The sequence below is a fragment of the Triticum urartu genome, chromosome 2A (assembly GCF_056163025.1).
Source record: "Triticum urartu cultivar PI428250 chromosome 2A, HENAU_Tu73, whole genome shotgun sequence".
NCBI lineage: Eukaryota > Viridiplantae > Streptophyta > Magnoliopsida > Poales > Poaceae > Triticum > Triticum urartu.
The window spans coordinates 736172883-736243646 of record NC_141874.1 but is presented as its reverse complement, the minus strand read 5'-3'; the positions used below and the strand labels follow the sequence as shown (position 1 = coordinate 736243646).

Sequence of the window (70764 nt, the reverse complement as noted above, 5' to 3'; positions counted from 1 at the left end):
GGGAGTACAATAGTGATCTAAGAGTAGATCACTGGACAGCAGTCAAAATTATCCTTAGTGGAATAAGGAAATATTTCTCAATTATGGAGGTGACAAAAGGTTCGTCGTAAAAAGTTACGTCGATGCAAGTTTTGACACAGATCTGGATGACTCTAAGTCTCGATCTAGATACATATTGAAAGTGGGAGCAATTAGCTAGAGTAGCTCCGCGCAGAGCATTGTAGACGTAGAATTCGCAAAATACTTACGGATCTGTATGTGACAGACCCGTTGACTAAAATTATCTCACAAGCAAAACATGATCACACCTTAGTACTCTTTGGGTGTTAATCACATAAACGATGTGAACTAGACTACTGACTCTAGTAAACCCTTTGGGTATAGGTCACATGACGATGTGAACTATGGGTGTTAATCACATGGTGATGTGAACTATTAGTGTTGAATCACATGGCGATGTGAACTAGATTATTGACTCTAATGCAAGTGGGAGACTGAAAGGATATATGCCCTAGAGGCAATAATAAAGTTATTATTTATTTCCTTATATCATGATAAATGTTTATTATTCATGCTAGAATTGTATTAACCGGAAACATAATACATGTGTGAATACATAGACAAACAGAGTGTCACTAGTATGCCTCTACTTGACTAGCTTGTTAATCAAAGATGGTTATGTTTCCTAACCATGGACAAAGAGTTGTTATTTGATTAACGGGATCACATCATTAGGTGAATGATCTGATTGACATGACCCATTCCATTAGCTTAGCACCCAATCGTTTAGTATGTTGCTATTGCTTTCTTCATGACTTATACATGTTCCTATGACTATGAGATTATGCAACTCCCGTTTGCCGGAGGAACACTTTGTGGGCTACCAAAACGTCACAACGTAACTGGGTGATTATAAAGGTGCTCTACAGGTGTCTCCAAAGGTACATGTTGGGTTGGCGTATTTCGAGATTAGGATTTGTCACTCTGATTGTCGGAGAGGTATCTCTGGGCCCTCTCGGTAATGCACATCACATAAGCCTTGCAAGCATTGCAACTAATGAGTTAGTTGCGAGATGATGTATTACAGAACGAGTAAAGAGACTTGCTGGTAACAAGATTGAACTAGGTATTGAGATACCGACGATCGAATCTCGGGCAAGTAACATACCGATGACAAAGGGAACAACGTATGTTGTTATGCGGTCTGACCGATAAAGATCTTCGTAGAATATGTAGGAACCAATATGAGCATCCAGGTTCCGCTATTTGTTATTGACCGGAGACGTGTCTCGGTCATGTCTACATTGTTCTTGAACCGTAGGGTCCGCACGCTTGACGTTATGATGACGGTTTCATTATGAGTTTATGTATTTTGATGTACCGAAGGTTGTTCAGAGTCCCGGATGTGATCATGGACATGACGAGGAGTCTCGAAATGGTCGAGACATAAAGATCGATATATTGGAAGCCTATATTTGGATATCGGAATCGTTCTGGGTGAAATCGGGATTTTGCCGGAGTACCGGGGGGTTACCGGAACCCCCCCGGGGGTTATTGGGCCTACATAGGCCCTAAGGGAGAAGAGGAAAGGAGGCAAGAGGTGGCCGCGCGCCCTCCCCTCCCCAGTCTGAAGTCTGAATAGGACAAGGAGAGGGGGGCGGCGCCCCCCCCCCCTCTTTCCTTTCCCTCTTCCTCCTCTTTCCCACTTCTCCTTCTCCAACTAGGAAAGAAGGGAGTCCTACTCCCGGTGGGAGTAGGACTCCCCCTTGGTGCGCCCTCCTTGGCCGGCCGCCCCCTCCCCTTGGCTCCTTTATATACGGGGGCAGGGGGCACCCTAGAACACACAAGTTGATCTGCGTGATCGTTCCTTAGCCGTGTGCGGTGCCCCCCTCCACCATATTCCACCTCGGTCATATTGTAGCGGTGCTTAGGCGAAGCCCTACGACGGTTGAACATCAAGATCGTCACCATGCCGTCGTGCTGACGGAACTCCTCCCCGAAGCTTTGCTGGATCGGAGCCCGGGGAGCGCCATCGAGCTGAACGTGTGCCAAGAACTCGGAGGTGCCGGAGTAACGGTGCTTGGATCGGTTGGACCGGGAAGACGTAAAACTACTTCCTCTACATTGCGTCAACGCTTCCGCTTCGGTCTACGAGGGTACGTAGACAACACTCTCCCCTCTCGTTGCTATGCATCACCATGATCTTGCGTGTGCGTAGGAAAAATTTTGAAATTACTACGTTCCCCAACAAATTGATCATGTCCAAGACCCTCTTCAGGCTGAAGCTTCAGCTTGTCTCAAGGCTATTGAGGGGGCTGTGGACCTGTGGGCACACAGGACCAAGTCTAGAGTATGACAGTTCATCAATTGGTGTCCTTCTGCGCGAGGCACGTAGTATATGTTATGTTTCTTTTAATGTTTCAGACTTTGTTTTCTGTCGTAGAAACAACAATAGTGCTGCACATTTGCTCGCCCAGTTAGGCCTGAAGGCGGCTGTGCCGTTCACCATCTGGGCTGATATTTCCCCAGACTTTGTCGCTGATGTGGTGACTAGCGATATTGCTAGGATCCAAGTCTAAGTGGAATATATTTTATTCCTTATCAAAAAAATACTTCGACTTGGGGGCAGCGCGGCAGGTGCCGGAGACGCACGCGTAGGAGGGGCTGCACGAGCACAAGATGGTGGATGGTGGCGTCGGGGCTGGGGAGGATGGTGTGCCGGTGGTCGGTGATGGACATGCGGGACCCACGGAAGGCGGAGGCGGTGGCGCGTGCGTTGGAACAATGGGGAACGTTCATGCTCGAGGGCCATGGCGTGCCGAGCGAGCTGCTGGCACACGTCGAGGCCGGTATCACCGGCATGTTTGCACTGCCGAAGCTGGAGAAGATGCGAGCCGCACGCCAGGGCGGTGACCCAGGGCTACGGTCTGCCGCACATCGCCCTCTACTTCTTCTAGACCATGTGGTCCGAGGGCTACTCCTTAACCCCAGCCAACCTCTGCCCCGAACTCCGCAAGATCTGGCCCGACGGCGGCCACGACTACAGCCACTTCTGGTATGTGTCCATGAAGTAATGCATGCCATTCATGAGAGATCTAACTTGCTAGGGTTTAGCACTGTTGTATGAATTATATCATCTCTTAATCACGTTATGTGCAGCGGCGTGATGGAGGAGTTCCACAAGGAGATGCGCCCTGGCTAACAAGCTGATGGAGCTGTTCCTCGTAGCGCTCAGGCTCCCCGCCACGCAGATCGCCAGCGTCGAGGTGGAGCACAAACTCACCGAGACCATGACCGAGACAATACACCTCAACAGGTACGATAGTACTGCCTCCGTCAAAAATATATTTAGATACATCCATTTGAGCACCTAATTGGTTTGGTGCCAATAATTGGCATGCCAATTGTTGGAGTCTAAAATTTTGGCTCTCAATTAGTTGGCTACCAATTAGTTTTTGTCCATCTTTTTAAAAGTTGTTAATTTTTGATAACTTTTGATTTTGCTCAATGTTGACTTGCCAAATATTGACAATGCCAAACTTTGACAGCAAACTAATTAGCCTCGTAGTACATGTGGCAACTCTCCTAGCATGTACGTGCATCAAGGCAACGGCAGAGCAGCCTCCAGGCAAATTTATACACCTCTGATTTAACCAAGGTGGATCGTGAACGGCTGAAGCATGACGTGGCTCGACGATGCTTCATCGCAAACAGCGGCAGCCCTCTAGCGAAGCTCCATCCTAGCTCAGGCTACAAGTGGGACTGCAGATGCATGGGAGTCCCACCGTTGAGCCCACTTGGTCGGAATATATTTAATGTGAATAACCGGACATCCCGTCACAAGATACAAAAAATATATGGGCACAAGTGGTATCTCACTCAGCAAATGCACATACAATTGAAACGTACACACTAGTTTAGCATCCATATGTTACACTCTCACACCCTCGCTAGCTATCATACTCCTCGCTGCAGCTACAAGCCTGGGAGTGAGGGGCAAGAATTCATCAACAGCCATGTCCCTACCGTCCCTCCTCCCGCCCCTCCCGTCCCTCCCCCATGCGGCGGCGCCGTCCCGCACCGGGGAGCCCCTGCCCTCCTCCTAAAGCCTCGCCCCTCCTCCGCTCCCCTCCGTCGCCGTCACCCGGGGCGTCACAGGGCAAAGCCCTTGTGGCGTGGCGGCGGCGGCGGTTTCTCCTCGGATCTCGATCTGGTTGGGAGGCGGCGCTCCTCTTCGGCCAAATCGGTGGCGACATGGAAGTGGTGCGGCGGCCGCGGGGGAGGACGGCACCAGCAACGGCGGATCTGGCCTTGACTAGCTCATGTCAGGCTAATTCGTTGTGCTACCGATCTCAATCGTCGTCGGTGGGGCACTACTCCTGGACTTGATCTGCAACACGAGGATGTCTGGGGCGCCGACCCTAGGCGTGGTGGCCTTCTTCTTCGTCGGAGTTGGTCGGCTGGCTGGCTGTGCTCGCATGGTCATGCAAGAACCGGCGGCTTGGCCGGTCGACAGCGACGGAACTTGGCCGGTGGCAGCGGCAAAGTTCTGTCTGGATCCCGGGGCGGCGACCCTGGAGGGTGGAGGCCAGTGAAGCTCGGGCTTCCCGCGGCGGCATGGCGTGGTGCAGTCCCTGTCCAAGGCGGATCTGTGACGGCGATCTGCTATGGATTGGTTCGGATCAGAGACGGCGACGAGCGCGCGGGATCCTTCTCGGCGGCTCTTGCGGCTTGGCGAGGCGGGGTGGGAGCCCTCCTCCTAGGCTCTAGTGGTGGCACTCTCAGGCAGTGGCCGGTGCGCTAGGGGTCCCACGGTGGCACTCTTGCTGCGGTTGGTCGCCGGATCTAGGCGGCTGGATCTGGGGCTTTGAAGGCGGTTGAGACGGTGCACAGGTTGTTGGGTGGATTTCTTGGGACGGATCCGGGTGAAAACCTGATCTTCGATCGATGGCCGGAGACGGTGATGACGATGCCCTTATCATCATTTCCTTCATGAAGGCATCATCGAGGTGAAGCTCCCAACTCCACTCAATACCTTCGGGGGAAACCCTAGATCAGCTGATCGGATGTTGGCGGCAATCATGTGTCGTAACCCCCTTGGGGCGGCATTCTTGGAGGTGCACTCGGCTTCGCGGGACCAGCGGACGGCTTCTTTGGTGGAGCGGTGCTTCATCCATACATTGATGGCGACGGATCTGGACGGCGTGGCGCAGTGCAGATTCAAAGTTCGATGTGGGAGGATGGACTCGCGCAGGAGGACGACGCTGTCTGGCGTGGTGGTGGCGTTGATGGACCTGGCACGGTAGATGCAACAGTACAACTCTGAAGATGGACTCGTGGCAGGTGGCTGCGGCGGCCCCATCCCGCAGGCGTCCTGGTTGAGGAGTGCGCCGGACTGGTAGGTGCCCCATACCAGGCAGGCGTCCTGATTGGGACCTCTGGTCTTAGATGTTTAGGTTTGGCTGCGATGTCTATTTGGTATTAGGCGCAGACTATCAGTGCCCCTTCATCAACTGGATAGGTGTAGCGACAGTTGTTGCTTAGACGGTGGCTTCAGTCTTACTGTTGTATGACTTTGTAAGGTCTTGTGAGAATAATTAATAAAGTGGCCGCATGCATCGCCCAGATGCAGAGGCCGGGGATCATCCTCCTTTTCTAAAAGAAAGCTACAAGCCTACAACCAACCATGTCTCCTCCCATATGTTCCCTTCTACTCATCCGTGAAAGCGCTCTGTGAGACGACAGGTTGTACCCGAAGCTCTGACTTTCCAAGCTCGCCGATATCCCAGACCTCGACAAGTACCATTCACACACGTCATCTGGGCAGCCGTCACGCACCCAAACCGTGGTGACCACCATGTCCGCCGTACTTCACCGCCTACCTCCACAGAGATCCCTTAGTGTGCACGACCATGTTGTTGTCTCCGATTGCACGGGTCTCCTCGAGACCACCAAGGAGGCATGGATGACCTCGTGGCCAATACCGCAGACGGCCAGTACCGGGGACCTGCAGTCGCCCTCCACGGCGAGGCCGTCGACCATGGAGCATGAGTGCACGGCATGATGGTCCGGTCCGGTCCCTGACCGAGCCGGCCTTTGGACTGGCCGCGAGTGAGCAGGCTCAGAACCCGATGATACGTCTCCAACGTATCTATAATTTTTCATTGCTCCATGCTATATTATCTACTGTTTTGGGCAATATTGGGCTTTACTTTCCACTTTTATATTATTTTTGGGACTAACCTATTAACCGGAGGCCCAGCCCAGATTTGTTGTTTTATGCCTATTTCAGTGTTTCGAGGAAAAGGAATATCAAACGGAGTCAAAACGGAACGAAATCAACTGGAGAAGTTATTTTTGGAAGGAAACCTACCGGATAGACTTGGACCCTACGTCAGAAGATGAAGGAGGTGCTCACGAGGGTAGGGGCACGCCCCCCTGCCTCGTGGGGCCCTTGTGGCTCCCCTGACGTACTCCCTGCACCCATATATACCTATGTACCCTAAAACTTCCAGAACGGAGATTAGATCGGGAGTTCCGCCGCCAGAAGCCTCCGTAGTCACCGAAAACCAATCTAGACCCGTTCCGGCACCCTGCCGGAGGGGGCAATCCAATCCCTCTCCGGTGGCCATCTTCATCATCCCGGTGCTCTCCATGATGAGGAGGGAGTAGTTCTCCCTCGGGGCTGAGGGTATGTACCAGTAGCTATGTGTTTGATCTGTCTCTCGTGTTCTTGATTTGGCACGATCTTGATGTATCGCAAGCTTTGCTATTATAGTTGGATCTTATGTTTCTCCTCCCCCTCTTCTCTCTTGTAATGAATTGAGTTTCCCCTTTGAAGTAATCTTATCGGATTGAGTCTTTAAAGATTTGAGAACACTTGATGTATGTCTTGTCGTGCGTATCTGTGGTGACAATGGGATATCACGTGATTCACTTAATGTATGTTTTGGTGATCAACTTGCGAGTTCCGCCCATGAACCTATGCATAGGGGTTGGCACACGTTTTCGTCGTGATTCTCCGGTAGAACTTTGGGGCACTCTTTGAGGTCCTTTGTGTTGGTTGAATAGATGAATCTGAGATTGTGTGATGCATATCGTATAATCATACCCACGGATACTTGAGGTGACATTGGAGTATGTAGGTGACATTAGGGTTTTGATTGATTTGTGTCTTAAGGTGTTATTCTAGTACGAACTCTAGGGTTGTTTGTGACACTTATAGGAATAGCCCAACGGATTGATTGGAAAGAATAACTTTGAGGTGGTTTCGTACCCTACCATAATCTCTTCATTCGTTCTCCGCTATTAGGGAATCTCCAACCGCGCCCCCAACAGGCCCCCCAGGCCACTTTTTCGGCGTTGGCGCCGAAAAAACGGCCCAGTCGCGCCCCCAGGACGCCGAAAATCGCCGGTTCAGACCTTTTTTCTGCCCGGCGGTCACAAGCCGAACCCGGCGCGCTGGGGAGCAGTTGGGGGCTCCGGCGCTAGGGAAAAGCATGTCTGGCCCACACCGACAGGGGAAAAGTCAAGGTTTTCTTCCCCCGACTCACCTCGCACCCCCCGTGCCCTCGGCCACCACTAGCTATATCCCGGCGACGGCCGCCGCCCTACTCCACTAGATAGCCATTCCCCGCCGGAAAATAGCAGCACTTCGCCGCGGCAGCCCCTCCCACAGTAGCTGGGCGTTTCCGGCCGCCGTTTCCGGGCGCGGAGGCGTGGTTTAACGGCGGGTACACGCCCACCGAGCGCAAGGTGTTCGGTGTTTTGCCTGCCTCCGCAATGGACTTGGATGAGGAGGAAGAGCTCGCCGCGCTGCTGGAGGAGGAAGCCGCGGCCGACGTCCAGGAAGAAGAGCATCTCATGGTGCTCGCCGCCCTCGCCCAACTACTGGCGAGCAATGAAAAGCCGTGGCGAGGTGGCTCAGCGCCGGGGCGGATGAAAGCAAAGAACCGGCATCGTCTCCAAGGCTACTCCATGCTCTACTCCGACTACTTCGCCGATGCTCCACTTCATGGCGAGAGAACATTTCGGCGCCGTTATCGGATGAGCTGAAAGCTCTTCCTCAGGATTGTGAATTCCATCCGGGAGTTCGACAACTACTTAAAATGCAAGATGGATTGCACTGGCGCTCTTGGATTCACCCCCATCCAGAAGTGCACGACAGCGATGAGGATGCTTGCATATGGAGCTCCCAGTGATTCACTCGACGACTATGGGCGCATGGCCGAGTCCACCAGCATAGAGTGTTTCTACAAGTTCTGTCGGGCAGTGGTGGCAGTGTTTGGGCCACAATACTTGAGAACACCCAATGCGGAAGACACTGCTCGGATCCTAGCCCAGAATGTAGCAAGAGGATTTCCTGGGATGCTTGGAAGCATCGACTGCATGCATTGCAAATGGAAGAATTGCCCAGTTGGTTGGCAGGGGATGTACAAAGGCGCCAAAGGCGGTTGCAGTGTGGTGCTTGAGGCGGTAGCCACACAGGACCTCTGGATTTGGCACTCCTTCTTTGGTATGCCAGGAACTCATAATGACATCAACGTGCTGCAGTGCTCTCCTTTTTTTGCCAAGCTCGTTGAGGGCCATTCTCCTCCGGTGAACTTCGAGATCAATGGGCACCAATACAACAAGGGGTACTATCTAGCTGACGGCATCTATCCGAGATGGTCGACATTTGTGAAGACGATCTCAAACCCTGTGGCAGGAGGCAAGAACGCCTGGTTTGCGAAGCTTTAGGAGGCTTGCAGGAAGGATGTCGAGCGGGCATTTGGTGTGCTCCAATCTCGATTTGCTGTTGTTCGGTACCCCGCTCAGACCTGGTCCAAAGATCAAATGTGGGAGATTATGACTTGCTGTGTCATCTTGCACAACATGATCATCGAGAGCGAGCAAGAAGACCCAGTGTTTGACACTGAACCATACTACAGGCAGGGTCCTCTAGCCGAAGTTGATCACCAGCTACCGGCAACTTGGACTGCCTATCTCAGTATGCGTCAGGAGATCCGAGACCCACAGGTGCATCATCAACTGCAGAAAGATCTGATTGAGCACCTATGGAGGCTCAAGGGGGACGCCGTGTGATGAAATACGAGTTTTTATTTGTTGAACTATATAATTTGTATTTAACTATTTGTTGTTGTACTATTTTATTGAAGTATTTGATTTTTCTGTGATGAAATATGTGATAAGAAATAATTGTGTTGATAATTGAACGCCGAGACACAGCGAAACCACGCCGAATATGGGCCTATTCTCGCCCATATGGGCCCTTTATTCGCCGAAATTGGGCTGCAAAGTGGGCCAATTTCGGCACCTGGGGGCGAGCTGGGGGCGACGACTGGGCGCAAAACCGCCCCCAGCGCCGATTGTATCGCCGGCTCGCCCCCAGGGGCGATTTTTATGTGTCCTGGGGGGGGGGGGGCAACGGCTGGAGATGCCCTTAGTGACTTTGGAGTGACTCTTTGTTGCATGTTGAGGGATAGTTATGTGATCTAATTATGATATTATTGTTGAGGGAACTTACACTAGCGAAAGTATGAACCCTAGGCCTTGTTTCCTAGCATTGCAATACCGTTTACGCTCACTTTTATCATTAGTTACCTTGCTGTTTTTATATTTTCAGATTACGAAAACGTTTATCTACTATCCATATTGCACTTGTATCACCATCTCTTCACCGAACTAGTGCACCTATACAATTTACCATTGTATTGGGTGTGTTGGGGACACAAGAGACTCTTTGTTATTTGGTTGCAGGGTTGCTTGAGAGAGACCATCTTCATCCTACGCCTCCTATGGATTGATAAACCTTAGGTCATCCACTTGAGGGAAATTTGCTACTGTCCTACAAACCTCTGCACTTGGAGGCCCAACAACGTCTACAAGAAGAAGGTTGTGTAGTAGACATCAAGCTCTTTTCTGGCGCCGTTGCCGAGGAGGTTAGCGCTTGAAGGTATATCTTTAGATCTTGCAATCGAGTCTTTTAGTTTCTTGTTTTATCACTAGTTTAGTTTATAAAAGAAAACTATAAAAAATGGAATTGAGTTTGTCTCATACACTTCACCTTTTTAATATCTTTCATGAGTATGATGGAAAGGATAATTGTGCTCAAGTGCTAGAAGAATAAATCTATAAAATGTTTGGCACTAAATCTTTGAATGATGAGCATGATTGCAATGTTGTTAGTATGAACTCCTTGAATATCCATAGTACTAATGATGATTGCACTAGTTATGATGAAAATGCCTCCTATAAACATGTCAATTTTTGTGGAGTGCATTGGGTTTGTAAGTACACACCAAATAGGGAAGATATATATTGCAAGAGGCATAAGTACTTAGAAACTAAATGGTTGCAAGAAAGGCTAAATGTGAGTGCTGAAAATTTAAAATATCTTTACCGTACTTGTGAACTTTGCAATGAACATGGTCATTTAAATATCAAATGCAAATTGTTTCATGATTGAATCATGTCCAAAAATTGTGATGACTTGATTTCCCTTGCACATTATAATGAACTTAGTTTGCTTTTGGGTTATGAAGAAATGAAACGTCAAACTAGGCATATTCCAGAATATAACCTTGAGAAATTCCTCGATATTGATCTACAAGAAATTTATATGTATTGTGCGGTGAATTGCATTGAAAATCCTTATATTGCCAATTACATAAAGAAAAGAAAACAAATAGAGGATGAAGAAATACTAATGAAAGGGAAGAGACTTCCCAATATCCTCCTATTATTTCTTATGATGAACCAGGTAACGAGGAGGAGCCTTCTATTCAACCAATCTCATTAATAAGGAGCTCCAAAAAGAGGATTGAACCCACACATGATGTTGTGAAGAAGAAGAAAAGAAAAAGGAAGAGAGGTAAAAAGGTATCTCTCCCAAATAAAGTTGCTCCTATTATTGTTGTGCCTCATGAAAATGAAGATGATACACTTGATGATGATCTCGTTATGCCTATGGCTTGTTGTGATGATTATGATTGGGAAGATAATGATACTCCTTATGATATTGAAAATCTTTTTGGCACTTGCTTGGAAGAATATTATAATTGCTATACCATTGGTGCTATCCATACTATTAATGATGAGAGTGATTATGCTTATGATACGAAAAGGCCCAAGATTGGGGAAGCTATGTTTCATGAGGATGACATATTTGAGAATATATTTTCTGCAATTAATGTTTGTCCCAAGCTTGGGGATGCTATGTTTAATAATGGTGATATTTTTAGTCTTCCAAGTTTTGGGGATGATAGCATGCCTCCTACTTATGATGGTTATTGTGATGATACTTATGCTATAAAAAGTAGTGATTATATTTATAAAACTTGTCATGATTATGATTACCCCTTCTCTGAACATTAATCTTTTAATATGGAAGCAATTTATAGTATTTGAGTCTCTTATGATACTCCCACTATTATTCATGAGAAGAATCTTGCTTATGTGGAGAGTAGTAAATTTTCTATGCTTGTAGATCGTGAAAAGAATGCTTTATGTGATGGTTATATTGTTGAATTCATTCATGATGCTACTGAAAATTATTATGAGGGAGTAATATATGCTTGTAGGAGTTTCAATAATATCAAGTTTCCTCTCTATGTGCTTAAAGTTTTGAAGTTATGCTTGTTTTGCCCTCCTATGCTAGTTGATTATTGTTCCCACAAGTTGTTTGCTCACAAAATCCCTATGCATAGGAAGCATGTTAGACTTAAATGTGATAGTCATATTCTTCATGATGCTCTCTTTATGTTACAATTCTTATCCTTTATGTGAGCATCGTTGAAATCATCATGCCTAGCTAGGGCCGTCATCATGCCTAGCTAGGGGCGTTAAACGATAGCGCTTGTTGGGAGGCAACCCAATATTATTTTAGTTCCTTGCTTTTTTGTTCCTGTTTAGTAATAAATAACTCATCTAGCCTCTGTTTAGATGTGGTTTTAGTTTTTTAATTAGTGTTTGTGCCAAGTAGAACCTTGGGAAGACTTGGGAGAAGTCTTGTTGATCATGCTGTAAAAAACAGAAACTTTAGCGCTCACGAGAATTGCTGCCATTTTTATTTGGAGAGTGATATTTAGTTAATTCTTTTTGCATATGATTAATAGATAAATTCCTAAGGTCCAGAAATTTATTTGATAATTTTATGAGTTCCAGAAGTATACGTTTGGTCCAGATTACTACAGACTGTTCTGTTTTTGACAGATTCTGTTTTTCATGTGTTGTTTACTTATTTTGATGAATCTATGGCTAGTAAAATAGTTTATAAACCATAGAGAAGTTGGAATACAGTAGGTCTAACACCAATATAAATAAAGAATGAGTTCATTACAGTACCTTGAAGTGGTGTTTGGTTTTCTTTCGCTAACGGAGCTTACGAGTTTCCTGTTAAGTTTTGTGTTGTGAAGTTTTCAAGTTTTCGGTAAGGATTCGATGGACTATGGAATGGGGAGTGGCAAGAGCCTAAGCTTGGGGATGTCCAAGGCACCCCAAGGTAATATTCAAGGATAGCCAAGAGCCTAAGCTTGGGGATGTTCCGGAAGGCATCCCCTCCTTCGTCTTCGTTCATCGGTAACTTTACTTGGAGCTATATTTTTATTTGCCACATGATATGTGTTTTTCTTGGAGCGTCAATTTATTTTGTTAGAATTTGCTTGCTGTTATTTAGAACAATGTTTTGCATATTTTATTTCAATAAAAGTGGCATTGATAGCCTTTACTATGCCTATGTTACAAGTATACATGTTGCTGTTTGAAAACAGAAAGTTTACGGCTGTTGCAATAATTCCCTAGAAAAGTCAGAATGTGATAAAATGTTGAAACCTTTTGCATATTAAGCTCTAATAAATTTACTATAGTGGGAGTTTTCTTTCATAATTTTTGGAGCTAGGGAAGTATGGATGTTGCTGCCCCGAGGATGCCCGCCAATGGTGTTGCCGCCGCCCCCCAGGTGTTCGACGGAATGGGCACAAGGTATGATGTTTTGATTTATTGCACTTTCACTTTTGTCCATTCCGCTTGTTCATGACTTCTCGAGCGAAATTGTAGCGCCGGTATGCATGATGCGACTGCCGACTTTGTGCAAATGTTGGACAACAACACTGTCGACATCGATCAAGCCCCGATTGGTGAGTATGGTTACAACGACATGGATGGTGGCGTGCACGGTCATAGGGAAGAAGATAATGTGGAGGAGGTTGACGAGGGAGTGTACGACGAAGTGCAAGCAAAACGTGCAAGATCAAAGAACTACACTCCATTGGAAGATAAAGTCTTGATCACGGCTTGGGAATCGATGTCTCTTGATGCGTGCACCGGCACCGACCAAACCGCCAAGCGGAATTGGCAAAGGATCGAGGATCAATACCTCCTCATGATGGCAAACTATCCCAACAGGACGCCACACACCTTTCGCTCTCTCCAAGGTCGTTGGGACGTGATCAAGACGATTTGTAGCCGTTGGGTTGCTTGCTTGACGCAAGTCTGTAATGCACCTCCAAGTGGTACCGTTGAAGCCGACCATGTGAGTTTGTTTTCATGTCCCAAGTTGTGCAAATCTTTTGTAGCCGTCAAAGTGGTTGCATTATTTGACATCCTTTTCATTTTGTAGGACAAAATTGGGCAACAAAGGTACAAGGACATGGAAGCTCCATGCAAAAAGGCATTTCAACTAGAGCATTGTTGGGAACTTCTCAAAGATGGCGAGAAGTGGAAGGTGATTGACAAAGAATCCCCACCGAAGAAAGGTGCACTCAACGGGATGGATGATGATGATGGCGATGGCCCAAGAAACAAGAACAAGCCCGATGGAAACAAGAAGGTCAAAGAGAAGATCAAGAAGGAAGCAGAGGTATCAAGCTTGCGGGGCAAGCTAGATCACATGGTCAAGTCCAATGAGCTACTGGTGAAGACATTGGAGGCAAAAAAAGGAGTTGGCCGAGAAGAAGGCTCAAGAGAAGCCAGAGAAGTGGCAACTACTCAAGGAGGAGACCGCGCGCAAGGCCGCCATTGAGGAGAGAAGAGCCATGGCCGACGAGAACAAAGCCATGGCCAAGCTCCTTCAAGAGGAGAACAAGATCATGATGCTGAATCGAAATGAGATGGATGAGGTCACCAAAGAATGGCATGACATTGCAAGGTTGGAGATCTTGGAGAGGAGGCGGCTAGCCATGCGGTGCCAAGGTTCGGTGGTGATTCGGCAAGTGGTAGCGGCAATCGTGGCGGCGAAGATTTCATCATGATGATGATGATGATGATGATGATGATGATGATGATGATGATGATGGAGTGTCTTTTGGGTTGTGGCGCGAAAACTATGTTCAAATGTCGCCAAAACTGTGTTTGAATTCTTGGCATTTGTGTTTTATTTGTTCAAAATCGCGGTCAATTGCATTGTGTGGCTTTACGGTTTGAGGGCCAAAATCGGCAGCGCGCGGAAGAGAGCCCGCAGACCCGAGCGGTAAAAGAGAATATCGGGGAGCCGATTTCGGCCCTTAAAATGCGCTTTTCTTGACCCTTATCCCAGTTATAAGGGTCGCGGTTTTAAGGGGTCTGCTAGAGAAACTCTAAGGCTGGTCATAGTGGAGAGTAACTTATATTAGTATCATATGCATGACACTAGTCTAAGTTACTATCTTCATAGTGCAAAGTAACATACTAGTAGTGTCATAGATGGCTGCATTTATTAGCTTGTAGACTCATATTGTCTTGAAAAGCGCTATGTTACAGTAACATATTATGTTACTACTTGTCATTAACTACTTATCATGTAGGCAAAATTTTCTCGAAGAAGTGTGTTATGTTACTAGTTAAGTTACTCCCACTATGACTAGCCTAATTAATTTCTTTTACTGTCCAATGGGATTCCATTAAAACAATTCAAGTGGGATGGGGTAGTTAATCCCACTCATGCAGCCTGAATCCCAGCATTGAAAGCCCCCTCCCCTCTCGAAGCTCCATCGCAGCACTAGTGGCTCACCGGCGAAGCTCCATTGCAGCACTAGACGGCCTCGATGGAGCTCCATAGCAACACCGGCGGCCCTGGCGAAGCTCCATTGCAGCACTGGACTGCCCTGGCAAAGCTCCATCGCAGCACTCGTGAGCCCCGGGAAAGCTCCATTGTAGCACTGGATTGCACCGCCAAAGTTCCATCGCAGCATCGAGGCACGCAGCTTGATGTGGCGCAGCTCCTCACCACAGCCACCAATTGCAGCATGCGCGGCTAGCGGCCGCCAAAGGAAGACAGCGTCGTCGTCTGCAGCGCCGACGGTCGCTACCCTTGGGGCCCGGCGTCACCGCCCTCACCACTAGCAGCGCCGTCGCTTTGCAGCAACAGCTCGCCGTCGTGTCGTCAAAAAAGTAGTGGTCGCAGCGCAGCGATGCCCCTCGTAGGTCGTAGCAGCAGCAACAACAACTCTGCCGAACGGGGTGGAAGAAAGGCAGGAAGAGGAAGACAGGGGAGGCTCTGTGGTGGGAGGAGAGCGAGGTTGGAGAAGGATTGAGAGGAGCAGCAGGATAAGACTTATGGGACGGGCGGTGGTAGGGCCGCAGGGACGCGTGTTGATTCCTCAAGGAGGCTTACGCTCGGCTGTAATCAGCGGGTTGTTTTTAAACTTTTTCCAGAAATAAAAGCCTGCAACCTTGAGACTCCGATTCATCCACGGTGGATCGTCTGAGCATGAGTTGGATTTCTGCTCCAATTCAAGTTCCGTTGGCCCGCCACCTCATCTATATTCTTCAATGGATCCATGATCGAGCTAGCGACGGACAGACCGGCTGGGTGTGGTCAGACATGTTTCGTCCGGCATTGGGCGCCGTGGGGAGGATCCTGCTGCGCGGCCAGGTCACGGCGGCTCGGTCGCTGTCGAGGCCGGCCGGAGCTAGCAGGCTGAGACACCTGCACGTACGTACACCTCTCTCAATTCAATTTCCCCCTCTTTCAGCGTGGACCTGTGTGCTTGATGAAACTTGATATTTTCTGGTGATCAAATTGCAGTCTCAGCAGAGCAATGTTGGGGATGCTGCAGCTACTGCTGGCCACCGCTTTGGCTTTCTTCGCAGGTCTATGAAACTAGCTGCATGGTCCGGATATGTTGGTTTTGGGGTTTGGACCTGTATGAAGGTGGCAGACAGGATTCAACATGATTTCGTCTCTTCGGTTGTACCGTCAGAGATTGACTGGGTTAAAGCTGGCGTCGTCTCTCCGGTTGTCAGGAAACAAAACGGTTGTGGTGAGTAACTTGAGCTTAATTATTACTCTTCGCTTCGAGCGAGCGTGTGTTTTAAACTGATATGTTTGTAGGAGTGTATCGTAGTTTACTTCCTGATGTGTGATGGATAATTCTAGACGGCAGCTAATGCCGAAAGCGTATTTTTACATATTAGCGTATGCATGGATCCCTTACAATGCCTAATCTTGCATTTGTCACAGGCAGCTGTTGGGCGATGGTTGCTGCAGCCTCAGTCGAAGCTCTACATTACATGAAGACCTTGAAGTCGATCTCGTTGTCGGTTCAAGAGCTCATCGATTGTGACACAGAGAGTCATGGGTGTCAGGGTGGCCACGAAGAAAATGCTTTCAGATATATAAGCAAAAATGGACTCTCGAGCGAATCCGACTACCCATACATGGCTCGGAGGAGTAAATCTGGTTGCAAAAGAAACAAAACAGCAGCAGCAATAAGGATATCAGGCTTTCGATTTGTCAACCCAACTGAGGATGCTCTAGAGAAAGCGGTAGCGAAGTGTCCCGTGGTGGTCACTTTGCAGTTTTTCGATGATCTGTATGAGTACAAAGGAGGCATCTTGGATTGTAAAGCTGTCAATGGAAAGACCGATCGCTTGCATCCTGTCCTGATTGTCGGTTATGGCACAGATTCCAATGGCATCAAGTACTGGTGCTTCAAGAACTCGTGGGGACCAAACTGGGGTGAGAAGGGCTTTGGGAGGATCCGCGGGCATGTTGATGACAAGCGAGGTGTGTTAGGTATCTTCATGGAACCAGGAGTATATCCGGTGCTCGAGGACTGATTGATCTTGGATGGTTGGATCTTTATAGTGTGTAGAATTGTATCACCTACCTAGATAGTTTCATGTGTGATAGTTTCATATCTCATAGTTATTGTACCTCTACTTGTGTGATTGCATTTTACATTGTTTTATTTATCTATGTTGCGAAGCTTCTTTCATATCTAGATGGGCCCCTCAAATTCTTATTACGTTTGAGGCTTTGTACTTCTGGTGAATCTTTATAATAAATATTAGTCTTTCTTCGCAGATACTAATTTTAGGACCCACATGTAAGGCACTCAGGGGCAAGGCGGATAATGGGTACGGGTAATGATATCTCATCCTCATATCCGTCCTAGCCACTAGGAAAGGTATCTGACCCAATGGCTTTCCCGTGGGCACTAAAACTGCCCCATCCTCGTCCCCTAATAGAGGAATTACCCACGGGGATGCGGTAACGGTTAACCATTGCTAGGTTCAAGTGTGATTGACTGCTTGTTGATGTAAGTTTACATGGCGGCTCCTACAATAGTCATGGTTACAATTACCTTTAAATGAACATCTATTGTGAATTTGATGATATCCTTTTACTGTGTCACACTAGTAGAAAAACGACTTTTAGTACTGGTTCGTATGGACCTTTAGTACCGGTTCTGAAACCGGCACTAAAGAGTGGGGACTAAAGGCCCCCCCCCCTTTAGTCCCGGTTCAACACGAACCGGGACCAAAAGCCCACCACGTGGCACGAGGCGCGCCGTGGTCTGGAGGACCTTTAGTCCTGGTTGGTAAGGATTTTTTTTTTGAAATAAAGTAAAAAACAGCCCGCCTACTGGGCCGACACGGCCTGCGTACGACTAGAAACCCAATCTCTAGTTGGGCCAGGATGCAGGCCCGTACGGCCCAATAGGCCCCACAGGGTAGAAGACTTGCAATAGGCCCACAAAGGCCTTCTTAGAGAGGAGCTCGATAGGGTAGACGCGGCGGGGCTTATAAACCGGTGCGAACTCCTCTCAACTAGCGAGGTGAGACTAAACATTATGCACTGCGGGTGGCAGTGTTGGAAATATGCCCTAGAGGCAATAATAAAAGCATTATTATTATATTTCCTTGTTCATGATAATTGTCTTTATTCATGCTATAATTGTGTTATCCGGAAATCGTAATACATGTGTGAATAACAGACACCAACATGTCCCTAGTAAGCCTCTAGTTGACTAGCTCGTTGATCAACAGATAGTCATGGTTTCCTGACTATGGACATTGGATGTCATTGATAATGAGATCACATCATTAGGAGAATGATGTGATGGACAAGACCCAATCCTAAACATAGCACAAGATCGTATAGTTCGTTTGCTAGAGTTTTTCCAATGTCAAGTATATTTTCCTTAGATCATGAGATCGTGTAACTCCCGGATACCGTAGGAGTGCTTTGGGTGTACCAAACGTCACAACGTAACTGGGTGACTATAAAGGTATACTACGGGTATCTCCGAAAGTGTCTGTTGGGTTGACACGGATCAAGACTGGGATTTGTCACTCCGTATGACGGAAAGATATCACTGGGCCCACTCGGTAATGCATCATCATTATGAGCTCAAAGTGACCAAGTGTCTGGTCACGGGATCATGCATTATGGTACGAGTAAAGTGACTAGCCGGTAACGAGATTGAACGAGGTATTGGGATACCGACGATCGAATCTCGGGCAAGTAACATACCGATTGACAAAGGGAATTGTATACGGGGTTGCTTGAATCCTCGACATCGTGGTTCATCCGATGAGATCATCGAGGAGCATGTGGGATCCAACATGGGTATCCAGATCCCGCTGTTGGTTATTGACCGGAGAGTCGTCTCGGTCATGTCTGCATGTCTCCCGAACCCGTAGGGTCTACACACATAAGGTTCGGTGACGCTAGGGTTGTAAAGATATGTATATGCAGTAACCCGAATGTTGTTCGAAGTCCCGGATGAGATCCCGGACGTTACGAGGAGTTTCGGAATAGTCCGGAGGTAAAGAATTATATATAGGAAATGCTGTTTCGGCCATCGGGACAAGTTTCGGGGTCACCGGTATTGTACCGGGACCACCGGAAGGGTCCCGGGGGTCCACCGGGTGGGGCCACCCATCCCGGAGGGCCCCATGGGCCAAAGTGGGGAGGGGAACCAGCCCATAGTGGGCTGGTGCGCCCCCCTACACTACAGGAATCAGCTACTTTGCCGTCAGCCGCGGACGGCAAAAGGCTCCGGCAAAGTAGGCTACGGTAAACAACGACTTTGCCGTCTGCTTCCTGGCGGCGGACGGCAAAGGCCCAGTGCCGTCTGCGGCGGACGGCAAAGAGAGCGGACGGCAATAATTGCGATGTCAGTCCGTTAAGTGGCTAACGGCAGGCCTTTGCCGTCCGCCGCTGACGGCAAAATTTCTAGTGTCTTTGCCGTCCGCCGTATGATGTCATCTACACGTCACTACATGGCAGGTTCTTTGCCGTCTACCACTGATTGCAAAGTGCAGGTTCTTTGCCGTCTGCCACTGATGGCAAAGTCTTTGCCGTCTGCCACTGTAGGCAAACTGACCAAATGGGTCAGCTCCCAGGAAGCACAGCTGGATGCCACGTGCCTTCTTTGCCGTCCGCGGCAGACGTCAAAGAGCCCGTTGCCGTCGGTGGCAGACGGCAAAGAGCCTGCATATTGGCTCTTTTATCTGTTTTTTATTAAATCCAACAATTTTCATCACAAATATATATGACATATATAGATATATTTCAAAAGGCCATTACAGAGCAAACATATAATATATCCAACACATAACTTCATCATCCAACCATATATATTACATGCATAGTTCCATCATACATAACAAGTTCAACATAGAGGCATCCAACCATATATATTACAATAGTTTCATCCAACGATACATGCATAGTTCAACGATACAAAAGAAACAGAGAAAGGGATAAGGAGCACTCCATCTATGCAAGCTTTCGTCAAGTGAATGAAATCTGCAAAATGAAAAATAAGAAAGTTAGAACAAGAAGAGTAGAACAAGAAGAAGAGTAGAACAAGAAGACTAGAACAAGAAGAAGACTAGAACAAGAAGAGTATGTCATTTATGAGCTAACTTACGTGAAATGGATCATATATGAGCTAACTAAGTTGAAATGGGTCCTTTATGAGCTAACTAAGTTGAAATGGGTCGTTTATGAGCTAGCTAAGGTGAAATAGATCATTTATGAGCTAACTTAGTTGAAATGGGTCGTTTATGAGCTAACTAAGGTCAAATGGATTGTTTTTGAGGTAACTAAGGTGAAATGGATCGATTTTTAGCTAACTTAGGTGAAATGGATCATTTATGAGCTAAGTTAGTTGAAATGGATCGTTTTTTAGCTAACTTAGGTGAAATGGATCATTTATGAGCTAATTTAGTTGAAATGGATCTTTTTGAGCTAACTTAGGTGAAATGGATCATTTAAGAGCTAATTTAGGTGAAATGGATCGTTTTTTAGCTAACTTGGTGAAATGGATCGTTTTTGAGCTAAATTAGTTGAAATGGATCGTTTATGAGATAACCTAGGTAAGATGGGTCATTTTGGAGTTAACCTAGGTGAAATGGGTCATTTTAAAGCTAACGTAGGTAAAATGGATCATTTAGGAGCTAATCTAGGTAAAATGGGTCATTTTTGAGCTAACTTGGATGAACTAGATCATTTATAAGCTAACCTAGGTAAAATGGGTCATTTTAGAGCTAACTTAGGTAAAATGGATCGTCTATGAGCTAACTAAGCTAATTATGCAATTTTTGACATAAGTAAGCTAAGTACAGATCGTTTTAGAGCTAACTTAGGTAAAATGGATGGTTTTGGAGGTCAGTAAGCTTATTAAGTCATTTTGGAGGAGAAGGAGCTAAGTCTAGGTCATTATGGTAAGCATTGGAGGAAATAAAGCTAAGTCTAGGTCTTTATGCATGTGTTAAGAAAAACACTAGATAAACTTACCAAGATCCAGGAAGTGTAGGAGCGGGGTGGCTCGTGTCGGTAGCTGGAGAATGATCGTGCGATGCTTGTCTGGAGTTACGCTGCACCAAAGATCATTTCCAATGTCTTGTTAGCATGATGACACTCAAATGTTAAGACTATCAAGTAATGTCCATTCAAATAAAACTCACCATGGTCCCAGGAGCAATCACTGGCATCGGCGGAGCGGTCTGACCTGTCTTCTCGCACACAGACTGCACATTTGGTTTTGACGACTCAGTCATACTAGTTAGTAATGAGACAAACACTACATGAATGTTTTGGCTAATCTGCAGAAGAAACTTACCACAAGGAGCTCGTACATGGCCCTTGCCTGCATGTCATTCCGTGCCCTCTCCTCCTCCATCATCTTTGTCGTCCTCTCCTCCAACTCCCGCTGCCTCTCCGCCGCCTCCGCCAGAAGTTTCTCCGTTCTATCTCTCTCACTCTGTATAGCAGCCTGCAACACCACTCACATGACCATTTGTAATCATTGATGGAAGCGCACATAATGTAATGGAGAAAGATAACTGGGTACGTATCACTAACCTTGATGGCGAGTTGCACTGGCCGTTCACGAGGCCTTATCTCAGGAGCGGAGCTCGACTGGCGCGCCTTGATCTCCGGGAGAGTGCTAGGACAACGGATAAGTCCATCTCCAATGGCTATGGAGCCATGGGACCTCCCGCCACCAGATATCATCAACAGCTCTGGATCAATGGGACCCTAGCTCGGGTTAAAGTCCTCCCCTTTCCTCGCCTTCCCCTCATCTCTATATCTCACGAGCTTGTTGTGGGAGGAGATGTTGGTGAAGTTGTTTGCATCATCGAGGTCAGACTGAGAGAAAGCCTTGACTTTCTTGAAAGAGGCAGTGTGGGCCATGGCATACAGGTCGTACACCTCTGGCACCTTATCCGCCTTATTGTAGCGTGCCTGAAAGAGAGAAACAATGAAAATTAGTAATTAAAGGGCTCAAGCTAGCATGATGAATGAATTGCATGAATCATGAAGCAAACCACATACCCATTTGCGCCCGAACTGATATAAGTTGGAGCTGCCTTGATGGTGTGGCACACCTTCCATTTGGGCACGTTTGTCCTTGGCCTCGTTGTGGAGGGCTAGCCATTGTTTTGAGCACCACTCATCGACCAACACCTCCCAACAATCCATCCGATCCGCACACCATCTCGGAGGCGCCTAAGTTAGCAAATAGAAACTTGAGCGCTACGGCTAAGAATTACTAAATGAAGGAACTTAAGTAGAGAAGGCCTTAAGAATTACCTTCATGTACTGCTCCTTACTCAGGAACTTATCGCGGCACGCCGGCTTGGTCTTCTTGATACCACGCAAGGCGTAGTAGTCTCGAACAGCCTGCACCCAAGCCTCGTGCCGTAAGTTCTGGAGTAGGCGCTTGCAGACATTCTCGATAACATGTGTCGCGTCCTCCTCGTATCCCTCCTCACACCTGTAGAATGTCTGCAATCAAATGAGACAATATTGATTAGTACAATTAATAACTATCTAGTTGAAGATTTTTAAATGTGTAAAGGAGAAATTACCCAGAACTTTCTGATCACCATGTCTACCCTCGTGTCGCACACGACACCGTCGATAATCTCATCCGGCGGGGCCGGGGCAGCCACGTAGTGCTCCCAGCTCAATCCAAGCTCTGGAAGCCGACCCTCACCAGGCAACGTGACAAACCCTGGGAAGTTTTGCCGGCAAAGAACTCCAAGGACGGAGTTGGGCCGGCGGACACTATGATGGTGGTCCCAACCCCTGCAGCATGACAAGGCCAACGCATTAGTTATTTGAAGAAATGTGAATGCACAAGGTACAAAAATATTAAATGCACTTACGTACCTCTCCCCATCAGGGAAAATCAACCACCTCTGCTCGCGGGTCACCGGCACGGACGGGAGCCGTATAGCACCACGCTGGTAGACGGTGCCCCCCTCCTCCTCAAGATCAGTCGGCTCCCCGCCATCATCAGCATGGCCACTCGGCTCCTCGGGCTGATCCGGCCAGGTACCCCATCCGGACGTGTGCTCCTCCGGGGTCTCGTGGGCAGAACTCTCGTGGGCCGAAGGCCAGTCGACCCGAGGCTCGTGGGCCCAAGACCCGTGGACCGGAGGCTCGTGGACCGGAGTCCGTGTAGCCTCCTCCTCGGACGAGTCCACCCTAGCAGTCACGTGCTCGGGTGAAACAGCTGGGGGTGGCGGCGAGGAAGGCGCCGTAGCAGTCACCCTACCTCCTCTCCCACGACCACGTGCCCCACCTCCTCTCTTCCTACCTCGTCCCCTGCTGGGCACCGCGATCGACGAAGAAGGGCCCGGCGGTGCGGCCATACTGTCCAGCAACGCTCGGCGGAGAGGTGCGTCTGGAATGGAAGACCTCAGACCACGCGCCGACGAAGAAGGGGCCTTGGCGCGCTCCCGACCAGCGCCCACCATCTTTCAACACCTGCCATGACAAACAGTAAACGAAATTAGTACAACATAAAAAAAGACCGACATGAATAATAATGTGTGTATCACTTAAGTGTATCATCATCAAGTACAACATAAAAAAATTTAATACCTGACACTACTAATAATCTCGATCAGTATCATCAATAAATGCATAATCATCATCATCACTATAATCAATGACGGGCTCATAGGGTTCATTGGCATCAACATGTGCAAGGCCACCTTGACGTAATCGGTCAAGCATTGACAGGTCATCCGCAGCAGTAACCTCTTCTTGTTCCGGCTCTTCTTGTTCCTCCTCTGGGGTGATGTCGGATTCATTGTCGCTGTCTACTTCAATGTTTTGGGGTAAAGTATAGAGGTTCTTGAAACGCTTTTTGGAAAGACGTGTCTCTTGGAAGAATTCTCCTTCATATGTGTCTGGGTTAATGTGAGGTTCATGATCCTCTTCCTTTGGGGGAGAAAGTCTAGCACGTGGCGGCACTTCATAAACGACATCCCAACCTTTCAGATTTGGATTAGTTTGGCAGGCCCACGGTAGATAGAATACTTGGGTCGCCTGTTGAGCCATAATATAGACATCAGGAACATCTAAATGAGTGCTTTGGTTGATTTCAACTAGCCCTATATGTTCATGAGTCCTTCTAGTCTCCTTTGGCTGAAACCAATAACATTTGAAGACTACGACATTCGGTGGGTTTTCACCATAGAACAGAAGTTCATAAATTGCTTCAATTCTCCCATAATACTCGGTACCTCCTTCGCCGATAGTAGATACACAACAATTTGTAGACTTTCGGTCTGCCATAGATAGCTCTTTGCCATAGGTACGAAAGCGATACCCGTTGATGTCGTACTTGTCAAATGAACGGACCTTATAGTCAAAACCATTAGCGACTTGTCTCAATTCGGCGTCCATCGACTCTGAATTAGCCTACAAGTTTAATATGAAAGGATTGTTGCATTATGCACAAATTAGTGAATGAAATGAAATTGTCTAATAGAGATTACCGTTTGTTTGAACCAAGAGATGAAACCGGGATAGCCACCTCCTTGCTTTGCGAGAAGCTCATACTCTTCGACGGAATCCTTTTGGATCTCCGCTCCATACGAGAATATGGCGACGTATCGACTGTATGACATATCCAGGAATAAGAGTAGTTCAAAGGAAATAGAAGTTGCGAAACAATGTACCGAGAACTTACTCGATGTACGGCCGCACTTCTATCAGGTTGTTGAAGATATACAACGAAATGGTCCGCCATTCTTCGTTATCCAAAGATACTGGATGTGAAACACTAGCTGGTGCGAGATTCCCTTTGAATAGGCTGAGGTTGGATCCACCCTTTTTAGGCTCGTCAGCATTGTACCGAGGCTTCGGATTATGTTGGGGAACGTAGCAGAAATTCAAAATTTTCCTACGTGTCACCAAGATCTATCTATGGAGAGACCAGCAACGAGGGAAGGAGAGTGCATCTACATACCCTTGTAGATCGCTAAGTGGAAGCGTTCAAGTGAACGGGGTTGATGGAGTCGTACTCGTCGTGATCCAAATCACCGAAGATCCTAGTGCCGAACGGACGGCACCTCCGTGTTCAACACACGTACAGCCCGGTGACGTCTCCCATGCCTTGATCCAGCAAGGAGAGAGGGAGAGGTTGAGGAAGACTCCATCCAGAAGCAGCACAACGGCGTGGTGGTGATGGAGGAGCGTGGCAATCCTGCAGGGCTTCGCCAAGCACCACGGGAGAGGAGAAGGACTTGGGAGAAGGGGAGGGCTGCACCAAAGGCAAAAGGTGTGTCTTGAGAGGCCCTCCTTCCCCACTATATATAGGGAGCCCAAGGGGGGGGGGGCGCCGGCCCTAGGAGATCCAATCTCCTAGGGGGTGGCGGCCAAGGGAGGTTTCCCTCCCCCCCAAGGCACCTAGGAGGTGCCTTACCCCCTTGGGACTCTTCCTTAGGGTTCCCCTCCACCCTAGGCGCATGGGCCCTAGGGGGAAGTGGTGCCCCAGCCCACTTTGGGCTGGATCCCTTCCCACTTCAGCCCATGGGACCCTCCGGGATAGGTGGCCCCACCCGGTGGGCCCTCGGGACCCTTCCGGTGGTCCCGGTACAATACCGATGACCCCGAAACTTGTCCCGATGGCCGAAATAGGACTTCCTATATATAAATCTTTACCTCCGGACCATTCCGGAACTCCTCGTGACTTCCGGGATCTCATCCGGGACTCCGAACAACATTCGGTAACCACATACAAACTTCCTTTATAACCCTAGCGTCATCGAACCTTAAGTGTGTAGACCCTACGGGTTCGGGAGACATGCAGACATGACCGAGACGTTCTCCGGTCAATAACCAACAGCGGGATCTGGATACCCATGTTGGCTCCCACATGTTCCACGATGATCTCATCGGATGAACCACGATGTCAAGGACTTAATCAATCCCGTATACAATTCCCTTTGTCTATCGGTACGATACTTGCCCGAGATTCGACCGTCGGTATCCCGATACCTTATTCAATCTCGTTACCGGCAAGTCTCTTTACTCGTTCCGTAACACATCATCCCGTGATCAACTCCTTGGTCACATTGTGCACATTATGATGATGTCCTACCGAGTGGGCCCAGAGATACCTCTCCGCTTACACGGAGTGACAAATCCCAGTCTCGATTCGTGCCAACCCAACAGACACTTCTGGAGATACCTGTAATGTACCTTTATAGCCACCCAGTTACGTTGTGACGTTTGGCACACCCAAAGTATTCCTACGGTATCCGGGATTTGCACAATCTCAGGGTCTAAGGAAATGATACTTGACATTAGAAAAGCTTTAGCATACGAACTGCACGATCTTTGTGCTAGGCTTAGGATTGGGTCTTGTCCATCACATCATTCTCCTAATGATGTGATCCCGTTATCAATGACATCCAATGTCCATGGTCAGGAAACTGTAACCATCTATTGATCAACGAGCTAGTCAACTAGAGGCTTACTAGGGACATGGTGTTGTCTATGTATCCACACATGTATCTAAGTTTCCTATCAATACAATTATAGCATGGATAATAAACGATTATCATGAACAAGGAAATATAATAATAACTTATTTATTATTGCCTCTAGGGCATATTTCCAACAGTCTCCCACTTGCACTAGAGTCAATAATCTAGTTCACATCGCCATGTGATTAACACTCACAGGTCACATCGCCATGTGACCAACATCCAAAGAGTTTACTAGAGTCAATAATCTAGTTCACATCACTATGTGATTAACACTCAATGAGTTCTGGGTTTGATCATGTTGCTTGTGAGAGAGGTTTTAGTCAACGGGTCTGAACCTTTCAGATCCGTGTGTGCTTTACAAATCACTATGTCATCTCCTAGATGTAGCTACCACGTTCTATTTGGAGCTATTCCAAATAACTGTTCTACTTGGAGCTATTCTAAATTGTTGCTCCATTATACGTATCCGGTATCTCTACTCAGAGCTATCCGAATAAGTGTTAAGCTTGCATCGACGTAACCCTTTACGACGAACTCTTTTACCACCTCCATAATCGAGAAAATTCCTTAGTCCACTAGTTACTAAGGATAACTTTGACCGCTGTCCTGTGATCCATTCTTGGATCACTCTTGTACCCCTTGACTGACTCATGGCAAGGCACACTTCAGGTGCGGTACTCAGCATGGCATACCGTATAGAGCATATGACTTAAGCATAGGAGACGACCTTCGTCCTTTCTCTTTCTTCTGCCGTGGTCGAGCTTTAAGTCTCAACTTCATACCTTACAACTCAGGCAAGAACTTCTTCTTTGACTGATCCATCTTGAACACCTTCAAGATCATGTCAAGGTATGTGCTCATTCGAAAGTACCATTAAGCGTTTTGATCTATCCTTATAGATCTTGATGCTCAATGCTCAAGTAGCTTAATCCAGGCTTTCCATTGAAAAACACTTTCCAAATAACCCTATATGCTTTCCAGAAATTCTACATCATTTCTGATCAACAATATGTCAACAACATATACTCATCAGAAATTCCATAGTGCTCCCACTCACTTCTTTGGAAATATAAGTTTCTCATAAACTTTGTACAAACCCAAAATCTTTGATCATCATCAAAGCATACATTCCAACTCCGAGATGCTCACTCCAGTCCTTAGAAGGATTGCTGGAGCTTTGCATACTTATTAGATCTTTCGGGATTGACAAAACCTTCCGGTTGTATCACATACAACCTTTCCTCAAGAAAATCGTCGAGGAAACAATGTTTTGACATCCTATCTGCAAGATTTCATAAATAATGCAGTAATCGCTAATATAATTCCAACAGACTCTTAGCATCGCTACTAGTCAGAAAGTCTCATTGTAGTCAACTCCTTGAACTTGTCGGAAAACATCTTAACGACAAGTCGAGCTTTCTTAATGGTGACACTTACCATCATTGTCTGTCTTCCTTTTAAAATCCATCTGTACTCAACAGCCTTACGACCATCGAGCCGTTCCGCCAAAGTCTACACTTTGTTTTCATACATGGATCCTCTCTCGGATTTTATGGCCTCGAGCCATTTATCGGAATCCGGGCCCACCATCGCTTCTCCATAGCTCGCAGGTTCATTGTTGTCTAGCAACATGACTTCCAAGACAGGATTACGTACCACTCTGAAGTAGTACGCATCCTTGTCATCCCACGAGGTTTGATAGTGACTTGATCCGAAGTCTCATGATCAATATCATAAGCTTCCACTTCAATTGGTGTAGGTGCCACAGGAACAACTCTTTGTGCCCTGCTATACACTAGTTGAAGTAACGGTTCAATAACCTCATCAAGTCTCCACCATCCTCCCACTCAATTCTTTCGAGAGAAACTTTTCCTCGAGAAAGGACCCGATTCTAGAAACAATCCCTTATTGCTTTCGGATCTGAGACAGGAGGTATACCCAACTGTTTTGGGTGTCCTATGAAGATGCATTTATCCGCTTTGGGTTCGAGCTTATCAGCCTGAAACTTTTTCACATAAGCGTCGCAGCCCCAAACTTTTAAGAAATGACAGCTTAGGTTTCTCTAAACCAAAGTTCATACGGTGTCATCTCATCGGAATTACGTGGTGCCCTATTTAAAGTGAATGTGGTTGTCTCTAATGCCTAACCCATAAACTATCATGGTAATTCGATAAGAGACATCATGGTACGCATCATATCCAATAGGGTGCAGTTATGATGTTCGGACACACCATCACACTATGGTGTTCCAGGCTGTATCAGTTGTGAAACAATTTCCACAATGTCTTAATTCTGTGCCAAACTCGTAATTCAGACATTCATCTCTATGATCATATCATAGATCTTTTATCCTCTTGTCACGACGATCTTTCAACTTCACCCTGAAATTACTTGAACTTTTCAATAATTCAGACTCATGATTCATCAAGTAAATATACTCAACATCTACTCAAATCATCTGTGAAGTAAGAACATAACGATATCCACTACACGCCTCAGCACTCATTGGACTGCACACATCAAAATGTATTACTTCCAGCAAGTTGCTTTCTGGTTCCATTTTACTGAAAACGAGGCTTTCAGTCATCTTGCCCATGTGGTATGATTTGCATGTCTCAAGTGATTCAAAACCAAGTGAGTCCAAACGATCCATTTGCATGGAGTTTCTTCATGCATATACACCAATAGACATGGTTCGCATGTCTCAAACTTTTCAAAAATGAGTGAGTCCAAAGATCCATCAACATGGAGCTTCTTCATGCATTTTATACCGATATGACTTAAGTGGCAGTGCCACAAGTAGGTGGTACTATCATTACTATCTTATATCTTTTGGCATGAACATGTGTATCACTACGATCGAGATTCAATAAACCATTCATTTTAGGTGCAAGACCATCGAAGGTATTATTCAAATAAACAGAGTGACCATTATTCTCCTTAAATGAATAACCGTATTGCGATAAACATAATCCAATCATGTCTCTGCTCAATGCAAACACCAAATAACAATTATTTAGGTTTAACACCAATCTCGATGGTAGAGGGAGCGTGCGATGCTTGATCATATCAACATTGGAAACACTTCCAACACATATCGTCAGCTCACCTTTAGCTAGTCTCCGTTTATTCCGTAGCTTTTATTTCGAGTTACTAACACTTAGCAATCGAACCGGTATCTAATACCCTGGTGCTACTAGGAGTACTAGTAAAGTACACATCAACACAATGTATATCCAATATACTTCTATCGACCTTGCTAGCCTTCTAATCTACCAAGTATCTAGGGTAATTCTGCTCCAGTGGCTGCTCCCCTTATTACAGAAGCACTTAGTCTCGGGTTTGGGTTCAACCTTGGGTTTCTTCACTAGAGCAGCAGCTGAATTGCCGTTTTATGAAGTATCCCTTCTTGCCCTTGCCCTTCTTGAAACTAGTGGTTTCACCAACCATCAACAATTGATGCTCCTTATTGATTTCTACTTTTGTAGTGTCAAACATCGCGAATATCTCAAGGATCATCATATATGTCCCCGATACATTATAGTTCATCACGAAGCTCTAGCAGCTTGGTGGTAATGACTTCGTAGAAACATCACTATCTCATCTGGAAGATCAACTCCCACTCGATTCAAGCGATTGTTGTACTCAGACAATCTGAGCACAAGCTCAACAATTGAGCTTTTCTCCCTTAGTTTGCAGGCTAAGAAAATCGTTGGAGGTCTTATACCTCTTGACGTGGGCACGAGCCTGAAATCCTAATTTCAGCCCTCAAAACATCTCATATGTTTCGCGACATTTCAAAAATGTCTTCGGTGCCTCAATTCTAAACCGTTTAACTGAACTATCACGTAGTTATCAAATGTGTATGTCAGATGTTCGCAACATCCACAGACGACGTTCGAGGTTCAGCACACTGAGCGGTGCATTAAGGACATAAGCCTTCTATGAAGCAATGAGGACAATCCTCAGTTTACGGACCTAGTCCGCATAATTGCTACTATCAACTTTCAACTAAATTTTCTCTAGGAACATATCTAAACAGTAGAACTGAAGCGTGAGATACGACATAATTTGCGAAGATCTTTTGACTATGTTCAGGATAATTAAGTTCATCTTATGAACTCCCACTTAGATAGACATCCCTCTAGTCATCTAAGTGATTACATGATCCGAGTCAACCAGGCCGTGTCCGATCATCACGTGAGACGGACTAGCCAACGTTGGTGAACATCTTCATGTTGATCGTATCTTCTATACGACTCATGCTCGACCTTTCGGTCTTCTGTGTTCCGAGGCCATGTCTGTACATGCTAGGCTCGTCAAGTTAACCCTAAGTGTTTTGCATGTGTAAAACTGTCTTACACCCGTTGTATGTGAACGTAAGGATCTATCACACCCGATCATCACGTGGTGCTTCGAAACGACGAACTTTAGCAACGGTGCACAGTTAGGGGAGAACACATTCTTGAAATTGTTTATGAGGGATCATCTTATTTACTACCGTCGTTCTAAGCAAATAAGATGTATAAACATGATAAACATCACATGCAATCAAATAGTGACATGATATGGCCGATATCATATTGCTCCTTTTGATCTCCATCTTCGGGGCTCCATGATCATCATCGTTACCGGCATGACACCATGATCTCCATCATCATGATCTCCATCATCGTGTCTTCTTGAAGTTGTCTCGTCATCTATTACTTCTACTACTACAGCTAACGGTTAGCAATAAAGTAAAGTAATTACATGACGTTTATGTTGACACGCAGGTCATAAATAAATTAAGACAACTCCTATGGCTCCTGCCGGTTGTCATACTCATCGACATGCAAGTCATGATTCCTATTACAAGAACATGATCAATCTCATACATCACATATATCATTCATCACATCCTTTTGGCCATATCACATCACATAGCATACCCTGCAAAAACAAGTTAGACGTCCTCTAATTGTTGTTTGCATGTTTTACGTGGCTGCTATGGGTTTCTAGCAAGAACGTTTCTTACCTACGCAAAACCACAACGTGATATGCCAATTGCTATTTACCCTTCATAAGGACCCTTTTCATCGAATCCGATCCGACTAAAGTGGGAGAGACAGACACCCGCCAGCCACCTTATGCAACTAGTGCATGTTTGTCGGTGGAACCGGTCTCACGTAAGCATACGTGTAAGGTTGGTCCGGGCCGCTTCATCCCACAATACCGTCGAATCAAGATAAGACTAGTAACGGCAAGGATATTGAACAAAATCAACGCCCACAACTACTTTGTGTTCTACTCGTGCAGAGAATCTACGCAATAGACCTAGCTCATGATGCCACTGTTGGGGAACGTAACAGAAATTCAAAATTTTCCTACATGTCACCAAGATCTATCTATGGAGAGACCAGCAACGAGGGAAGGAGAGTGCATCTACATACCCTTGTAGATCGCTAAGCGGAAGCGTTCAAGTGAACGGGGTTGATGGAGTCATACTCGTCGTGATCCAAATCACCGAAGATCCTAGTGCCGAACGGACGGCACCTCCGTGTTCAACACACGTACAGCCCGGTGACGTCTCCCATGCCTTGATCCAGCAAGGAGAGAGGGAGAGGTTGAGGAAGACTCCATCCAGCAGCAGCACAACGGCATGGTGGTGATGGAGGAGCGTGGCAATCCTGCAGGGCTTCGCCAAGCACCACGGGAGAGGAGAAGGACTTGGGAGAAGGGGAGGGCTGCACCAAAGGCAAAAGGTGTGTCTTAAGAGGCCCTCCTTCCCCACTAGATATAGGGAGCCCAAGGGGGGGCGCCGGCCCTAGGAGATCCAATCTCCTAGGGGGGTGGTGGCCAAGGGAGGTTTCCCTCCCCCCCCCCCCAAGGCACCTAGGAGGTGCCTTACCCCCTTGGGACTCTTCCTTAGGGTTCCACTCCACCCTAGGCGCATGGGCCCTGGGGGAAGTGGCGCCCCGGCCCACTTTGGGCTGGATCCCTTCCCACTTCAGCCCATGGGACCCTCCGGGATAGGTGGCCCCACCCGGTGGGCCCTCGGGACCCTTCCGGTGGTCCCGGTACAATACCGATGACCCCGAAACTTGTCCCGATGGCCGAAATAGGACTTCCTATATATAAATCTTTACCTCCGGACCATTCCGGAACTCCTCGTGACGTCCGGGATCTCATCCGGGACTCCGAACAACATTCGGTAACCACATACAAACTTCCTTTATAACCCTAGCGTCATCGAGCCTTAAGTGTGTAGACCCTACGGGTTCGGGAGACATGCAGACATGACCGAGACGTTCTCCGGTCAATAACCAACAGCGGGATCTGGATACCCATGTTGGCTCCCACATGTTCCACGATGATCTCATCGGATGAACCACGATGTCAAGGACTTAATCAATCCCGTATACAATTCCCTTTGTCTATCGGTACGATACTTGCCCGAGATTCGACCGTCGGTATCCCGATACCTTGTTCAATCTCGTTACCGGCAAGTCTCTTTACTCATTCCGTAACACATCATCCCGTGATCAACTCCTTGGTCACATTGTGCACATTATGATGATGTCCTACCGAGTGGGCCCAAAGATACCTCTCCGCTTACACGGAGTGACAAATCCCAGTCTCGATTCGTGCCAACCCAACAGACACTTTCGGAGATACCTGTAATGTACCTTTATAGCCACCCAGTTACGTTGTGACGTTTGGCACACCCAAAGTATTCCTACGGTATCCGGGAGTTGCACAATCTCATGGTCTAAGGAAATGATACTTGACATTAGAAAAGCTTTAGCATACGAACTACACGATCTTTGTGCTAGGCTTAGGATTGGGTCTTGTCCATCACATCATTCTCCTAATGATGTGATCCCGTTATCAATGACATCCAATGTCCATGGTCAGGAAACCGTAACCATCTATTGATCAACGAGCTAGTCAACTAGAGGCTTACTAGGGACATGGTGTTGTCTATGTATCCACACATGTATCTGAGTTTCCTATCAATACAATTATAGCATGGATAATAAACGATTATCATGAACAAGGAAATATAATAATAACTTATTTATTATTGCCTCTAGGGCATATTTCCAACAGATTATGCAAATGATGATTTTTGGCTTCGTAGTGCGCTGTTACGAAGTTTGCCGCCTCCTCTGTGATGAATGCCTCAGCCATCGATGCTTCAATTCTACGTTTATTTTTACATTTTTCTCGAAGCGTCTTCTTCATCCTCTCAGTTGGGTAGCTGTTTCGGGGTCGGGGTGCTGTTTTGGGGTCGGGGGGTCGGGGTGTCGTGTCGATGTCGGGGTAGTGCCGTGTCGGTGTCGGGGTGTTGTTTCGGGGTCGGGGTGTGGTGTCGGGGTCAGGGTGTCGGGTCAGGCTCGGGGTCGGGGTGTCGGGTCAGGCTCGGGGGGTCGGGGTGTCGGGGTCGGGGTCGGGTGTCGGGTCAGGCTTGGGGGGTCGGGGTGTCGGGGTCGGGGTCGGGGTGTCGGGGTCGGGGTGTCGGGGTCGGGGTCGGGGTCGGGGTCGGGGTCGGGGTCGGGGTGTCGGGGTCGGGGTCTCGGGGTCGGGTCGGGGTGTCGTGTCGGGGTGCCGTGTCAGGGTGCCGGGTCGGGGTCTGGGTACCGTGTCGGGTCGGGTTTTTTTCATTTTCTTCTTCTTCCTCTTTTTCCTTTTCTTCCTTTTTTTCCTTCTTCTTCTTCTTCTTCTTCTTCTTCCTCCTTTCCTTTTTCCTCTTCTTCTTCTCCTCCTCTCCTCTTTTTTCTTCTTCTTCTTCCTCTTCTTCTTTTTTCTACTCCTCCTCCTCTTCTTCTTCTTCTCCTCTCCTCTTTTTCTCTTCTTCTTCTTTCCTAAAACTAAACTAAACCTAAACCTAAAACTAAAAAAACAGAAAAAGGAAAAAACTAAATCTAAAACTAAAACTAAACTAAAACTAAACCTATAAACCTAAAACTAATCCTAAAACTAAAACTGAATCTAAACTAAACATAAACCTAAAACTAAAAAAACAGAAAAAAGGAAAAAAAAGGAAGAAGAGACTCACCTGGGTGGAGGAGGGGGGCGGTGCGGCCTGGGGCGGCGGAGGAGCGGGGCGGGGCGGCCTGGGGCGGCGGAGGAGGGGGGCGGGGCGGCCTGGGGCGGCGACGCCGGGCCCGGCCGGGGCGGCGGGGCGCTGGGGCGTGGCAGCGCCCAGACGGCAGGGCGGCGGGGGCGACGGGGCGGGGGGCGGCGGGGCGGCGGTGGGGTGGTGGGGCGACGGGGCGGGGGGCGCTGGGGCGGCGGCGGGGTGGTGCGACGGGGCGGTGGCGAGAGGTGGGAGAGAAAGAGAGAGGGGGTGTGGGGCGCGGCCGTTAACGTTACGTGGGGCCCTCCCTCTTTGCCGTCCGCCACCCTTTGCCGTCCGCCTTCTTGCTCTTTGCCGTCCACTAGTGGACGGCAAAGAGGGGGGCCGTTAGATTTTTTTTGCAGCTCGTCAGTGGGGCCCCTCCCTCTTTGCCGTCCGCTAGCCGACGGCAAAGAATCTTTGTCGTCCGCTAGCAGACGGCAAAGAACTAGCTGATGGCAAATTTGGTCTTTGCAATCAGCCAGTTCTTTGCCGTCTGCTTTTTGGAAGCTGATGGCAAAGAGCTTCTTTGCCATCCGCTAGCGGATGGCAAAGAACTGGCAGATGGCAAAGTAGCTGATTCCAGTAGTGCTAGGCCCACCCCATGCGCCTAGGGTTGAAACCCTAGGGGTGGGGGGCACCCCACCTTGCCTTGGGGGCCACTCCAGCCCTGGCCGCCGCCCCCCTAGGAGATCCAATCTCCTAGGGCCGGCGCCCCCCCCCTAGGGGAGCCTATATATATGAGGGGAGGGAGGGGGCAGTAGCACCTTGAGTCTTGGTGCCTCCCTCTCTCCTGCTACACCTCTCTCTTTCGTAGTATAAGGCGAAGCCCTGCTACTGTGACGCCCTGCATCCACCACCACGCCGTCGTGCTGCTGGATCTTCATCAACCTCTCCTTCCCCCTTGCTGGATCAAGAAGGAGGAGACGTCACGCTGACCGTACGTGTGTTGAACGCGGAGGTGCCGTCCGTTCGGCGCTAGGATCTCCGGTGATTTGGATCACGTCGTGTACGACTTCCTCATCCCCGTTCTTTGAACGCTTCCGTGCGTGATCTACAAAGGTATGTAGATGCAATCCAATCACTCGTTGCTAGATGAACTCATAGATGGATCTTGGTGAAACCGTAGGAAAATTTTTGTTTTCTGCAACGTTCCCCAACAGTGGCATCATGAGCTAGGTCTATGCGTAGTTCTTCTTGCGCGAGTAGAACACAATTTTTTGTGGGCGTAGATGTTGTCAACTTTCTTGCCGCTACTAGTCTTATCTTGCTTCAACGGTATTGTGGGATGAAGCGGCCCGGACCAACCTTACACGTACGCTTACGTGAGACCGGTTCCACCGACTGACATGCACTTGATGCATAAGGTGGCTGGCGGGTGTCTGTCTCTCCCACTTTAGTTGGAGAGGATTCGATAAAAAGGGTCCTTATGAAGGGTAAATAGAAGTTGACAAATCACGTTGTGGCTTTCACGTAGGTAAGAAAACGTTCTTGCTAGAACCCTTTCAGCCACGTAAAACTTGCAACAACAATTAGAGGACGTCTAACTAGTTTTTGCAGCAAGTGCTTTGTGATATGATATGGCCAAAGTTGTGATGAATGATATATATGTGATGTATGAGATGTTCATGATATTGTAATAGGAATCACGACTTGCATGTCGATGAGTATGACAACCGGCAGGAGCCATAAGAGTTGTCTTTATTTTCTATATGACCTGCGTGTCATTTTGAAACGCCATGTAAATTACTTTACTTTATTGCTAAACGCATTAGCCATAGTAGTAGAAGTAATAGTTGGCGAGCAACTTCATGGAGACACGATGATGGAGATCATGATGATGGAGATCATGGTGTCAAGCCGGTGACAAGATGATCATGGAGCCCCAAGATGGAGATCAAAGGAGCTATGTGATATTGGCCATATCATATCACTATTATTATTTGATTGCATGTGATGTTTATCATGTTTTGTACATCTTGTTTACTTAGAACGACGGTAGTAAATAAGATTATCCCTCATAATAATTTCAAGAAAGTGTTTCCCCTAACTGTGCACCGTTGCGACAGTTCGTGGTTTCGAAGCACCACGTGATGATTGGGTGTTAGATTCAAACGTTCACATACAACGGGTGTAAGACAGATTTACACAGGCAAACACTTAGGTTGACTTGACGAGCCTAGCATGTACAGACATGGCCTCGGAACACAAAAGACCGAAAGGTCGAGCATGAGTCGTATAGAAGATACGATCAACATGAAGATGTTCACCGATGTTGACTAGTCCGTCTCACGTGATGATCGGACACGGCCTAGTCAACTCGGATCATGTTATACTTAGATGACTAGAAGAGGGATGTCTATCTAAGTGGGAGTTCATTGAATAATTTGATTAGATGAACTTAATTATCATGAACTTAGTCTAAAATCTTTGCAATATGTCTTGTAGATCAAATGGCCAACGTTGTCCTCAACTTCAATGCGTTCCTAGAGAAAACCAAGCTGAAAGACGATGGTAGCAACTATACGGACTGGGTCCGGAACCTGAGGATCATCCTCATAGCTGCCAAGAAAGAATATGTCCTACTAGCACCGCTAGGTGACCCACCTGTCCCACAGAACCGAGACGTTATGAACGCTTGGCAGACACGTGCTGATGACTACTCCCTCGTTCAGTGCGGCATGCTTTACAGCTTAGAGCCGGGGCTCCAAAAGCGTTTTGAGAGACATGGAGCATATGAGATGTTAGAAGAGCTGAAAATGGTTTTTCAAGCTCATGCCCGGGTCGAGAGATATGAAGTCTCCGACAAATTCTTCAGCTGTAAGATGGAGGAAAATAGTTCTGTCAGTGAGCACATACTCACTATGTCTGGGTTACATAACCGCTTGACTCAGCTGGGAGTTAATCTCCCGGATGATGCGGTCATTGACAGAATCCTTCAGTCGCTTCCACCAAGCTACAAGAGCTTTGTGATGAACTTCAATACGCAGGGGATGGAAAAGACCATTCCTGAGTTATTTTCAATGCTGAAATCAGCAGAGGTAGAAGTCAAGAAGGAACATCAAGTGTTGATGGTGAATAAAACCACTAAGTTCAAGAAGGGCAAGGGTAAAAAGAACTTCAAGAAGGACGGCAAGGGAGTTGCCGCGCCCGGCAAGCAAGCTGCCGGGAAGAAGCCAAAGAATGGACCCAAGCCCGAGACTGAGTGCTTTTATTGCAAGGGAAGTGGTCACTGGAAGCGGAACTGCCCCAAATACTTAGCGGACAAGAAGGCCGGCAAAACAAAAGGTATATGTGATATACATGTAATTGATGTGTACCTTACCAGTATCCGTAGTAGCTCTTGGGTATTTGATACCGGTGCAGTTGCTCACATTTGTAACTCAAAGCAGAGGCTGCGGAATAAGCGGAGACTGGCAAAGGACGAGGTGACGATGCGCGTCGGGAATGGTTCCAAGGTCAATGTGATCGCCGTCGGCATGCTACCTCTACATTTGCCTTCGGGATTAGTTTCAAACCTTAATAATTGTTATTTAGTGCCAGCTTTGAGCATGAACATTGTATCGGGATCTCATTTAATTCGAGATGGCTACTCATTTAAATCCGAGAATAATGGTTGTTCTATTTATATGAGAGATATGTTTTATGGTCATGCTCCGATGGTGAATGGTTTATTCTTAATGAATCTCGAGCGTAATGCTACACATGTTCATAGTGTGAATACCAAAAGATGTAAGGTTGATAATGATAGTCCCACATACTTGTGGCACTGCCGCCTTGGTCACATAGGTGTCAAACGCATGAAGAAGCTCCATGCAGATGGACTTTTAGAGTCTCTTTATTATGAATCATTTGACACGTGCGAACCATGCCTCATGGGTAAAATGACCAAGACTCCGTTCTCAGGAACAATGGAGCGAGCAACCAACTTATTGGAAATCATACATACTGATGTGTGCGGTCCAATGAGCATTGAGGCTCGCGGAGGCTATCGTTATGTTCTCACCCTCACTGATGACTTGAGTAGATATGGGTATGTCTACTTAATGAAACACAAGTCTGAAACCTTTGAAAAGTTCAAGGAATTTCAGAGTGAGGTTGAGAATCAACGTGACAGAAAAATCAAGTTTTTGCGATCAGATCGTGGAGGAGAATACTTGAGTCACGAATTTGGCACACACTTAAGAAAATGTGAAATAGTTTCACAACTCACGCCGCCTGGAACACCTCAGCGTAATGGTGTGTCCTAACGTCGTAATCGCACTTTATTAGATATGGTGCGATCTATGATGTCTCTTACCGATTTACCGCTATCTTTTTGGGGCTATGCTTTAGAGACTGCCGCATTCACTTTAAATAGGGCTCCGTCGAAATCCGTTGAGATGACACTGTATGAATTATGGTTTGGGAAGAAACCTAAGCTGTCGTTTCTAAAAGTTTGGGGATGCGATGCTTATGTCAAGAAACTTCAACCTGAAAAGCTCGAACCCAAGTCGGAAAAATGCATATTCATAGGATACCCTAAAGAAACTATTGGGTATACCTTCTACCTCAGATCCGAAGGCAAGATCTTTGTTTCCAAGAATGGATCCTTTCTAGAGAAAGAGTTTCTCTCGAAAGAAGTAAGTGGGAGGAAAGTAGAACTTGATGAAGTATTACCTCTTGAACCGGAAAAAGGCGCAACTCAAGAAAATGTTCCTGAGGTGCCTGCACCGACTAGAGAGGAGGTTAATGATGATGATCAAGATACTTCTGATCAAGCTCCTACTGAAATTCGTAGGTCCACAAGGACACGTTCCGTACCAGAGTGGTACGGCAACCCTGTCTTGGAAATCGTGTTGTTAGACAACGGTGAACCTTCGAACTATGAAGAAGCGATGGCGGGCCCGGATTCCGACAAATGGCTAGAAGCCATGAAATCCGAGATAGGATCCATGTATGAAAACGAAGTATGGACTTTGACTGACTTGCCTGTTGAGCGGCGAGCCATAGAAAATAAATGGATCTTTAAGAAGAAGACAGACGCGGATGGTAATGTGACCATCTATAAAGCTCGGCTTGTCGCTAAGGGTTATCGACAAGTTCAAGGAGTTGACTACGATGAGACTTTCTCACCGGTAGCGAAGCTAAAGTCCGTCCGAGTCATGTTAGCAATTGCCGCATTCTATGATTATGAGATATGGCAAATGGACGTCAAAACGGCATTCCTTAATGGCTTCCTTAAGGAAGAATTGTATATGATGCAGCCGGAAGGTTTTGTCGATCCTAAGAATGCTGACAAGGTGTGCAAGCTCCAACGCTCGATTTATGGGCTGGTGCAAGCATCTCGGAGTTGGAACATTCGCTTTGATGATATGATCAAAGCGTTTGGGTTTACGTAGACTTACGGAGAAGCCTGCGTTTACAAGAAAGTGAGTGGGAGCTCTGTAGCATTTCTCATATTATATGTAGATGACATACTTTTGATGAGAAATGATATAGAACTCTTGGACAGCATTAAGGCCTACTTGAATAAGAGTTTTTCAATGAAGGACCTTGGAGAAGCTGCTTATATATTAGGCATCAAGATCTATAGAGATAGATCGAGACGCCTCATAGGTCTTTCACAAAGCACGTACCTTGATAAGATATTGAAGAAGTTCAATATGGACCAGTCTAAGAAGGGGTTCTTACCTGTGTTGCAAGGTATGAAATTGAGCTCAGCTCAATGTCCGACCACGGCAGAAGATATAGAAGAGATGAGTGTCATCCCCTATGCCTCAGCCATAGGTTCTATTATGTATGCCATGCTGTGTACCAGACCTGATGTAAACCTTGCCGTAAGTTTGGTAGGAAGGTACCAAAGTAATCCCGGCAAGGAACACTGGACAGCGGTCAAGAATATCCTGAAGTACCTGAAAAGGACTAAGGAAATGTTTCTCGTTTATGGAGGTGACGAAGAGCTCGTCATAAAGGGTTACGTCGACGCTAGCTTCGACACAGATCTGGATGACTCTAAGTCACAAACCGGATACGTGTATATTTTGAATGGTGGGGCAGTAAGCTGGTGCAGTTGCAAGCAGAGCGTCGTGGCGGGATCTACATGTGAAGCGGAGTACATGGCAGCCTCGGAGGCAGCACATGATGCAATTTGGGTGAAGGAGTTCATCACCGACCTAGGAGTCATACCCAATGCGTCGGGGCCAATCAAACTCTTCTGTGACAACACTGGAGCTATTGCACTTGCCAAGGAGCCAGGTTTCACAAGAAGACAAGGCACATCAAGCGTCGCTTCAACTCCATTCGTGAAAATGTTCAAGATGGAGACATAGATATTTGTAAAGTACATACGGACCTGAATGTAGCAGATCCGTTGACTAAACCTCTCCCTAGAGCAAAACATGATCAACACCAGAATTCCATGGGTGTTCAATTCATCACAATGTAACTAGATTATTGACTCTAGTGCAAGTGGGAGACTGTTGGAAATATGCCCTAGAGGCAATAATAAAAGCATTATTATTATATTTCCTTGTTCATGATAATTGTCTTTATTCATGCTATAATTGTGTTATCCGGAAATCGTAATACATGTGTGAATAACAGACACCAACATGTCCCTAGTAAGCCTCTAGTTGACTAGCTCGTTGATCAACAGATAGTCATGGTTTCCTGACTATGGACATTGGATGTCATTGATAACGAGATCACATCATTAGGAGAATGATGTGATGGACAAGACCCAATCCTAAACATAGCACAAGATCGTATACTTCGTTTGCTAGAGTTTTTCCAATGTCAAGTATCTTTTCCTTAGATCATGAGATCGTGTAACTCCCGGATACCGTAGGAGTGCTTTGGGTGTACCAAACGTCACAATGTAACTGGGTGACAATAAAGGTATACTACGGGTATCTCCGAAAGTGTCTGTTGGGTTGACACGGATCAAGACTGGGATTTGTCACTCCGTATGACGGAGAGGTATCACTGGGCCCACTCGGTAATGCATCTTCATTATGAGCTCAATGTGACCAAGTGTCTGGTCACGGGATCATGCATTACGGTACGAGTAAAGTGACTAGCCGGTAACGAGATTGAATGAGGTATTGGGATACCGACGATCGAATCTCGGGCAAGTAACATACCGATTGACAAAGGGAATTGTATACGGGGTTGCTTGAATCCTCGACATCGTGGTTCATCCGATGAGATCATCGAGGAGCATGTGGGAGCCAACATGGGTATCCAAATCCCGCTGTTGGTTATTGACCAGAGAGTCGTCTCGGTCATGTCTGCATGTCTCCCGAACCCGTAGGGTCTACACACTTAAGGTTCGGTGACGCTAGGGTTGTAAAGATATGTATATGCAGTAACCCGAATGTTGTTCGGAGACCCGAATGAGATCCCGGACGTCACGAGGAGTTTCGGAATAGTCCGGAGGTAAAGAATTATATATAGGAAGTGCTGTTTCGGCCATCGGGACAAGTTTCGGGGTCACCGGTATTGTACCGGGACCACCGGAAGGGTCCCGGGGGTTCACCGGGTAGGGCCACCCATCCCAGAGGGCCCCATGGGCCAAAGTGGGGAGGGGAACCAGCCCATAGTGGGCTAGTGCGCCCCCCTAGGCCCACCCCATGCGCCTAGGGTTGAAACCCTAGGGGTGGGGGGGCGCCCCACCTTGCCTTGGGGGCCACTCCAGCCCTGGCCGCCGCCCCCCCCCCCTAGGAGATCCAATCTCCTAGGGCCGGCGCCCCCCCCCCTAGGGGAGCCTATATATATGAGGGGAGGGAGGGGGCAGTAGCACCTTATGTCTTGGCGCCTCCCTCTCTCCTGCTACACCTCTCTCTTTCGTAGTATAAGGCGAAGCCCTGCTACTGTGACGCCCTGCATCCACCACCACGCCGTCGTGCTGCTGGATCTTCATCAACCTCTCCTTCCCCCTTGCTGGATCAAGAAGGAGGAGACGTCACGCTGACCGTACGTGTGTTGAACGCGGAGGTGCCGTCCGTTCGGCGCTAGGATCTCTGGTGATTTGGATCACGTCGTGTACGACTTCCTCATCCCCGTTCTTTGAACGCTTCCGCACGTGATCTACAAAGGTATGTAGATGCAATCCAATCACTCGTTGCTAGATGAACTCATAGATGGATCTTGGTGAAACCGTAGGAAATTTTTTGTTTTCTGCAACGTTCCACAACAGGCAGCGCACCACCTTTAGTACCGGTTGGTGGCTCCAACCGGTACTAAAAGGGGGGTCTTTAGTACCGGTTGGAGCCATCAACCCGTACTAAAGGTCACCACCTTTAGTACCGGCTGGTGACCCCCCCCCCCTTTAGTACCGGTTGAAGCCACCAACCCGTACTAAAGGCCACAACCTCTTTAGTATCGGTTCGTGGCACGAACCAGTACTAAAGGTCCACCACGAACCGGTACTAATGAGCGCCGCCCGCCTAGCCGTTGGAACCGGTACTAATGGTCACATTAGTGCCGGTTCAATTACAAACCGGGACTAATGAGTTTCACATTAGACCCTTTTTCTACTAGTGCCAAGCCAAATATGGTATTATGATACTATGATCGCATAATCCAAATTAATATGTTATCCGGTTCTTGCATATAATATCTGTTTTATTTCTGGCATGCTCAACACTGTCAATTGTATTATCCCCACCTTGCACTAAAATAAGGCATACTTTTTGATTTTGCTTCTTTTGGACAATATCATCAATTGGCATCTAGTTCATCAGTGTTTAGTTGATTTTATATACATTTCACATGGTAATACTTACATGTTGATGAGCCTATATGGTAGCATGTTTAGCGTCATCAGATAATTCTATATCGGTATAAAATATGAAGTAATGATATTTGCCCTGAGTTTTGCAGTACACGATATGTTCTTATGATGTTGTGTTATTCGCTATATAACGCATGGAAAAAATGTATGACATTATTCTCTTGGTGGAGTATAAATCCACAGCTAGTAAAAAGGGGTTGTTATAATTGTGCTCCAGATGTGGCTTGTCTGTTGATACTCAGATGCATATACCTTCGATGCAAGCAAGCGGTTGAATAATTTCTTAATCATCTTTCTCTCTCAGAAAGCAATATTAATGAGGAACGGGATTGCTAAACCAAGTCTCAGTCAATGATATATTCATAAGATTTTACATGGATATCCGTGCAGAATTTTCTTTTTCTTTCTTTATTTTCTATACCACTTGACTGAGGCTTGGTTAAGTCTCAGTTGACTGAGACCTAGGCACACCCAAGTAGTTGTTTTCCAACTAAATTTAGGGGGGGGGGGGGGGGGGGGGAATTGGTGCTCGGTGGACTGGAGGAGCAATGACATGTTGGACAATTTGGAAAATGTGCAATGTTGTCTGCTTTAGATAGAGGTTCCTTGATAATCATGTGATGGTTCTTTTTAAATTTTAACTTTTGTAGCCACTCTAACTCATGGGCGATGTTGGAAAAGGAACGAGGACAAAGTAAGCTTGGTGAGGGAGTAAGATTGACCAAGATGGTGATCATAGAAACATACACAAAGAAACATAGCTGGACAGCAAGATTGATTGACATGGTGATCATGAAGGTATAGACAGGGAAACATGGCTGGGCTCCTAGGGTGACTTGTTATCTGATGTAGGTCTGCTTCCACGGAGCTGGAGTTGTATTTTCCATATGATGTTGCTCCTATCATCATATGCTAAACCTCTCTCGGTCGCCGCAGTGGTTTATTGTCGCTGCATTTTCTATCGATTTTGGTTTATAGTATGTATATGAATTTCGTACAACGTCAAGCAACTTTGCACATGCCCACACCCCAGTTTGGTGAGGTGTTCTCCTTAGGAACAAGAGCATCATTCGTTGTTCCGCAACAAAAGAAAACACCATTCATTTGCCAACAACAGCACATATATGTTCTAAGAAAAACAGCACATATATGATTATTAAATGTTCGGGCCGTCCACCAAGTGCACAGAGCGCTGCAATATAGTACTTCGGTCACGGGTATAGCCCAATGCAGATAACCAGTGTACAGTATGTACTAGAAGCGGCTAGCTAGTTAGCCTACAAATGTTTATTCATTTATTTATTCTGTGTGACACGTTTGGTTGGAGCGGTCGTGCGCGATTAGGGCATAGGGCGCACGCACGCAGAGGTAGCTAGTTTCACTATCCCATGTACCTCCGGCCACCGCAGCTGCCCAGTGGTTGAGAACTGATTGATCTTGCATGTTGTATCTTTTATTTGTCAAATTGTATTCCCAGCCCAGTTTCATTGTTAGAGTACACATTGGGTTTAAAGATAGAGATAAGGATGTAGGGACCTCAATATACTACTATCATGCATGGAAAACAAATTACTAGGCATAGCTAGTCACCAGTTTAGTCCATCCCATTAACAGATAAAGCCCACATATATGTACGATCGTGGATTGTTGTCGCCTATTCGCACACTCATCGGCCTCCAGCCTTCAACCACAACTCCCCGTGCCTCCACTCCTCCCCTCGGTCTCCAATTCTCCATGGCCATGGCGACCTGCCGTCTGCCGACCAGATTTGAGCGACCAATACCGCCGACCCATAACTCCTATGTTCTTTTGACCTCTCCTTAATCCCCTTCTCAGTTGGAGCCTCAGATCATTGACGCCCTCAAGCCAAACACCCACGCCGGACGCACTTGACTGACCTGCTCCTCCACTGTTTGTCGTCACTTTGATTGGAACCGCACGCTCACACCATCACGCCATCGACACCCACACGCTACGCCGTTGGTTATTGGTTAGTACAGAATGCCTTAGACTTGGAGACTTTTCAGTAGTATAGTGCAGCTAAACATCCATCAGCCTCTGATGCATATTGTGAACGAGATAGATCTATATATGTGTTTTTTCACACTAGACAGAAATATTATCATGACATGGTCATCTAATTGTCCCATATTATACCCCATACGTTGTTGCAGGAATTGATTGCTATATACTTTGATGGAGTTGGAACATGAATACTTGATTATTGTAGAGACGTAAAATATTTATGGAATATAAGGAGTGTAAGAGCATGTAATAAGATGTAGTTTAGAATATAATAAAGTATATTATCACCGTAAAAAATAATTCATGTTACATAAAATTACAAACATAAAAACATAGTGTGAAATATACATAAAATGCATTTTTCTGTTCTTATGACCTATATTTTTGTTTTCTTATGCCAATTTTTACATAGTGAATTAATATGAATGTAACTATTTATATTCCAAATATAATTTATTTATGAAAGGGTCGTAAGATTACCTCGGGTGAATAATTTATTTATGAAAGGATCGTGCCACGGTTAAAGAGCAATTTGAAGAATGGCAGAATTTTAAACCGAACATCCGAGTTCATTTTTGCCGCAATTACCAAATGGTTAATCGGACTGATTCAAATGATAAGGCGTTGAAAATCTTATGAAAATGCGCTTCTTTTTCATATAGAAAGTTTGTTCAAATTTTAAACAATTGAAAAGTAATTTAGAGAACGGTCGAAGTTCTTATGAGTTTTTTTTGGGTTATTTTTTAAATGGTTTGTCGGGAATGCGGCAAATGATATGACGTTGGAAAGCTTGAACTAATGTCTAATGCGAAACTTTTATATATAGAATGTTTCTCCCAATTCTTTACAGTTTTATGACAATTTTAAAATGGCTAAAAATGTTTTCTGACCATATGTTTTGCAAACTTTGTCAGAATGGGGCAAATAATATAATGTTCGAAAGCTATCAAAAATGCGAAACTTTTTCATATAGAAAGTTTTCTCTGGTTCCTAGTTGTTTTTAAGTAATTTTGAAAAAGGTGAGATCATGCGTTGCGCCTTCATTGAGAAAATAGAGTCTTCGGAAATGCACTGCGTGAAGAAGTTGAACTTCTGGGGCATGTCTGTTTGAACTTCACTTTGTTTTTCACGTGTTGTTTTTTTCTCGTAACTCCCCCAACCACTTACCAGAATTGAGCAAATGATATACCGATGGAAAGTTGTTGAAAACGCGCAACTTCCCTGTGTTGATCATTTTTTTCATATTTGTGTCGGTTTCAAGAGAATTTTTTTCATACATAAAAAGGTTTAACGGTATATACAGTATGAAACTTTTAAACCATTTATCAGAATGTAGAAAGCTTATGAATAGGAGCAACTTTTTTCTGTAGACAGTTGTTACAAATTTGTTGTAGTTTTGTGAGCAGTTTTAAAAATGGCAAAAGAACGTCGTTTCTGCCTTTTTTTAACATGTAAATGAACGACGGGCCTCTCGCACTATAAATTTTGGACTGTGCAGGGAGGAGCATGTGAATTTCTTGAACAAAGTTTTAGGCTTTTTTTTGTTTACAACGAGTGATGTATAAATATAAATTTTACATGTTTTGACATAAGCAAATAATAATTTTTGTGAACATAAGTTATTTTCTAGCACTCTTTCTATTTGCCATAGTATCAGATTGTTTTTATAGAAGCAAAGCACCCACACAGACGGGAGTACACACCAGAGCACACACACAACACACACACACACCAAAGCTGGAAGTCGCGTACACACGAACACACGAGTGAACACACACAAGTCATCACACCCAGTACGCACGCATGCACCAACATACTAATCCTTTTTAATACTGTACATGTGTAGCTATATCAATGCTTTGCTTCCTGGTCTCATGTGTCGTCCTGCATACCGAAATCGAATTTGCACTGACCACTCCATCGTTGGATCAACACCTCTTCTTCGATGGCTCAATTCCAATCAGCGTTTCATGAAACGTACCACGCTCACAAGTTCTGGAAGGTTCCAGACCCACAGCTCAGAGATCTGATGCGGGGAACTATCACAAGTTACCGCGACTACCTGAAGGAGCATCCGGGGGTTGCGGAAAACGTTAGCCGCGGAAGTAGCAGTCCCGACATATGTGAGAAGATGTTGGGAGAACTATTTGAAGGATGAAAACTGCTCGAGGCATGACAAATAAAGAAACAAGAGTTCATGTTTCATTGATGTGTGTGTATGGATATACGTAATGGTCCTTTTCAAGTGAAGTTGTATCTTCACTTATTCTGGTTTCCAGATACTTCACCAAATGGCTACTATATGTGGGTGTATTTTGATTTGATTTCATAGTTCAAAGAATAGTTGTCTTTCCTTTCAGAAAAAAAGGTGCCTGGCTGAACTGAAATGTGTTCTGTGCTGATAACGTTAGCTTTGCCATCGTTTATTGAATGTAAACAGGGCTGGGGTGGGTTCTGTGTAAAAAGACCTTTAAATTTTCACAACGATTGACATAAAAAGATAATCACGCTGCTTATTTTGGCAATGCAAATTAAGCACCAGATATGTATTAAAACTTTCCACAGCAGAACAGCATTGTATCATCAAATCTCGGAATAATTTGAACGTTTGACTAGTTAATGTATATGTAAGTGTGCCTACCTAAACATATGTATGAAAGTGACTCACTCCACTTTCCAATACATGATATTGTAATATCTTACTGCACAAGAGAACAGGTCTGGTCATACACAGTAAAACAGAGAAGGTGAACACTGAAGGATACGATGCAACAAGCGAGCTCAGTGCAGAACTGAAGACAGCATCCCGGAATTAACTTGCTAAAGTTGCGTATCTTGCCCATAGAATCGTGCAAGATTATGGAATTATTCACTACCCAACACAGAAAACATCATCGTCTCCGTCGTCAATCTCGCAACCCCTCGAATATAAGACTAACTGTATTTATATGTATGTGTGCCTATCTAACATTATGTAGAAGTGAAGACGTGCGGAGCACTGCTCACATCTTGCATGCTTTATCATCTTTACATTCGCCCTGCCAAAGGAAAAGACGGTACCACAAGTTCAAGTTATTCATGGTCATATATGAAGTTCCTAGAAAGAGGACATGAAGCCAACTAACCGCTTGTCTTCGGGCTGCAAAAATTTCCTCCAGGGGAGGTCGACCTGTCATAGCGACAAAAATGAGCACATCATTCAAACTATCCAGTATACTTCATTAAAGGTGCATATCATTAAAATGGTTTTAATCCGACTACAAAAATAAATGGAGCAACAAAATGCTGGAGTTATCGATATGGCGAACTGTTGGTGACCAAACCTGTAACTTCCATACGGTATTTGGCCCATACACCATATACTGCATTTGCTATGGTAGCCACCTGCAAGGCATCAGAGTAAGATTAAGATCGGGATTACAAGTAACATGATAATTTAAAACTGAAGTTGATCACATCAGACCAAAAAATTGAATTCCTCAGTTCTTCAATTTGATTTAGCATTCCATCTAAAAAAGTTTAATATAGCGAATGTTCCATCAAGTAGAAAGCGTGCAGCTGAACGACAACTCTCTGAAATGAACGAAACTAGCTGATTCTTGGATTTGCTCTGGAAATGTGCACTTACAGGCTCATACTTAGTAACTGCATAAACCCATCCGAGTCCAACTTCCTCATAAAGCCTTCTGAATGCCTGCAATAGTAACTTTAGTAACTACTTACTCAAAATTTAGTACAAAAACATATAAATAACCGTTGCATACACAAAATGTATATGAATTCTGCATATGCTGCTAAGGTCATCCTATTTCTCTTGGTATTACAACCTTTGTCAGCTTGGCAGTTGGCACTAGTATGGAGTGGTTATACTGTAGGCTCAAACTAACTCCACAGACTGGTAGACGCTTCTTTAATATATGATAATGCCACATGGTCAAAACAGTTACTATAATAATGTGATGATTCTCGCAAAAAATAAATGATGTGATGATAATAAGCTCTGTGTGTAATACTACTCTTGCATCACAGTACTAATAACTTTGTTCCGCGTCTTGGACTAACCATCCGTTTGAGGGTTTTAGCTTCTCCTTGCTACCAAGGGATGTGGATGCTCTTGTAATAGGGAGACATTATATATCATTCACTACTTCAATCACTTCCATGTCTAACTCTGCCTTTCATTTGCTTCCAAATAAGTTCAAGCTATTATCTTTCCTATAGTAACTTACTAACTTCTGTTTTTGAGAAGAACAGGTTCAGTAGGGGAGAATGCAAATCACTGAATTTCACACGGTCATACCTCAACATCTGTGACAATAGTTCCATCTGAGAGAATGGCATGTATCCTCCCCATGGCCTGGAAACAGAAAATAAGTTTGTTTAGAGAGAAAAATGGTAGGCCTTCAGTCTAAAAGGTAAAATGATTGCATACTGTGCTAAAACACCGCCATCAATTTTTAACTATAAACATAAGTAGTTGGGAGTTACTAAAAACTGTGAATATAAAAATGGCTGCCATTGGGATATCCAGAAACAAGTTTACAAGGAGGGAAATAGATATTCAGTTTCCTGGGTGTGTATCACTACAACTACGAAGTGGTATCTTTTATGCTCTTGTATCAGTAGCCTTAAAAAATCCAACAGACTGAAATTTGGACACTGAGGCAATAGATCGTATACATGACCAACTTCATTCTTTCCAGAAAACCGAGTATGAAACTAATAAACCAAAATGAGAATCTGTACTAAAAGGTAATACGCACAGTTTCATAATCAAGATCCTGATTGTCCTTCGGAGAGTAATCTTTCGAGCTGATGTCAACAAAATTTATAGCTCCATAGGATTTGTTCCTTTCCCTCAACATGTTTACCTGTCAAAACATGAGAGTTGATAAGAGAAAACTTAGTTGCTGCAGCTTGCAGGATCACCAGTAAGCCTGTACTGTTTTATTCACCGATAAGTGAAAAAAATAAATTCAGAATTAAATGATTACAAATCAGAGACTTCATTATTCATAAGATGGTGATGCACATAGAGTTCGTAGCATGTCTAACCCATGTGACAGGGTCCTAAAGTATTACAGACTTTAAGTTCATGGCAAGGAACAAAAGCCAAGTGTCTCCTAAAGACAGTTTCATGCTGATGAGAAATTCCAAGGAAAACAAACTAAGCATGACATGAGTAGTATATGATGATGACAGTCGAGAATTCATAGGAAACACCCATGTTGTTCGGACTAATTCAAATGAACAAAGTTCATCCACATGATCAGATGGTTCAGAATCCTGGAAACAATGAGATCTCATTTATCATCTTGGAAATATTCTTAGCAGTTGATTGAGCATGAAATAATCTAAACTGGAAAAGGGATACGATACAATGGTATGGAAAAAGAATGATAGAAACAACATATCACTACGTTAGACTTTAAAAAGATAGATAGTTGAGAAGTGCCCTGGATATGAAATAGACACAGGATATTCTGTTTCCGTAACTGAGCCAAGGCAAAATCAGCTTGCAGACTCAGCACCATTTACCAGCATCGCCTAACATTAGTTCATTCTCATGGATTCATATGGGCATATGGCTTATCATACAGTCATCAATTTCAGCTTTCAGTTAGTACTCCGAACATGCAATTGCTGAATATTTGTCGTTATTAAAGCTGCTTCGTAGGCTTGAGCGCACTCTGAATATGCAATTGCTGAATATAACAAGCAAGTCCCAGAAACCATGGGTGGATGTCTGGATGATGCGACACACCTCACGCATACAGAGCGGGCATTCACCATCGTAGAGCATCTTGATCCTCCAGCTCTGGGACGAGCTCCCCACATCCTTGGACTCCGATGCAGGGGACGCCTTCACGTCCGAGTGAGCCTGGCACCTGCGAGCTGCAGTTCAATTCAAAGTTCAGACACGGCTCGAATCGATACAGCGAAGCGGGGGGGGGGGGGGGGGGGGGGGGCGGGAGGCAGGCTCGCTCACCGTACAGCGAGGCGGGGCGCGGGGCGGCGGGGTCCCACCGCGCTCCCCGCGGCGGGGTCCGCGCCGCCGCCATCGCCGCCGCTGCGGCGAGCGGGCGCGCGCGGGGCAGCGCCGCCCCCAGGCGGGCCAGCGAGCTCGCCATCGACGCCGGTCGGGTCGGTCGATCGATCGATCCCCGCTCTCGTCTCCCTCGCGCGCGACGCTGGCTGGCTTTGCGTGTGGTGGGCGAGTGGCCTCGTTGCGCCGCAGCGGTGGCCTCCGCTGGTTCAAATGGGGCTCGCTTTGCTCACCGGTCGGATTTGGCTCCACGAGGGCGGTCTCTCTCCCTCCCTCCACACCGCAAATTTCCCCGCGTCCATTTTATATTGTCCTCTGTTTCTTTGATTTTTTTTCTTTGAACGGGACTATGAGTCAGCGTTCGTCCCTTAGCCTTAGTGCGTGAACGCTTCCTGCTTCGCTCTTTCTCTCTCGATCGTGGCCTTGCGGCCTCCATTTCTCTCTCTCCATGTCGGTCGGCGCCATCGCTTACTTGTTACCGATGTGTCCTTCTCTTCCATCTCCATGGCGTCGTGGCCTTCTCAATTTGATGATGTCGATGTCTCTGATGGCACCAACTCGAGAGGCAATATCTGCGCTTCAATGAGGTGCTCTACCAAGGTGGTAAGGCATTCTGTTGTCCATGGTGTGCATCCTTGTCGTCATCATGTCGCCTCACTTGTCTACATTCTTCTTTTTCACAGTGCTCCCACTACAGATTCTCCTTTCAAAAAATAATGTCGTGTCCAATGAAAATATCTAGAAATTTCCTCTACCTTATAGTATTAGAAACTCATCGACAAAAGTAGGCATACACCTATATTCCAACATACGTACTTTTGCACCGAAATTTACGGATGAACTACCATTTACAATCAAAGACATTCACCTGAGCACCATTGCCAAACGAAGAAAGCCGAACAACATTCTCACCAAACAATTTTAATACTAGCCATATTGTGTTGTTGCAACATGAACAAAATGTAATGAAAAGATTTAGACAAGCTAGGATTAGCCCTTGACGGCATCTTTTTGATAGAGGAGGAAACCTTAAACACCACACATGAGTGGGCAGGCGGACAGGCTGCACACTCGTGCACCTTGCTAACAGAATATGATGCAAATTGTGATGACGAGAATCCCAGAAAACAAAGAGAGCTATCGCCCATCCATGTATGTAAGTGAAACAAGGTCACACAGCTTTAATAAGATGGCCCATGGTATTGCTAGCACCCAACGAGTTTCTTTGACAAAGAACAAAAAAGATCGCATGGACAAATAATATATGATGATGAGATTCGTTCTCCTAAACCATTAACGGTGCCCACGGGATAGAGTCGTCAGCTATGCAACTTGGCGGTCATCTGGCAAGTCGTCAAACTAGGGCTAGATCAAAAGCTCGTAGCTCGTGAGTTTAATGAGCGCTCGATAGCTCGCTTTTTAATGAACAGAGTCAATCGCAAATTTCAACTTGTTAATCTTAGCGAGCTTAACGAACGATCTAAGGAGTTTCACGAGCATCTCGTTGAGCTCGTTAGTGCATCACAATACATATTTTCATCTTTGTTACAACATTTTTGTAGCATCTTGCCCATCTAATCGAGCCAACCTAGCCCATAGGAGGTAGAAAAACTAGCGCACTCTCTTTTACGTATGTGCTTGATGCCGATGCAGCGGAAGCTTTGGCGTTGAAAAACGGTATGGAGCTAGCGTACCAATGGGGATGCTCCAATGTGTTCTTTGAATCTGATTGTCTTTAGATTATTCACATGCATGCAGAGGGGGAGGGGGGGGGGGGGGGGTGTTAATATCCCGAGCCCTTATTCTGCTACTTTGAGTGAGTGTTTTCATTTAGCTCAAAGTTTTGGTTCAGTCAATTATTCTCACCTTCCAAGGAAGGGGAACAAGGTGGCACACAATCTTGCTAGCTAGGAATTCCGATGATTCTAAGTCTATATAATTTCTTGGGATGGTGATCCTCCGTAGATGCAACAATTATTTGATTTGAACATAAAGTGTGACATAAGTTCGAAATAAAAAAAAAGACGGCCCATGGTATTGCTAGCACCTAAATAATATAGGACGACGAAACCGTGAACGATGCCCACGGGATAGAGCCATCAGCGATGCAACGATGTCCAGACCGCAGCTGAAAAACACGAACTCCAGTCGATCGAACAAGCAGAAGAAGTTCAAGGAGCTTTCTCTTTCGGATAGGAGCCGGCCCACGCCAGACCGTCTCGTAAACAGCAACGTAAAACCGGAGGCGGTGGGCCCCGAGGCCCACGCCATCCGGCCGCGGCCAATCGCCCTTATCCACATCGCCGCCATCTGTTCGCGGCTCGTACGTGGGTCCTCGCGCGTTTCGACGGCTGGCGATTCGCCATCCGACGGCCAGCGCGGCCCCTTCTAGGCCTTTCCACGCGGCTAGCCGGGCGGGCGGAAACCGCGACCCGGCTCTTTCTTCGCTCCCACGCCGTCCGCTCGCGGCTGCGGCGTGGCGGGCACGGATTGCCCCGCGCGGTGCAGCGTCGCGGCACAGGGGGGGCGCGGGTCATCATGCCCGTACACCTACGTCTTTTTTCAGGTTGGACCCTCGCAGTTCGCCCATATTTAACTAGGCTGGCGCAATATATTCCGTCACGTCTTTATGAATAGTTTTTCCGAGTTACTCCCTCCACCCGGAAATACTTGTCATCAAAATGAATAAAAAGGGATGTATCTAGATGTATTTTAGTTCTAGATACATCCATTTTTGTTCATTTTGATGACAAGTATTTCCGGACGGAGGGAGTACTATTTAACATAAGGCTAAGAGATAAACATCATAGGCATGCTTTTTTTATTGTCATCTTTATATCACATGCAAGCCTTAAGGGTGTATACAATGCATAGCCTCAAGGTGATGCCTCGCATGCCATGTAGGATCGGATATGACGTAAAGTAGGTTCGGATAAGGAAGCGGGATCCTCTCCAGGAGGCGGGTGCTTGAAGAGAAAAAGTGTGGTCCAATGACAAAAGCTGAAAAGGTTGGAATGAAAAGTAGAGATGCATGTGTACTAAAGTCTTTATTTTCTATTTTTTAATGAGGCCCACTAGTGATAGCTTGCATTGGAGAGAAAAAATAAATATGAATGCCTCAAATTACTTTTTATCATAGGGCATATGTATCCATATGCCATCATTGTACATGCCCTTAAAATAAGAGAGAATGACGTATCAGCCATCGTACATGCCCCGGGCGGGATCAGTGTCGTGCGTCGGTGGTTGCACTTTCAACCAGGTGTGTATTGTCACTCGTCACCCCTCAAAAATGGTATTGTCATTGGCTGGGCTTTGAACCATCGATAATTTGGCATGCATGCAAAGGATTCTTTGAGTAGTTTGTGTGGCAACGGGTTTGACTGGCATGCCCCAGAAATGCAGACCAACACGTCTGGTTTGCAGATAAAGGAAAACAAACTGGAGCTACACAGAAGGAGCTTTGCTGCTCATTAGAGTGGTTAGAGAGATCTACAACAAGTGTTGTGGATGGGGCCCGACCACTCACAGGATTGGTGTCAGATGAACCGGACCTGAAGTACTTTCGCCTTTGATTGTTTAGCTGGATGCATTTGCATTGTTCAATCATGCTAAAGGGATGACTTCAATGTTCGATCTAGAAGTTAATGAATACGCACCAAACTAGGGTGTCTGTCATTCCTATTCCTTTTTGCTGCACCTGACAGATATTTACCCTCTTTTGGGGGAACAGTTGCTTATTGGTTTCCTTTCATGAAATGAAATCATGGGGAGAAAAGCTCTTCGTTTTTTTTCTAAAGGCAGTTCCATAATATAAGAGCGTTCTTGACATTACACTAGTGTCAAAAAAACACTCTCATATTAGACTATGCAAATTTTGATAGCATATGCAAATTTTGACAGCATACTTTGTCTGGTCCAAAATGGCAAAATGTAATATGCTCCTTGTATGGCGGTTCCAGGTGCGAATACTGCATACATCAGGGTGTTCCGTGACAAGATTCAATTCCCGTCACTTTTTCCGGATTCAGGTAGAAAAGACCCAGAGGAATACTCGAGGGCGGGCAGCGGGTTGGTGATTATGCGGGCGCAGTAGCAACAAGAGGCCAAGCAAGGGAGGGACGGCATGACCACGACTGCGGATCTGCTCCGCCGCTAGCTTGCTACCTCGCCGCCCCGGCCGGCGCCCTCGCCGCCGGCCGATCCCCTCACCGTCCTCCAGCGCGCCGCCCCCTCCTCCATGGTGAGACCTTGGCTGACTGACAATCAATTCCCGCCCTCTCCTTCGCTGCATCTGATTTCGTCCGCTTCTTTTCTTCTGTTTTTCCATGCTCGACCAAATCCAATCTGGTTGATGCGATGCCGAGTTCGCGGCGAGATTCAGTGCGCGGAAATTGTGAAGTGTTTGGCGCATAGATTGGAGTGTAAAATTTTGATTTTTTTTGGTTGTTGGCCGGCAGGCGTGATCCGATGATAGCAACGAGAGCACGCCTTCCCCTGCTCTCCCTGACGGCGTCGGCGCGCGGCGGGCGCACCAAGCGGAGGAGGAAAGGGAGCGGGAGCGGCCGCCATGTCCCCCAACCTGGAGGGCACGCTCAAGAGCCAGGTGCCGGCGCTGCTCCTCCGGCGCCTCTTCGGCGCCGGGGCGCGCCGGGATGAGGCGGCGGCCACTCAGCACCACCGCCGCCAGGCGCCGCGGCCGTCGCCTTCGCCGCCTCCGGCAGGGAGGCGGCGGGTGTTCGTGCAGACGGAGTCCGGGTGCGTGCTGGGCATGGACCTGGACCGCGGCGACAACGCGCACACCGTCAAGCGCCGGCTGCAGCTGGCCCTCAACGTGCCCACCGGCGGCACCTCGCTCACCTTCGGCGACCGCGTCCTGGAGAACGACCTCTCCTCCGTCCGCCACGACTCGCCGCTGCTGCTCACCCGCAACAGCATCCACCGCAGCTGCTCCACCCCGTGCCTCTGCCCGGTCTCCGAGGACTTCGAGCAGAAGGACTGCAGCGGCCTGGTGGAGATACTCGGGTCGTCGAGCGGCAGCGTGAGGCGCCTCGTCGACGACGTGGCCACCGGCATAATGAGCGGGCTGGATCCGGTCCCCATTGACAGTGGCCTTGGCGGCTCCTACTACTTCAGGAATGATGAGGGCGACAGAGTCGCCATTGTCAAGCCCACAGATGAGGAGCCCTTCGCCCCGAACAACCCAAAAGGGTTCACCGGGAGAGCGCTTGGCCAGCCGGGACTGAAGAAGTCCGTCCGGGTAGGGGAGACAGGGTTCAGGGAGGTCGCGGCGTACCTGTTGGACCATGAGAATTTCGCAAATGTTCCCGCAACGGCTCTGGTGAAGATAACACACTCAGTTTTCAATATCAACCGTCCGATGAATGGCGGCACTCCGGCTCATGACCATAAGCCGCAGGTCACCAGTAAGATTGCTTCATTTCAGCAGTTCATCGCTCATGACTTCGATGCCAGTGACCACGGCACTTCAAGCTTCCCGGTTGCTGCCGTTCACAGGATCGGCATATTAGACATCAGGATTTTCAACACTGACAGGCATGGTGGTAATGTCCTGGTGAGGAAGCTTGATGGAGGCACCGGCCGCTTTGGTTGCCAGACAGAGCTCTTCCCAATTGATCATGGTTTGTGCTTGCCGGAGAACTTGGAGGACCCTTATTTCGAGTGGATACACTGGGCACAGGCGTCAATTCCGTTCTCCGAGGAAGAGCTCGAGTACATTAGCAAACTTGATCCAATGAGGGATGCTGCAATGCTGCGCGGAGAACTGCCCATGATACGCGAGGCTTGCCTCCGAGTGCTTATTCTATGCACAATCTTCCTCAAGGAGGCTGCTGCTTTCGGGCTTTGCTTGGCAGAGATAGGTGAGATGATGACCAGGGAATTCAGAGGAATGGAGGAGGAACCCAGCAAACTGGAGCTTGTGTGCATGGAAGCCAGGAGGAAAGTAGACGAATGGGAACCGTTCTCCCCTAGTGTTGAACAAGGAGAGGACATGGATTTCCAGTTCTCGATGGATGTGTTAGGAGGGTACAGTGATGTGATTCGATCGCCAAGATTCAATTGCTCGGGCTTGAAGGGCAGCTTCAGAAACCCTCTGACAAAGCTCGTGGAGAGCATGAACGAGGACGGTGATGATGAAGAAGATCGAAAGGAGCCTTCCATGCACTCATCTGATCGGTTCTCATCTGCTGAGTTCAATACGCCCAGTCTTCACAGAACCACCAGTTCAAAAACTAGTTCAAACAGCAGCATGCACGCCCCGAACAGGAGCGCGGACGAGCAGCTCCCATCGAGCTTGTGCTTTGTCAGGTTGTCGGACATGAGTGCAGAGGAGTGGCACATCTTCGTCAAGAAGTTCCAGGAGCTGCTGAAAGAAGCGCTGGAGGAATGCAAGGCGGCCGCGGGGCAGCGGATGAAGCAACGGCTGGGCACCTCCTGCAAATTTTAGCTAGGTCCATAGAGCAGCAGAGAAGAAATAATGTATTGTTGCCCGTGTTGCTTTTGGAGCTAGTGCAGCAAAGATCATATCTACTACTACTTCGGCCGATGTTGCAGTGTAACTGCCTCAAGTTATGTTCATCAGGTAGATGAGACCAAAGGCTGGTGATGGGTGTGGAGAACCACTACGCACGTTTACAGTTAATGTTAATTAAAACAGAGTTTTGCATAATAAATGCTTGGCAGCTTGTGTATATTGTGTTAGATGCTACACACCAAGAGTGCTATTCGTTGGCTGTTGCTGAACATTCTTTGTGTTGTGCTGTGAGCAGTGTAAATATGAAACTCTGATGTAAAATGCTTACCTGGTGTTGAACATCTTGGATGAAATCTGTCTTGCAATGGTTCTGATATACAAATTTCTTCGCGTTCAAATCACCTGGTGTTGTCTTTTGGAATTGGCAAGTTGTTTGTCAACTCGCAAAGATCAGTTGAAAAATGTAAGAAATAAGAAATGAGCTCTTTTTCTTGCTGCTGTTACCTTGCATAATTGCAGACAGAGAGCGGCATATCTTAATCACAGGTGCATTATGCCTTCTGTTGGCAATAATAGGGCTGACAGCAGCACCCAAGCTAATTTCAGTTGCCAAGGCCGGACTGTACAGTGCTCCCTTTTGATGGATTTAAATAGAAGATAAAGAACAGAGATAGATAACCTGCAGCAGATAGTCATGGATGCCCCTAATATAATGATACAATTACTAGTTGTTCATACTATCTGCCCCAAGATTAATTTGAGCATTTGACATAACCAGTTCTGAAGCCAGTTACTGATTAACAACATATGATCAGGCTAACAAGAATATTTTATAACCAGTAAAATAAACAAACAATCACCAACAAATAAATTAAAAAAAACAACCACCTGGCTGTTGACCATGGATACTGCTCATTCTTGATAAGTTGCAATCGAAGCAAATAAGAGGGAACATAAAGTAGATCTTGCAACGAATTGAATATCAGCAGTCGTGCAATCATGATGGCTGACCTGTTACATGTTACAGACATAGCACTATCAACCAGCCCTCAAGCACAGTGCCAACATGCATAGCGGTACAACTTAGCAACTCTATTTGTCAATCAACAGCTTGACTGATGTCTACTAGCTGGGAAGATCAGAAGAGTTTGCTGTTTCCTTAAATAACAAAAAAATTAGCCTAAACCAGGTAGATGGAATATGTGCCAGCACATATGCAGCATTGGACTAAATAATAATCTCGTCCACACACTGGCACCAGCATTACAATCTTACATGAGAGCTAGCTACCAAACTCCGAGAAGTTAGTTTAAAGCAACCAGGTAGCTGGTTTACATTTTTAGCAAATGAAATGGAAACGCAGATCTGCACTTACATAACATGTCTTATCTTTCCAGATGCAATTATTTACAGCATAACTTTGTCTTCATTCGGCATCGCAAAGCAGCAAGCTAGCAACCAAATGTATTTTAGTAGCCAGTATTATTGAAAGCCTTCAATCAGCATCTCACTAAGAAGAACACTTATCATCCAGAACACAAGCAATAATACAAAAGATTGACAAAGGTCATCCCAGAACAATTTTGTCTCTTAGAATACTTTATCTCTTTGGCCATGTTACTCTCAAAGCAAATAACAGCTTAAGAGAGTGCTTAAGTAGTGGTAAAGTGTCTGGATCCCAGGGCAGGCATTCAGAACTCATATACTTGATTTTTTTTCAAGAACTGATAATGCATCACGTTTGTATTATATTGTTTTGCATAGCAAACTGCAGAAGCAATTTCAGTTAATGCTACGGAAATTGGAAAATGTGCTTTGGGCATGGAGTACGTGATCCTAGGAACCTGAAAGCCATAACCTGTATATGTTAAAGCTACACAACTTAGAAAATGTGTTTTGGGCTTTGGAGTAGATGAAACCTGAAAGCTGTAACCTTTAGGTGTCAGTGGGACATTCACTTTCAAGGGTTGATTTGTTGGTGCAGAAAAATTGCAAACATTTTGTAAAATGTATAGCTAATTAAGGACGCTCTTTATAATGCCTTTGTGGAATCACTGGCAAACAACTAAACCACACTGAGCTTAAATGAAGTCATCGTATCTATTCAGGAGGACTCAATTCACCATCTAAAAGCAGCAAGCCAGCAACCAAATGTATTTTCGTAGACAGTATTATTGAAAACCTTCAATTCAACATCTCACTAAGTGGAACATATATCGTCCAGCACATGAAGCAATAACATAAAAGATTGACAAAGGTCATGCCAGAACAATTTTGTCTTCTAGAGGACATTATTTCCATTTCATTGGCCATGTTACTCTCACAAAAAGTAACAGCTTAAGAGAGTGCTTAAGTAGTACAGGTAAAGTGTCTTGGATTCCAGGGCAGGCATTCAGCACTCATATACTTGAATTTTTTTTAGAACTGATAATGCATCATGTTTATATTATACTCCCTCTGTAAAGAAATATACGAGCGTTTTGATCTAAACGCTCTTATATTTCTTTACAGAGGGAGTATTGTTTTGCACAGCAAACTGTAGAAGCAATTTCAGCTAATGCTACGGAAATTGGAAAATGTGCTTTGGGCATTGGAGTAGATGATCCTAGGAACCTGGAAGCTATAATCTTTATATGCCAGTGGAATATTAATGTCACACAAGTTAGAAAATGTTCTTTGGGCTTTGGAGTAGATGGGCATTGGAGTAGATGATCCTAGGAACCTGGAAGCTATAATCTATATATGTCAGTGGAATATTAATGTCACACAAGTTAGAAAATGTTCTTTGGGCTTTGGAGTAGATGAAACCTGAAAGCTGTAATCTTTATGTGTCAGTGGAACATTCACTTTCAGGGGTTGATTTGTTGGTGCAGAAAAATTGCAAACATTTTGTAAAATGTATAGCTAATTAAGGACGCTCTTTATAATGCCATCGTGGAATCACTGGCAAACAACTAAACCACACTGAGCTTAAATGAAGTCCATCGTATCTATTCAGAAGGACTCAATTCACCATGCATACTCCCTCTGTCCCGAATTACTTGTCTTAGATTTGTCTAGATACAGATGTATCTAGGCACGTTTTAGTGTTAGATACATCCGTATCTAAACAAGTGTGAGACAAGTAATTTAGGACGGAGTTAATACAAAACAAAAACATGTTGCCTCATTCTGTTACAGGTATGCATATCAAAGCTGAGAAGGACTAGACAGTTTTCTATGTCGATACACCATATTGTTGATATTCCAATGAAACCATTCAGGTATCATATGCTCACTCGTATGGTTAACTCCCATCACAGATCAAGTGAACTCGTGTTTTTAACTTAAAAGAAAATACAAATCAAACACTATTCGGATAAAACAGCACAAGATCCTTTTCATTTCAGATATGGAAATGGAACCACTTACAAGTCACTGTTTGCTAAAAAATGGGAATGGGAACAGACAGACCTCCAGTTGTATTTGTAACGATACTTCTAACTGCTGAAGTAGTGAAGGATCTCTGATGGCATGACTTGAGAAAATTGGTGGCTCAAGTCAAGTACTAGAAATGTTGTAAATTATTGACTCAAAGAAGACACTATTCACCTAGCACTTGCCAATTGATACAGCTAACAGGAATGATCCAATAGAACATCAAACAGGCATCTGGATGCCGAACTCCAAACCTAAAAGCATCTGAGCTGAAATCTTCACAATGCAGCTCAACCATCAATAGATCGATGTGTCAAATCTTGGCTCATAAAAGCAGAACTGGGTATTGCACAATTGGCTTGCACAGCCAGCAATCCACGACCAAGCCTTCTTGTCGACATCGTATAGGAGACCTCTGCCCTGGTTCCACGACGTGAAACAGATGAGGTTGTCCTGCCCAAAGCACTCAAATCTTTCAGCAGAGAGCCTCAACAGAGCCCTGAAGTACTTGGGAGGCATCCTGCTGATTTCCACCCATACAGTCCTGCCATGATCCAGCTCCCAGATCCTCATACTCTGCAGCGTGCTGTAAAGCCCGATCCTCCCCACTAAGAAGAGCCTTTTGCGAGCTCCAGCGACGAGATACCCATCGAGCAGCGACCGTGGGAATTTCGCTGGTATATGCTCCCATTTGCCCGCATCCACTCTGTACATCATCAGCCCGAGCGGCGAGAGCGTCTCCAGGTACAGCCGGGAGTCGCAGAAGGCCATCTTGGAGGAGCAGAGGTTCTCGGCGGGCATCATCTGGTGCACTGACCATCTGTCCGCCTTGGAGTCGTAGACCTCGGTGGGGAGCGTCTCCCCGTAGACATCGCTGGTGGCGATGACCTTGAAGGAGCCGAGCTTCCGGTCGACGGCGAGCACGAGCTGGCGCTGCTGGTTGTGATGCATCTCCGGGAGCACCCGCCAGGCCTGCGTGAGCGGGTTGCAGACGAGGGTGCGGAAGACGGAGGAGGCGTCGAAGCCGGAGAAGCAGACGAGGCCGCCCGAGGAGCCGACGAGCCAGAGGTCCCAGGCGGGGAGGAAGGCGAGGGGCAGCCGGTAGCGCGCGCGGAGGGGCAGGCTGAGCGCGGCGCAGTGGGCGGGGGCGGGTCCGCCCCGCGCGAAGGCGAGCACGCAGGGCCCGTGGGAGGGCGCGGCGGCGTGCGCGGCGAGGAAGGCCGGGTCGCGCGGGACCGCGGCGGCCCAGCGGCGGGAGACGGCGCGGAGGCGCGGGAGGAGGAAGGGCGGGACCCGGGCCAGCACCTCGAGGAGCAGGTCGTCCGGGAGCGCCGCCCAGACGTCGGCGTCCATGGGCACGTCGGCGGGCGGGGCCGCGGCGGCCGAGGGGGCGGGCGTCGCGGAGCAGGTCTCCTCGTCGAGGCCCCGCGGCCGGGTGCGGGGGCGCGACGGGCTGGTGGGGCGGGCGGCCGCCGCCGCCGCGCGCGCCCCCGCCGACGCCGCCGCGGTCAGCCGCGCCGCCAGCTCGCGCATGTTGACGTCCATCGCCGGGATCGGAGGGGGCGGGGATCCGGCCGGGGGGGTGGGGGGAGAAATCTCGAATTCCGCTGGGGTCGCTGGGCTCTCCCCTCTCTCTCTCTTTTTGGACGGAGTCGACGGGCCGGCGGGCCCCACCCGCGGCGAAACGGGGGAGCACGACGCCGGGGGTGACGGAACGGAACGGAGGGGAGCGGGGCAGCGGATTCCGTTACGTTTTCGGCGCGTTTGGAACGGAACGGGGTGTGGTTGGTCGCCGTCGCCTGGCTGGGCAAACCGACCGGCCGGGAAATGAACGACCTCGATAAACCTGAGACCGGTGCGTGGGGGAACCGGACCCTGTAACATTGAAAAGGATTGTCACGGTGCTACCATGTTAGCCTAGTGTAAAATGAAGAAGGAAAGTTAGGGACTGTTAGTAGATAGTTAGTAGGTTGTTTAGTGTTGATATTTATTGTAGATATAAATAATTTAAATTTAATTTTATTTCACCATCAGTTTGTTTGCATGTAATTCCTATAAATGTACACGGTAGATCATCAATTTGCAAATTAATTTAAATCATTTTAATCATAATCATATGAATAGAAAGAAGAAAAGTTAGAGTATTGTAGCTTCTCTAACATTTCTTCTCAATGTTAGAGGATCCGGTTCCATGCGTGGGAGGGCTGGCCGGAAACAATTGTTGCTGGAACAAACGAAGGGACAGGCTGATGATGATTTTTCGGGTAGAAAATCCAGTTTCTAAAGGTTTGTGTCGGATTTCGGGTTCCGGCAGACCCTTGAGGTTCGAACACTGGGATGCGCGCGTAGATTTCGCCTTCTACCTACCTGCACCGCTCCGCCTCGCTAAGATCTAAGCTATGGAAAGAACAGCACAAGAGACACAGGGTTTATACTGGTTCGGGCCACCGTTGTGGTGTAATACCCTATTCCAGTGTGTGGTGTGGTGGATTGCCTCTTGGGCTGATGATGATGAGCAATACAAGGAAGAACTGCCTCGTGAGGGTCTGTTCTTGGCTGGGGCGACGAACTGCTAGGAGGAGTTCAGTCACCCTTCTCTCTCTCTCTCTCTTCTCGATTGCGATCCGATCTTTTTTACCCTGTGGGTGGCTAGTCCTATTTATAGGCAAAGGCCCTCGGCCTCTTCCCAAATATTGAGCGGGAAGGGCGCCAACAATTGGCCACTCTGAAGGGGAACATCTAGTACACTTATCCTGACTAAAGTTGGTCCTCGCCTGCCAAAGACTCTGGTGGTGACGCTGGCTTGGGCTCCACAATGACTTCCTCCCTGCCGTTGGACTGGTCTTGGTCTCGTTGCACCGAAACGGGTGCCTTTGCTTGATGCTCTCGCCTGCGCTTGCTCCCTTTGCACCAAAGAGGAAAGGAGGACACTGCGCGGCTGGCGCCCGCCTGGCGCCTTTGGTCATCATGGCTTCCGTCACGGGCACCTCGTGAGGTACCCTGCCTTGATCTCTCCGCCTCCTCGCGAGCCAGCCTGATGAGGCCGTGCCTGAGGAAGCTCCGTGTCGTCCGCCCCACGAGGCTTGGCCCCTCGCAAGGGTCTTGGGTCTGTGTTGATGAAGACGGGTCGTGCTGGGCCCCCCTTTGAGCCACGCCGCAGGCAGGCAAGTCTGGGGACCCCCGTTCCCAGAACGCCGACAGTAGCCCCCGGGCCTAAGGCGCGCCCGAACTTGGCCGTGCAGGGAGGCGAAAGGGTAAGTGCGAAGCGCCGCGGGCCCTAACAGCCTGCGGCCTTGGGCGCCGCGTGGCGGTTGATTGGACGTGGGCGTCTCCACTTCCCCACGGCGCCTCGGCAACTGCACGGATTGGACAAGTCCCTGCATGCAAAGCGGGTCATGATTACCTGCGATCGTGGGGGCTGACGGTTGGCCCTCGCCGGTTATAAGTACGGATCGGCGCGCGCCCTTCCAGTTCATTCCCCCTTGCTTCTCCTTCTTCTTCATGGCCCCGTCGAGGAGGTTCTCGGCCGCAGAGAAGGGGAAGGCTCGCCAGGTTGAGCCTGCCTCTCCCCCGCCCAAGCGCGGCCGAGGGCGCCCTCGCAAACATCCTGTGGCCACCACGGCAGCTCCCCGCGGCCGTGGAGACGATTTCCAGCATGGTGACGGGCGGACTGCTGCGGCCGGGGGGCGCGCTTCGGTCGCGCGTTCCCCTAGGCCGCGCTTTCGCGCTGCAGAGGTGCTGCCGGAGTTCGTTGTGTGGTCGGCGGAGCCGACTAGCACCCGGCTTCAACTTCCTCGCTTCCTCCTCGGCGAGCTCCCGGCCGGCGCCTCGGGCGGCCTCTGGCTTCAGGCAGACGGCTGCTGCAGCCGGGCCTCATGGGCTTCACTGAAGGTCTCCGCAGCCGGGAGCCTGGCCTTGACCCGCGGTTGGCAGACGTTTGCCCGCGCGCGTGACCTGAGCCATCGGTGCACCCTGCACTTCAAGTTTGACGGCGATACCACCCTCTACGTGAGGGTGTTTGGGGAAGATGGTCGCCGCACAGGGTGCTGCCCTGAGGACGACGACCGCGGCCGGGAACCCAGCCCCGGCGATGATGGAGAGGACAGTGCTCGCGTGATTGGCGGCGCTCAGGGTTCCCCAAGCTTCACCGGTTCTTCTTCAGGCGGCGACTCTTCTAGCGATGGCCGCAGTCAGCCTCCACGCCGTCGTACCTGCTTGGGAGGGGGTAGCGTGTCTGCCCGCCGTCGCGCTTCGGTGAAGCGCGAGAGGGAGTCTGCCTGAGCCCCGGAGGCAGCTCGAGTCTTCCCTGCAGGCCGGTGTGAGGCGAGCTGCGCCTGATTTGTTCTTTCTTTTCCTTTTTCCTGCGTAAAAAGACAGTAGCATGGAGCCCCGCGGGGGTGTGTTTCGGTTATTGCTGTTAATCATCGCTTTACTTCCGTTATCGTGCCTTCCGGCTACGTGCCCGCGCGTGGATAGTTCCCGGCCCCAGCCGTGGGGGGGGGGGCGACCGACCCAGGCCCTGTGTTCGTGTCGCGGTGCCCGTGGGGCACGGACTGGAGGGGTGCTCCTGTAATGGACCCAGGTCGCGAAACCTTTGAACGACTAGGACAGGAACACTCGCGAGGGCGCTCGGCTGCCCCCCTCGCGAGGCCTTGCATAAGAGAAATCGAGGCAGGAGAGTGAAAAGTCGAAGAACCACGAGCCAAAGACGGCAACAACTTCAATAAAACTTCGAATGAGAATGAACAAGCCAACTGCGGAAAGCAAATGAAAAAGCCGCGTCCGACACCTGATCTAGTCTTCGACGTCTTCTCACCAGCGCGGAGCTAAGTGCTGCCACTGGGCGTGGGAGGGAGCCCCAGGGCCTGAGGCCGGCGCTCCTGAGACTCCGGGGCGTGTACAGCCCCAACTTATTATTACGTGAGAGTGTCACGGGCGGCGAGCTTCACAGGCGTTGGCCTTCTTCACAGGCTCCGGGCCTTTCTTGGGGGAGGCAGGCTTCACGGGCATTTGCCCTCTTCACAGGCTCCGGGCCCTTTCCAAAACGCGACAGCTTCATAGGCATTCGCCTTCTTCACAGACTCCGGGCCTTTTCCAAAACGCGACAGCTTCACAGGCATTCGCCTTCTTCACAGGCTCTGGGCCTTTTCCAAAACGCGACAGCTTCATAGGCATTCGCCTTCTTCACAGACTCTGGGCCTTTTCCAAAACGCGACAGCTTCACAGGCATTCGCCTTCTTCACAGGCTCTGGGCCTTTTCCAAAACGCGACAGCTTCACAGGCATTCGCCTTCTTCATAGGCTCTGGGCCTTTTCCAAAAAGGATAATCTTCACAGGCATTCGCCTTCTTCACAGGCTCTGGGCCTTTTTAGGGGTAGAACCTCCAGAGGTGCTGGATGTTCCATGCGCAAGTGTCGTGCCGTTTGGGAGCAGCTCCGTCAGTTGGCGTCAGTTGAGCGGGCAACTAGGTCAAACACATTAGCCGCGAAGGAGTGGATTCATTCAAATAGATGTTGGGAAGGCGGACATCACTGGGTCAGGCCCGAGCGACTTGGGGATGATGCAGCCCGTGGGGCGCCCCCAACAAAGTAAGCTAACAACATGAAATAAAAGGGATACATGCCGCAGGGACGGACCCACGCGGCCTGGGAATAATGCAGCCCTGAGGGGCGCTCCCAGCTGGAATGAAACTTGAAAGATGTCACCTGATGATGTCGAGGACGAAGGAGTGTTGGTGTAGCAGACTCGGTGGGCTGCGGAAACCGATCCTCACGAGCCCCCAGGCCCAGGGGCCTCGGGAGGCTCCGGAGGCGCTGGTGGCTCCTCGCGGACCATCTCCATCTCCGCCAGGGCTGCGGAACGCCTGGCCTCTTGAGCCTCCATGATACCTCTCATGAGGCGCTGGTACGTGGCAGCCGCGTTCGGCAAGCCGTAAGGCATGCGAACGTAGTTGTGGGGTGGACCTTCGCAGCGCCCCACTCGCGAGGGCCAAAGGCGCTCCAGAGAGGCGACTCGATTGAGCCCTGGTATGTCGATGCAGATGCGCAGCCCACCATCCTCGCCTGGATGGGGAGCCACAACTGGTAGGCGGCGGCATCCTTTCATGACTCTTGACTCTTGTAGCTCCTGAATGGCCTTGCTGACGAACTCCTGAGGGTCTGGCTCTCCTTGCCTTACTCCTTCTTAAGGGAAACGTGCTTCGAAACACGCCTCCATGTGGTGCCCAAGCGCCTCCCTCGTGACCTTAGCCAGGTCGGTGGCCCTCCAGGGGAGAGCCCCCGAGCCCTGCCTGAGGAGGGCGCCGGGCACGCTTTCCTATGCGATGGAAGGAGGTCCCCCCTGGGCAGGCGCGGGCCCTGAGGGGCCTGCCTCCTGAGGGGTCGGGCCGGACGATGTCTTCTTCTTCTTGGGGGCGGTCTCGGGAAGCCTCCTGCTTCCGCGATCCGGGTCTTCCAGTGATGCATCCTGAAAGGCTCGTTCCAGGGAACACACTGCGTCCTTCTCTTCACAGGGCACCGTGATGACTCCGCCACTTCCTGGCATCTTGAGGACGTTGTAGCCGTGGTGAGTTACGGCCATGAACTTGGCCAGCGCTGGGTACCCAAGGATGGCGTTGTACGGCAGGCGAATGTGGGCGACGTTGAAGTCGATGAGCTCGATGCGGTAGTTGTCACGTGCCCCGAAGGTGACAGGGAGGCGGACCTGCCCAATCGGGACCGTGGAGCCGTCGGTGACTCTAGAGAAAGGCTTGGTTGGCTGAAGCTGGTTGTAGGGCACTTGGAGATTATTGAATGTTTCCACGGACAGGACGTTGAGCCCTGCCCCGCCATCGATGAGGGTCCTGGTGACCACCACGTTGCTGATGATTGGGGAACAAAGTATCGGGAGGACTCTGGTTGTGGCCGCACACTTGAGCTGATCTACTGAGTTGAACATGATGGCGCACGCCGACAACCTGAGAGGGCGCGTGGCTTCGAGTTTGGGGAGGACTGCATTCACTTCGCGGGCGAACTGTTTGAAGATGCGTTGAGAGGCTGGGGCTTGAGCCCCGCCCAGGATGCAGGCGATCGTGCGTGGCTCCTGGAAGCCCCCAGCCCCCTCGTCCTGATGGCAGTCCTCGTTTCTCCTTGGCTGCGGCGGCAGCGGAGGGAGGCCTGCGGTGCCTTGCGGGCGATCCTCGCGAGGCTGATCCCTCCAGTCTTCCTCGCGAGGCGGGTCTTGCCAGCGATCCTCGCGAGGTCGATCGCGCCACCCTTGGCGCGGGCAGCGGTCTTCCCAGCGTCCTGCGTTCCTTCCTCCTCCTCGACCGTAGCCCCGGTCACCGCGGTCGGGGCGACGGCCGATCCTTCCTTCTCGCACGGCTCGGAGCTCTTGACATTCGTTGGTGTTGTGGGTGTGGAGGTCATGGTATGCACAGTACCGACTGCCCTTGGAAGATTCGGGCTGATCTCTGCCCCGCTTGGTGTCTGGTTCTGCCGCGAGCACGGCAGCCCCCTTGCGCTTCACATCCTTGCCCTTGGGCTTCTTCTCTTCTGGGTCTGCGGCAGGCAGATCGAGGAGGGAGAGACGCCCTTCTTCAGCCCTGACGCACTTGGTTGCCAAGTTGAACAACTCTAAGGAAGTGCACAGGTCTTCATGCATCGCCAGCTCCTCCTTCATCTTGACATCGCGCACGCCGTCGAAGAAGGCTGAGATGATGGCCTCCTCGGTCACCTTGGGAATCTTGAGGCGTGCGTTGTTGAAGCGCTGGATGTACTTCTGCAGGGTCTCTCCAGGTTGTTGCTTGATGCGGCGCATGTCGCTCACGGCGGGTGGCCGGTCGCGAGTACCTTGGAAGTTGGCGATGAAGCGGGTGCGCATCTCGTCTCAGGAGGAGATCGTGCCTGGAGCCAGGTTCAGGAGCCAGGTGCGGGCCCCGTCCTTGAGCGCCATGGGAAACCAGTTCGCCATGACCTTCTCGTCTCCATTGGCAGCTTCAATGCCCAGCTCATAGAGCTGGAGGAACTCCGCAGGGTCGGCCGTGCCGTCGTAACGAGGAGGCAGGTCTGCCTTGAACTTGCCGGGCCACGCGACGTTGCGTAGCTCGGTGGTGAAGGCACGGCAGCCTGCTGTGGCCACGGGAGGCCTTGGGTGACGAAGAGCTTGGTCTTGCATGTCCCCACACGCTGCAGCTGGGAGCAGCACGGGGTCTTGACGTGCGGGAGCAGGAGCATGGTCGCGGCGTGCTGGAGCAGGGAGCGCCCGGGCAGCTTCTTGCGGGCGAGGGACTTCTTGGCAGCTCTGCTCTTGCCACGCTGGCACCTGACGGAGCGGGTTCCGCCCAGGGGCCATGCGCCTTGGAGCCATGGCGCCTTCTTGAGGAGGAGGCGTCTGGGGCGCCCCCGGAGCTTCGTCACCCGCGCGGGGCGGGGTGCAGTGTAGCGGAACGGACGGCGCAGGAGAGCCCCCTGCGGCGCGGACGAGCTCGGCGACGCGGTCGAGCCATTCTTCGTAGATGTCGTCGACGGGACGGTAGCGCAGGAGCTCGTTTGCTGCGATAAGCGCAGCTCGAGCCTCCATGGGTGCGCGGAGCACGCGGGATGAAGAACCAGCTGGGGTGAGCGAGGGAGTAGCGGTGCGGCCGTCTTGCCGCACGGACGGATGCTGAGACGACGCTTGCTGCTCGTCCCCCGCCGGGCCGGTGGCGGCGTTGACGGCAGGTGACCGGGAACGGCGAGGACGCCCACCAACAGGAGCCGTCTGGGTGACGCGGGAGGCGAGAGCGGCCCGGCGCTCGGCGCGGGCCCGACGAGCGTCAGACATGGACGCGATGGTCGGAGGAGAACGGGGTGGTGGAAGACGAATTCGGGCGCACCCCTACCTGGCGCGCCAAATGTCGGATTTCGGGTTTCGGCAGACCCTTGAGGTTCGAACACTGGGGTGCGCGCGTAGATTTTGCCTTCTACCTACCTGCACCCCTCCGCCTCGCTAAGATCTAAGCTATGGAAAGAACAACACAAGAGACACAGGGTTTATACTGGTTTGGGCCACCGTTGTGGTGTAATACCCTACTCTAGTGTGTGGTGTGGTGGATTGCCTCTTGGGCTGATGATGATGAGCAATACAAGGAAGAACTGCCTCGTGAGGGTCTGTTTTTGGCTGGGGCGACGAACTGCTAGGAGGAGTTCAGTCACCCTTCTCTCTCTCTCTCTTCTCGATTGCGATCCGATCTTTTTTACCCTGTGGGTGGCTAGTCCTATTTATAGGCAAAGGCCCTGGGCCTCTTCCCAAATATTGAGCGGGAAGGACGCCAATAATTGGCCACTCTGAAGGGGAACATCTGGTACACTTATCCTGACTAAAGTTGGTCCTCGCCTGCCAAAGGCTCTGGTGGTGACGCTGGCTTGGGCTCCACA

At 48.1% G+C, this 70764-nt stretch overlaps 5 protein-coding genes and 1 pseudogene across 5 annotated transcripts; 4 read left to right on the top strand and 2 right to left on the bottom strand.

Annotated features, from left to right (window-relative positions):
• Nucleotides 1-2258: 2258 nt before the first annotated feature.
• On the top strand, nucleotides 2259-3374 carry LOC147987402 (gibberellin 3-beta-dioxygenase 2-1-like; annotated as a pseudogene).
• A 12425-nt stretch (nucleotides 3375-15799) lies between these two features.
• Nucleotides 15800-17037, top strand: LOC147987401 (ervatamin-B-like). The gene is made up of 3 exons (XM_087540332.1): nucleotides 15800-15910; nucleotides 16004-16238; nucleotides 16439-17037. The coding sequence occupies exons 1-3, from the start codon at nucleotides 15800-15802 to the stop codon at nucleotides 17035-17037; spliced, it is 945 nt and encodes a 314-aa protein (XP_087396458.1).
• A 20025-nt stretch (nucleotides 17038-37062) lies between these two features.
• Nucleotides 37063-45598, top strand: LOC147987400 (uncharacterized). The gene is made up of 2 exons (XM_087542367.1): nucleotides 37063-37914; nucleotides 45560-45598. The coding sequence occupies exons 1-2, from the start codon at nucleotides 37063-37065 to the stop codon at nucleotides 45596-45598; spliced, it is 891 nt and encodes a 296-aa protein (XP_087398493.1).
• A 2485-nt stretch (nucleotides 45599-48083) lies between these two features.
• On the bottom strand, nucleotides 48084-51739 carry LOC147987399 (Putative thiol-disulfide oxidoreductase DCC). The gene is made up of 8 exons (XM_087545297.1): nucleotides 51400-51739; nucleotides 51175-51305; nucleotides 50174-50281; nucleotides 49711-49767; nucleotides 49039-49104; nucleotides 48734-48794; nucleotides 48536-48579; nucleotides 48084-48448 (listed from the first exon to the last, which is right to left on the bottom strand). The coding sequence occupies exons 1-8, from the start codon at nucleotides 51539-51541 to the stop codon at nucleotides 48413-48415; spliced, it is 645 nt and encodes a 214-aa protein (XP_087401423.1). The 5' UTR covers nucleotides 51542-51739; the 3' UTR covers nucleotides 48084-48412.
• Nucleotides 51740-55490: 3751 nt separating this feature from the next.
• On the top strand, nucleotides 55491-58305 carry LOC147987398 (phosphatidylinositol 4-kinase gamma 6-like). Its single transcript, XM_087545295.1, has 2 exons — nucleotides 55491-55699; nucleotides 55917-58305. The coding sequence occupies exon 2, from the start codon at nucleotides 56027-56029 to the stop codon at nucleotides 57923-57925; it is 1899 nt and encodes a 632-aa protein (XP_087401421.1). The 5' UTR covers nucleotides 55491-55699; nucleotides 55917-56026; the 3' UTR covers nucleotides 57926-58305.
• Nucleotides 58306-61311: 3006 nt separating this feature from the next.
• LOC147987397 (Galactose oxidase/kelch repeat superfamily protein) lies at nucleotides 61312-63049 on the bottom strand. The gene has a single exon (XM_087545296.1). It carries the CDS (start codon nucleotides 62912-62914, stop codon nucleotides 61667-61669), a length of 1248 nt encoding a protein of 415 aa, XP_087401422.1. The 5' UTR covers nucleotides 62915-63049; the 3' UTR covers nucleotides 61312-61666.
• Nucleotides 63050-70764: the final 7715 nt, after the last annotated feature.

What these genes read in the sequence shown, in the direction of transcription:
- LOC147987401 (XM_087540332.1), top strand. Translation starts at nt 15,800, where the DNA reads ATGTTTCGTCCGGCATTGGGCGCCGTGGGGAGGATCCTGCTGCGCGGC. An exon ending in GCAGGCTGAGACACCTGCAC is followed by an intron (nt 15,911 to 16,003) that starts GTACGTACACCT and finishes ATCAAATTGCAG; the next exon opens with TCTCAGCAGAGCAATGTTGG. An exon ending in CAGGAAACAAAACGGTTGTG is followed by an intron (nt 16,239 to 16,438) that starts GTGAGTAACTTG and finishes CATTTGTCACAG; the next exon opens with GCAGCTGTTGGGCGATGGTT.
- LOC147987400 (XM_087542367.1), top strand. Translation starts at nt 37,063, where the DNA reads ATGGCCAACGTTGTCCTCAACTTCAATGCGTTCCTAGAGAAAACCAAG. An exon ending in AAGGTATATGTGATATACAT is followed by an intron (nt 37,915 to 45,559) that starts GTAATTGATGTG and finishes ACGTTGTTGCAG; the next exon opens with GAATTGATTGCTATATACTT.
- LOC147987399 (XM_087545297.1), bottom strand. Translation starts at nt 51,541, where the DNA reads ATGGCGAGCTCGCTGGCCCGCCTGGGGGCGGCGCTGCCCCGCGCGCGC. An exon ending in GCGCCCCGCCTCGCTGTACG is followed by an intron (nt 51,306 to 51,399) that starts GTGAGCGAGCCT and finishes ATTGAACTGCAG; the next exon opens with CTCGCAGGTGCCAGGCTCAC. An exon ending in CTATTGTCACAGATGTTGAG is followed by an intron (nt 49,105 to 49,710) that starts GTATGACCGTGT and finishes TTACTATTGCAG; the next exon opens with GCATTCAGAAGGCTTTATGA.
- LOC147987398 (XM_087545295.1), top strand. Translation starts at nt 56,027, where the DNA reads ATGTCCCCCAACCTGGAGGGCACGCTCAAGAGCCAGGTGCCGGCGCTG.
- LOC147987397 (XM_087545296.1), bottom strand. Translation starts at nt 62,914, where the DNA reads ATGGACGTCAACATGCGCGAGCTGGCGGCGCGGCTGACCGCGGCGGCG.